A 72,089-nucleotide genomic window follows, 5' to 3' on the forward strand; every position below is an offset into this window, starting at 1 on the left:
TGAAATTTCTCTGACATTGTGCAATTCTACTAGATTCAAACTAAAAGTTAGTGAAAATTTTCTAACTCAATGATTTTTCACTAACTATGGGACTCATAATTTAATTAACTTTCAATTTTATAACTTTTAATCATCAATTGAATTTTTATTTTTATTTTTTAATGTTAAAAGCTATGAAATTTCATTATACCTTTGACCAGGGTATAAGGTTTACACAGTAGAATTTCATTTATATAATAACTGTGTTAGCTTGAAAAAAAAAAAAAAAAAAAAAAAAAGATTTATTGTGCTTTCGGCTATTAATTGATTTTTTTTTTTTAAAATCAGTGAAACTTTGTTATACTTTACACAGTAGGATTTATTTATATAATTGAGTAACTCAAAAAAATAATAATAATAATCACTATGCTTTTAGCTATTACCTAAAAAAATTTATTTTGAAAATCAATGAAATTTCACTGCGAGAAAGTCACTAGTAAAATTTTACTTCACCGGAGAGTCATTATAAACATGTCATTTGCAACAACTAGTGGTCACCAGTGGCCAGAGGTGGCTAGAAACAGCAGTGCCAATAGGACGCAATGGAATAATAAAACTAAACTAAAGGTAGATAGTTTTGTCTAAAAAAAAAAAAAAAGATAATATCCTTAAAGCATATTTTAGTTGTTCTTAAACTAATACAAAACATTTTTTTCTAGGGAGTTGAATATAAAAGCCCCTTTTTATTTTGTATAAAAAAATTATTATTTATTCAAAAATTACAAATTAATATGCAAAATAATCAAGTTAAGAAAAATTATGGAGTGAAAATGAAGGGTGAGTGTCATTCAACTAATGCTATTAGGTTTAGGGAGAGATTATAGGCAAATATAATGCAAGTTCGATCAGTTTGTAGGTGGTTAACGAATTCTAATTTGGCAAATTGGATTGAGTTGGTGTGATTTGACCCTTTTTTTTTTTTTTTTTTTTTTTCTAACACCCCTTATTACTAGTACGATCAAAATGCCGCTTTTACTAGTCACACATTTTGTCATAAACAAAACATGATAAAATATATATGTAGTCCTCATAATTTTTTTATTGATAAAAAAACTTCATTATTTTATTTTTTTATTTTATTATTATTATTATTTTTTTGCAATAAATTTCTCCAATATAGAAAAAAATTTGGGTACCAATAAGACACTCCATGATATATTTTCATGTAGTATCATACAACAATCATCAATTGTTCCTCTTATATTGTTCAATAATATATCAATATAAATATAATAGATCCTAAGACCTCGTTTGGAAACATACTTTTTTAGTAACTTTTTGAATTGTTAATGTACACCTCCTACACCACTAAAACCTACCACTACCACTACACACCTCCACTACTCCTCACCCACTCCACCTACCACCTCCACTTTACCTACTACCACCACCCACTCTACACCTACTACTCCCAAAACCTCTCTATATATAGGACTTGTAATATACAGATACAAATAACAATACAACAATCTTGTAATCAGATATCAATCAATAATACATCAATATTTTACATGGTATCAGAGCAAGGTTAAGAATCTAGTAATTTCGTTCCACCGGCGGGCGGCAATCCTGCCTTGGCCGCCCGCCGGACAAACCCAAATTTCCTTAATTTCTTCTTTCATGGCAGATTCTTCAACAACTCACCATGATGGATTCATTCACCAAATTTTAAGATATGGTTAGGCAGAACATTCTTGTCTTTGTAGCCCAAGTCCCTCCTTTGTTGAGAGTACAACTGGGTGAGTGCCTCAAGACAATTATCCATGCAGATTACCCGGAGCAATGGCCCAGTCTTTTACAATGGGTGAAACATAATTTACAAGACCAGCAAGTTTATGGAGCTTTGTTTGGTCACCTTTTCTCTCTCTAGACTTGCTCTCTGCGTCTGTGATATGAACCCTCAATCGATTTTCCGTTTCATGCTTGACATGGAGCTGCAAATGAGGGATATCAGGACTGTAGATCGAGTTCTTTTCCTTGATTTGGAGGTGGCCCACAAGTCCTCCATCGAGGGACTCTTCAATGGAGATCAGACGGTTGATTCAGATCTTCCCAAGAGACTTCGTTCTGATTCAGCGCCGCCGGTGAAAGGCAGTTTGGGCTTCCACGGCTCGAGCAATGTTTGCAACCAAACACACCCACACTGGCATCGATCTCAACCACGCTGACATCGCCGGCTACCTCCCAACGGAGCTTGGTCTCCTTCCCGGCCTCCACCCTCTTTGGGGTCTTCACCTTCTTTCAACACCTCCACAGTCTCAACCATATACCCAGCTCTCCCTCTCGGCCGAGTCTCCCTCAGCAACACCACTGTACTATCTCTCTCTCAGGATGCAAACCACTCTCTCCCTCGGTGTCTGATAATACATATATGATGTGTGTGTATGGCTCTCCATTCCAGTCTCATCAAGGCTTCATTGAAGCGGTCATGATGATCGCACCCTACAACATACACTCCACTCACCCGACAAACACACTCAGATTCATACACACACACCACTCACGGTTTCTCTCTCTCTCAAGACCCACACCACTCAATTTCTTTATTTTTTTCTTTTATTTCCTTTACACCAAGACACCCATGTGCCTTGTCCCCTCTCTCCCTCTCTCCTCACGGCCATCCACTGGGTCACCCACTCAATTTCTTTATTTTTTTTCTTTTATTTCCTTTACACCAAGACACCCATGTCCCTTGTCCCCTCTCTCCTCCGTTTTGATTCCCAATTCATTATTTTTATTTATTTTTCTTTATTTCTTTGCCAAAAAAAAAAAAGACAAAACTGCACACCAAACTCCTTTATTCATGCCGGGATCAACCCCGATCACAATTTTACACAAAAAAAAAAAAAAAAAACAAACAAAAAACAAACAAAAAAAAAAAAAAAAAAAAAAAACAACCACATCCACAAGCAGGATTTTCTTCTCTACTCTGCCGCCGGTCTTTTCTTCTTGCCTCCGTCCTGGGCAGCCTTTGCCGGTGTTGCCTCCGTGTCACCCACTCCACTGGGCACGATCACTACTCCCTGCTCCTCCACTGCAGCATATGGCGGCCCTCCAAATCGGAACATCACGGTGGCCTTCCGCTTCAGCTCCTTGTTTTCTGCCCTTAGCACGCTTATCTCTGCTCGCGCATCCTTATACATGCGTTGGAGCAGAGCCAACTGGGAGTTTAATTGCTGCACCTCATTTGTCCTACTCTGCAGCCGGTGCGACAAGTTTGTGACCGCCGTCATGGACTCCACACATGCCTTCAAAGTATACTGATTCGCCTCCACATCCGTTTGCACTGCCATTTTTTGCTCCACCGACTGCATCGGAAAGTTCAGCGGAGCAAACCCAGCGGTGTTTGGTTGCGGTTCACGGGACACCGCACCAGTTCTCTCTCCTGTGGACTCGTTCAAGTCGGGAAAGAGAGTGAGCAGTCCACGGGACGACGAAGCCATTTTCTGGGCAACAGAGTATTACAGACTCTCTCTCTCAGCACAACAGTGTTACAGCCTCTCTTTCTCAGCACAACGAAGAGTTTTACAGAGGATTTCGCAGGTTTTTTGCTTCTGCCTCGGCCTCAGGCTCTGTCTTGGTTAAATAGCCGAGGCAGCCACACGCATCGCGCGCCTCTTCTCGTCGACAAACTGGCACGCCTTTTCATGTCACGCCTTTTGATGCATTCGGGCACGCCTTTTGATGACACGCCTTTTGATGACACACCTTTTGAGGGCACGACTTTTGAGGGCTCGATATCTACATCCATGTATATTTTTTGGGCAGCCTATATACACACTCATACAGTGTCTTTTCCACCGGTCAGCTTTATCAATCCCTTTGTTTCAACCTCAAATAGGTTTCTATCTTCACACCTATTTGAGTTTGAGGGGGGGTTATACACAGTATCATGTATAAGTCACTCATGGCGCACTCCCTAAGTCGCCCCCTTGGTACACCACCACAACATTCTACAATCGGTCCGACATGACCCCATAAACTGTCTGCTACAACGGTCCGACACGACCCCATAAACTGTCTTCTACATCGGTCTGACACGACCACACAGTGTCCTGCTACATCGGTCCGACATGACCCCGTAAACTATCCTGCTACATCGGTCCGACATGACCCCGTAAACTGTCCTGCTACATCGGTCCGACATGACCCCGTAAACTGTCTTCTACAACGGTCCAACATGACCCCGTAAACTGTCCTGTTACAACGGTCCGACATGACCCCGTAAACTGTCTTCTACATCTGACACGACCACACAGTGTCTGCTACATCGGTCTGACACGACCACACAGTGTCCTGCTACATCGGTCCGACATGACCCCGTAAACTGTCCTGCTACATCGGTCCGACATGACCCCGTAAACTGTCCTGCTACATCGGTCCGACATGACCCCGTAAACTGTCTTCTACAACGGTCCAACATGACCCCGTAAACTGTCCTGTTACAACGGTCCGACATGACCCCGTAAACTGTCTTCTACATCTGACACGACCACACAGTGTCTGCTACAACGGTCCGACATGACCCCGTAAATTGTCTGCTACAACGGTCTGACACGACCATACCGTGTCTCCTATCCTGTTTTATTTTATTTATCAGTTTATTTTTCTGTTTTGTAACTCTCTCCAAACTCAAGTTGGTTTGTGTCTAACCTCCTTGAGTTTGAGGGGGGCTGTTAATGTACACCTCCTACACCACTAAAACCTACCACTACCATTACACACCTCCACTACTCCTCACCCACTCCACCTACCACCTCCACTTTACCTACTACCACCACCCACTCTACACCTACTACTCCCAAAACCTCTCTATATATAGGACTTGTAATATACAGATACAAATAACAATACAACAATCTTGTAATCAGATATCAATCAATAATACATCAATATTTTACATGAATTTTTGGTTAAAATATGATGTAAAAAAAATTAGTATATTTAGGATGATTTTTTGATTTTTCACGAAACGATGTACAAAAAGTAGAGAGAAAATAGAATATTTGATTTTTTGGTATAGGTTGTTGACTTTTTGATTTTTTTAATAACCTTTTGACTTTTAGGCTAAAATAGACAGTTCCCAAACGAAGCCTTAGTAACTTTTTAGCTATTTGGCTAAAATATGAGCTAAAAAAAATTAATATGTTTGAAATGATTTTTTGACTTTTTACGAAAAATAGTGTTAAAAGTAGAGAAAAAAAAGAATTTTTGATTTTTTAGTACGAATTAGTGACTTTTAAACTTTTTTAATAATTTTTTGACTTTTTAACTAAACGAGTTGCATTCCGAACGAGGCCACCGTGTAAACAATCACATGACAAATTTACCCAATAAATACTAAGACAGGTTCAAGAGTCACATTTGTAAAATTTATTGTAATAGTCTTGAAATGTTGTCATGTATTCTACTAGTTTTGGACATTTATAGCTCTCGTAGCTCGTGATTTGTTGAACGGTTTTAGCTCATTTTCCGTAAGCCATGTGTTTCGGAAAGGAAATTATGGAACTCATTCCTTGAGCTGAGTTGCTTTTAGCCTATTTTAAGAGATAAATTAAAAGTCACTTCCTAACTTTTTAACGTGTTTTTTCTCTCACCAAAAAAACAAAACAAAACAAAGAGTCAAAAGTCAAAAGAAGCTAAAAAAAGTTAACTTTTAACAATTTTTTCAAAATATCACTTTGATTGTATTGGACAACGCATTTGGACGGATCGCCGATTTCTTTGGGTGTAGAAGATGCTAATTCGATTTAATACTATTTCACCTTTCTGAAAAAAAGTGACACAACCTGAAGGTGGTGTTCTTAACAATTTTAAGATTGTGGATTTTATGTACAAGAGATTATTTTAGTCAATTAATCAAAAAATTATTAAATTAGTCAAAAAGTCAATAATTCATATCAAAAAGTCAAAATTCTCTTTTCTCTCTACTTTTTGCACATCTTTTCGTAATTAGCCAAAAAGTCATCCCAAACATACAAGTTTTTTTTACCTACCTTTTTAGCCAAATAGTCAAAAAGTTACTAAATTAGCCTGTTCCCAAACGAGGCCTTAGAATGTAGGTTAATTTGTTATGTGTGAGAGATGTACATTAAAATTTAAAAAAATTAAGTTGCAGATTGCAGGAAGTTAATGTCACAAATTAGCATGGGGGCTTTATATAAATTTTTATGAAGCATATTTTGAATGTATTTTAAAGGCCTTTAGGGGAGAGAGAGACCAAAAAAAAATAAATAAAGATTGGGACCCCCTTTCCCTCACTCCCTTTTGACCCCCTTTCAGGCATTTGGCAGATATATTTTGAGAATATCATGTGTATGTTTGTACTTATTTGTTAACCAAATAGATTGTCAATCAACAATAAAATGAAATAATGATTATGGGCTATGGTAATTTATTATAATTATTATTATTTTACAAGGAACTACTTTGGTACATTATAAAAAAAATAAAATAAAATAAATCAAGTTTCAATGGCAGCTTCCCTAATTCATCGGTAACCAATGACATCTCAATTGATTAAGATGCGAAATCTCAAATTGCAAAAATATGAACCATATATATATATATATATATATCTTATCTTATATATGTGTGTATAGTCGAGTAATTTGTTTGAGAAAATTCGTCTCATGTCTACCAAAACCCAAACTCATCAAAAATCATAAGCATAAACTCATTAATTATTCAAATCTGAAAAAAAAAAAAAAAAAAACCTCATCAATTTCTAATCAATCACTTAAACTAAAAATACTAATAAATAAACACTCAATCGTAGAAAATCAATAAGAAATAAACAAAATAGATGGTAAATATTTAAGGGATATGTTTTTCTTTCATCTTTTCCAACTCTAACATATCTAGCTCTCTATTAAAATAAAAATATAAATACAAAAATGAAAAGAGTGGAAATTTCTAAGGTTTTAAGACAAAAAGAAAACAACAAAAAATGAAAGAGGGACGAAAGGAGAGAAGACTACAAGAGAGAATGTAGAAAAAAGATGCATGTCAATTTTTATGTAGACAAATGGCAAGTGTTGAAGGTATGTAAAGTTAAAAACGAAATATTATTAGTTGATTTAGTCGTGTGACTTATTATTCTTGTCTTGGTGTGTTGTGTGGAAAATAGTATGAAAGTGATAATTGATGATTAGGGTGAAATAATGTTTTAAGAATATTTAATAATTTTTTTATATTTTAATTTTAGGATAAATTTCAAGTGACATTAAGAAATTCCCATTTCACCACCACCTTAGTCAAGAGATTCAAACTCTTACACTCCGTTTGGATTGAGAGATGAGAAAATAAAAGAAACTATTAGGGTTTCTCACATAGATGACAAAAGAAAAGAAATTATTGTGAGTTATCACCTTCTTATTTAGATGAACTATGAATATAGAGGACTGCTAAATGCTCTTACTTTTTTACTTTGGACCCCTTATTTATTTTATTTTATTTTATTACAATTTTGTCTTAATATCAAATTTCAATTTTGTCCACATCCTTATCCTCCCTAACCCTAATCCCACGACTTCCACTCTCGCCGACACCCTCCAACGACCAACCCACCCTCTGGCGACCAACCCATCACCACTTCCACTTCTACCAACAGCCTCTGAAACCACCACTTCCAATTTCCACCATCACGATGCCCACCCCCCATGATTCCTACCATCACGATCTTCTTTCTCACCAGCAACTTAGATCCGAAACCAAATCGACAAGCAACCCAGATCGACTCTCTTTTGTAATCTTCATTTTCATCCTTTGGAACCTACTCTCTTTTCTCTCTTTCGTGCACAACTCTCTCTCTATCCCCATCAATTTCTTTATCTACTTTATAGTTTGGTCGATTTCTTTTCGTTCTGTTACATAGAGCCGAATTTGTTGAATATGTTCAGTGCCCCACAACTAAACATATGTCTTTTGTTCGACTACGTACTACCAAACATCATACTTTTGTTCATAACTGGTTTTCTGAACGACAACTAGAGTGGTCGCGAAGGCAAAAGGAAGGGTTGGCGTGCCTACCGAAATGTGAGAGAGGTACCAAAAGTGCGAAGGTGGAGATTGAAGAGAGGAGCAAGGGGTTGTCGATGAGGGAGAAAAGGGCCACTAGAGGGGGAGAGAGGCTGCTGAAGGAGGGAATGAGGAGTTGTAAGTGGAAGGTGTAGGGGTGGGGTTCAAAGAGTATATTAGGGATTATGGTAGAGGTCTAAAGAAAAGTAAAGAGGGAAGCAATTTTGGTGGTAGGGGGCCAAAGAAGTAGGGAGTCCAAAGTAGAAAGGTAAGGGCATTTAACAACTCTCATGATTAAAAGAGTAATTTTGGTTTCTCACCAAATCTCACAACTTTTTGTGAGAAACAAATCTTAAGTTTGGTATGATTTGGCATTCTCTCCATTTCTTTTTATTTCTCACCATTAATTATCCAAACAAGTTGTGAGAAAATCTCATTCTCTTTATTTCTTTTTTTTGTCTTCTCCACCAAACCCCCCAATTCAAACAGAATTATTGATTGTGGGAAGCATACCTTCCAACTAATCCATACTATAATATATATATATATATATATATATATATATGAGTAAATGTAGTGAACTCTCTAAAATTTTTGAAATGTCAATACTTATATTTGAGACGTTCTTTCTCTTAAGTGACAGTTCCTGAAATCTCCCTTACTTTATTTCTCTATTTTAAATTTTTAAATATAATAAAAAGCCAAACAAAAAACTAAAAACAATTGAAATAAATAAATTTAGATAAGGATATGATTTGTTAATCTAAATCTATCAATGACATACGTATTTAAATTTTTATTTTAATAAATCACATGATTTACTCATATTTTTCTTTTCCTCGATCACATATTAAAAATTAAAAATTTTGAAATAATGCAATTTAGATAACCATATGATTTGTTAATTATATCTATCAAAAATATATGTATCTAAATCTTTAATTTGAATAAATCACATGATTTAGTTCTATTTTTCTCTCCCTCTATCACATATATTATAGCCTCTTCCTTCTTCTTCCTTCATTATGTTTTTCACTTACTCATGCCAATTTCTATCAGTCAAGCTAATAATAGCTTCTTCTCTTTCTTTCCTTTTTTTAATTTCTTTTTCTTACTCATATGACCAGCCATGATAGCTGTGACTTCAACCATTATTTTTGTACTCATTCTCTAAATATTATTTTCTTTATTTTATATTATATATATCAACTCAATTATTTACAATACATTATTGTCGATCACGTAGTCATGATCATCACCAACATCATCACCACGACAATGGTAGGGCCCACCACGACAATGGTGGAAGGAGACCGAGTCCATCGTCACTGCCACCGCCACCGCCATTGCCATTGGACTTGATAAGTTAATGATTTAGAGAAAGCAATTTGGATTGTAGAGGAATGAATACTAAGGAGCAATTTTTTTTGTATTAATTTTTTGATAAATGTATATATATGTGTGTGTACAAAATATGAAAATTTATATGAAAGTTTGTATTTTTTTAAGGTGATTATGAATTAATTGAGAGCAAATTGTGCAAAATTAAAAAATATGATACTTTCTATTTAACTTTCTAAAAAATAATTTTTTATAACATGATGTTTCACTAATAGTTTTGATTGTTATCTTAATTTCATAAATTATAAATTGATATTTTTTTGCATAATACAAAAATAATTTGAAATTTGTTTAACAAATATAAATTCCACGTATAACTTGGGTTAAACCATAACACAAGTTACCACAAAATAATTATAATAACTCATTTTAAATTATAAGGCCAGTACATAACATGGTTACCACTAGTTTGGATGAAGCTTATGTTGCCCTCTCTCCAATCTTATACAAAGCCTTAAATTGTGAATTTGCCAACTATCAAGGGTTTTTTGGTTCATTACGGTTTCCATTTTTTTTTTTAGAGAATGGTAATTCTACTTGCACATCACAGAAAATCTTAGTATACATCATTTATGTAGTTTAGATATAAATTTACAAAAGTCAAATAGTCGAACATAAACTTACGAACAAACAACAATTGTTCAGCTATAAACAGTTGAACGTAATGTATATTTGAATAATTTATTTTTATCAATTAACTTTTGTTCAAAAATTTATATTTAAACTATACAACTAGTGTGTACTGAAATTCCTAAAGTAGACTGATAAAATTTTCTTTCAAAGAATCATGGAATTATATATACTTTTACGATTAATAATAAACTTAGCTGATCTGAAACCAAGTATGGGCTATTTTTTTGTTGCTTTTATACCTCCTTTTTGTGCATATCAATTCCAATTATTATGCAATCAAACTGTAAAATGTAAGCTTTTACAAATGATCCTATTGAGTTTATATCTTTAAAAAAATTTCATGATAGCATTAATGGCAAAAAAAAATGTCTCGTTCTATGTATACAACTACGGCCCCGTTTGTTTTCAGAAGTAGAATGGAGGGGATTTATAATGAGAGGATTAATAGTGAGGGATTATTAGTGAGGGGATTAAGTAAAATTATATTTGTTTTGATGATAGTTGTTAGTGTATGAATTGTTAAATTATTTTTATATAAAATAATAAAACAAATAAAAAAATATAAAAAAATTAAACATTAATATTTATAAGAAAATTCCCAATATATAACAAATAAAAAAAAAAATTTTAATCCCCTCACTATTTTTCTAATACCATCTCCCCAACTTCCATCTCAATACCCCCCCAACCTCCATCTATATCACCTCCACCATCCTAATCTCCTCCCCAACTCTACAAACAAACACAACATTGAATAACACCTCCACCATCCTAATCCCCTCCCATCTACTTAACCTAAAACAAACGGGCCCCTAAGTTATTGTTCATCTATTAATCACCTATTTAATTTTGCTTCTTTACAATATTTATAATTGAAAATACCATAATCAAAATTCTTAATTTTACTACAAATCACCACAAATCAAAATCTCAAATTTTACCATAAATCACAACAAATCAAAAAAATTATGTTTAGTACAAATCAACATATATTAATATTGCTAATTTTTATTTGAACTATGACAAAAAAAAAAAAAAAAAAAGTAAGATTAATATATATTGCTAATTTTTAGTACAAATCAACATATATTAATATTGTTAATTTTTATTTTAGTCACCAGTACTTTCGCCGACAGGCTATTCCCGACTACCTAGGCGACAAAAATTTTTAGTCGCCATTGACTTTCGCGACCAAAATATGGGGCTTTAGCAACTAATATTTTAGTTGTCGAATGTGTCATTTCCTATAGTGATATATATATATATATATATATGGGTAATTATTCAGTAATATCGGAGTATGGACACGTGATATTCCATAGTATTATGATTGGTGGAAAATATGGGTAGGTGGGGTATTGTGTTAGGTGATTGAAAAACATAAAAGATATATTGAATGATAATTGGTTAGGAAGTACAAACACATTATATTCCGGAAATATTGAATAATTTTTCTATATGTAAACCCGAGAGGGCCACATGTTTCCCCGGCCTCCGCCTTAATTTCACTCTCGGTGCATCAACTCTCCCTCTTTTCAAGGGTAATGATGGAACATCAAATTAATCACATGTAGAATGTCTATTTATCGAAAGTAAAATTATATTATAAAGTAGAAGGTAACATTTGATCATTAATATGTATTGGTTCGGATGGAAAACCATTGGGTGTTTGATCACACCCCTACAATAGTACAATACTTTTAACAATAATTAATTCAATTTAATAATAAGTAGCAGGACATAATGATATACATCTTTATTCATGGTCTAGACTAATGTCCTCTAGTCCATTCCCCACATCAATAATCACACAAACTTTAGAATCTTGTGGGAAAGTATGTGAATAAATTAGAAGGATGTAATGTTTTTAGGAAACATTACTTTCATCACACATCATATTTTGGTGTGTTTTGGATGAAATTTTGGGCTGTGTCTTTTTTACTTTAATACCATGTAGATTTTGAAAGCAAACAATGCATTCTGTTGATTTTTTGACATTGTAAAATTTGTTCAATGTGAAATATGTTGGGTTGCTTTTTTCTTTCCTTTTATGTTTCTTTGCTTTTTTCATGTTTAGGCATTGTTCAAGAATGTGGGTTTGTTGTCAAAAAAAATTAAAAAATCATTACAAGTTATCACATCGTTCTCTCTATTTTTCTACACTTTATTTTTATTTTTTTGTAAAAAATAAAAAAAAAATCAACTAAATAAATAAATAACAACGAATATAAAAGATAGGATAAACTTTAACTTGGTTGAATGAAAGGCTACACAAAAGAGTCACCTTGCCCATAAATAATGGAATCCAAATGAAGGTAATTTATTTGCCATTTGATCTAATGTGTTACTATAATATTGTTAAATGGGTCTTACTTTTCATATTTTACCAGGGCAATGGTAAAAATAAAATGGGGCATTCAAGTGCCATTTTATGAACTTTTACTTCATTAAATTTTAATTAAATTTTTTTGGACCTTTAAATTTTATTAAATTTTTAATAGTCGGAATTGCACTTCAAACAATCATTGTTTATTATTTATGATTATCTATAAAGAAACAAAATAATTTGATATTTATTTTGATTTTCAAAACTTTAAAATATTAACTTTCAAATTGAAAAAATTTAAAAAAAAAATTATGTGCAAAAAAAAAAAAAACACTAATATATATATATATATATATATATATATATATATTTGGAAAAATTGAAAAACTGAATTTTTTTTTGTGTGCAAAACTAAAAATTTTGTGTCTATAAAGAAACATGATGATGGAATATTAACGTGCAAAACTAAAATTAAAAAAAAAAAAAAACTTTTAAAAATGAAAAAACTGATAATGTTTTCAATTTTTAAACTGGAAAAAAATTGATAATGTTCTCATTTTATTGGATAGTTGAATCAAACCAATAAGTAGAAAGGCAAAAACGTTTAATATCATGCTCTGTTTTTTTATCAGTTAGTGAAACAATTATCTGTAATATTACTACACAAAATTGAAAATGTTCTTAATTTTAAAAATTGAAAAAAAATGATAATATTCTCAGTTTTACTAAATAGGACTTATTAGTTCAAAATTTTTTAGATAAGACCTAAACTACTATAACATTTATAAATAGGACTTTTAGGTAATTAATTCAAATAAAATTGATTAACAAGTCATTTTATATGAATCCAAAAATTATGTCCCAATTTAAATTTTAATTCTTATTATACTTTAATGTGAATTTACTAATAAGAACAACACATATTAAACATTAAAATACAATATATATATATATTTTTTTTTTACACCCTAATTAATTATATACATTATTCTTATTCAAATCTCTTCATTTTCTTCCCCAACTTTCAATTATTTTTATTTCTTCTTCTTCTTCTTCTTTTTCACTGCAAAACTTCAACTCACCTCACCAAAACTCACCATTATCACTAATATCATTGTTTTTTTTCATTATATTGTTACTTAAAAATAGAAGAAAGTATGAACAAAATCAAATAATGGATGAAAATAATAATCAAAACAGTTTTTTGAATCAATCCATTAAAGAGGAGATAAGTATTCACATAAATATTAAATACAATTATTGATTTTTGTGTTTTTTTTTACATGAAAGTGAATATTCAGTTTGTTTTTCGTTATTATTGTTCGGACTTTCATAACCGAACAAATTCACTTTGTTCGGCATTCGGTTTTGGAAGTCCAAAAAAATTCACTTTGTTCAATTTTGAAAATCCGAACAATAATGACGAAAAACAGGCTGAATATTCGCCATCCTCCTTCACTATTCTCCTTCTCCTTCGTCGTCCTCCTTTGCTAGTGCTTGATTCCCTAATCGTGTTCTATTTATGTACATAAACAAAAAAAAAAGTTTTTCAAAAGTAATTTGAATTTTTGAATTTGTTTTATTTGGGTGTACCTCAAACGGGTAATTTGAGAAAAAAATAAAGTGTACTGAGAGTAAATTGTAACCCTAAATAATTTAATAAGGTGTACTAAAAAATTGAGCTCACTTAAATATTTTTTTAGCGTAAATAGAATCCCCCTTGATTAACATAGAATTATTGTTTTGTTAAACAATATATGCTAGTCAATGCTTTCTTACAAATAATATGTTGGGATTACGGATAAAATGAGACGCTAGGGCTGTAAGTTTGGTGTTGGTCGAGTTGAAAGACTATCTAAACTCAACCTATAGTGCAGAGGGATTTGTTCGAGCCCAACTCATGCTCGAGCCTGTTTTTATGTCTTTGACTTGAATAATATTGAGTTCAACAATGATAGATGGCCTGAAAATTCATTACTCAAATGGTTCGAAACACTCAAAATGGCGTTATTTTAAATGTAAAATGACGTCGTTTTGACACATTCGAGTCACACAAATTCGGACCACAAAATATTTTTCTATCGAGCTACACAAATTCAACACCAAAAATAATAATAAAATAGAACAAATTTTAGGTAGCGCATTGAACTATACTAAACCATTGTAATGCATATATTAAAAATAAGAGCACAAAATTCTAAAAAATGATAAGCAATAGAATTGATTATACGGAAATATGATTTAAACCAAATAGTTTATTTTTCATGTTTATTAATGAAACCACTTAAACGTCAAAATTGACAAATGTGACATAACTACACAATGTGTTATCAGGGGTCCACATAATAAATTGTCAGTAATTATATTACAAGTGGACTTCTATTTATAATTCGATTTGAGACACGAAACTCATTAAGGGTTGGTTTGAGATGTTCTAAAAAAGTGCACTTTTTGATTTATTGCTTTATATGGGTTAGGTTTGATGTGATGTGTTAGAGAGGTGATGTGATTTAAATAAGATGATGTGACTTAAATAGGATAGTGACTTTTTGACTTTTTGTATTATTTAGGTTATGCCAAACTTGGCCTAAAAAATAGAATCGCTCTAATTATGCGAATCTTTGTCTATTCAAATCTTTGTCTATTCAAATTAATCATTTTTAATTCAAGCCCTAATCAAATACAAAAATTATACTTTTCAAATTTTAAAATTTTACTAGTTGAATTTGAATTGTTGAGATTGAGAGGGTCTTCCTCCAACTCAAAACTGAATTTAATTCAAGTTGAAAAAAAAAAATTAAACTCAAATTTTGACTAAAACACAAAATTATATTATTCAATCTTATAATTTTACAAGTTAAATTCAAATTATTTGGAGCTGACCCACTCAAATTCCACCATATGACATGTTCCTATCTCATCCCTAAAATGTAGAAAAAGTCATTAGAAACTGAACATGTCCCAGTTTGAAATTTTTCATGTGTGTTAGAATGTGCACATGCTCTTCAATCTCAAATGGCTTTGATTCCTTTGAAAATGCTTGAGACCCATTAATGTGTTTGAAAATTTTTTTTTTTTTTTTAATCTTTAACAGTGACATAAATGGTTCAGATCATTTTAGAAGTTGTAAGAATCATGTTTTGTGAGGTCTCTATCATTACTGAATTCCTTTTTATGATTTTCCACCCCCATCCAGCTTGAAGGACCCCCCCCCCCCCTCCCCCCCTTCTCTCCAATCAAAACAGCCATAAAGGAGACAGCCACAGACATGGCAAAGTAAAAGCAAAAAATCAAATATGTCTGTTCCTATTTGAACTTGACCAAATATGAATGGCCAAAAAAATAAAAAAATATTTCAGATAATAAATTTTCACATTTTTGAAGAAGTGAGTCTAAAAGAAGTAAAAATAAAAGATTTACATGACTGAAAATAATTTTGAGAACTTTGATTGACGGTATAGTTTGAAATTACTGAAAACAGACTCACAGAATCTCTAGTGAGCTCTCCAAAAGCTCATTAGAGTCAGATATTAAGTGATTTAACTAATTTTTTTTTAATCTCCAATGCTTGTGTTAATCTTGTTGTTCACTTGCTCAGTTATTAGAATTGTTGTTAATTGTGGCCACACAGTTGGCAGCAGAGATACAGATGGGCGGCTAGCCCCATAATTTTTTTTTTCTTTGTAATTCTTTAATAAAATTTATCTATGCTTGTTTGGGGTGTATTATATAAGCACATTTTTTTATATTTTTATCTTTTTTGAATCATATTATTTTTTTATTTTTTTGCACATTTTTTTGTAAAACATTAAAAGTACACTTATTTAAATCATCTCAAACAACTCTTCACCGACTTATATTTAACAAATAAAATTAAACTTTATTTTTATCACTTTTTTATCATATACTCATTTAGAGATGCTTCTCTATGGACGACGTGCTTACTACTTTTTAAAAAATTTTAAATAAAATAAGTAGACCCCATTCCCATGTAACTCCAAACATGCACACAATAACAACTCTTATCTTATGCTTTTTTTTGGTGGACATAATAATATATTTATCAATGGGAAAAAGCAAAGTGTAATGTGTATGGCATAAAAAAGCAAGGATGTTTGTTGCACCCCACTGTTGCCTTTTTAGATTCAAATGATTTTCCAACTCCAATTGTTGATCAATCAAATACCCATTTTTATGCAAACTATCTCTTTTTTTCATGATTCAGATAAAAAAATTACACTCACCTCCCTAAGATTTAAAATATATATATAATTAATTTTAAAAGTTTAATATAATTACGATGACCTCTCTTTTAGTAAAATTAAAACGATCAAAACTAATACAGATAGTACCTAAAGGCTATACACTAAAATAAACAAATATAAATATACATTTTAATATAAAAGAGATGATAAATTACTGATGAAAAATCATCCCGATGTGGGAAATTATTTAATACTATCACGTGACCATACTCCTAACCAATTACCAATTGCTTAGTCGGGCCATTATGCCTCTTCACCAATCAAAACTTTATGAAGTACTATGTGTCCATACTCCGGGAGTATTGAATATCACCCTCCGAATGTTACGTAAATTAAAATTTCAGAAGAATTTAGTATAATTATATTAAAAGTGTAAGATTATTATAATTTTTTTCAAATGTCAAGATAGTGGGTGTAATTTAACCAAAAAAAAGCAAACAAAAAAAAGAAGTTCAAAAAGGTAAAACAATTGCATAGACATTCTGGAAACAAATCAACAATATTGAGTGGAATCAGATTGTGATGTTTTTAGGCTTCCTTTTATCTATTGAAGCTCTCTCTCTCTCTCTCTCTCTCTCTCTCTCTCTCTCTCTCTCTCTCTCACTCACTCACTCACACACGCAAAGAAAGTTGATTTTAAAATGTGAGAGTATGTGAATGTCCTCATCGACACGCCACGGTGTCAACGAGCACCCAAGTCAAGTGGTCAACCACTAGTTCGGTATGGTGGCCCAAAATAGACGTGCATGAAGGGCTCTTTCTATATGACACTACTTCTTTGGATTTACTTCATACACTACCTAATACCATATAGTTTACATATCCACCTTATAACATTTTCATTTTATTTTATTATTTTTATTTATTTCTGAAAAATGCTAGGTTCGAAAAATTCAACACCCTAAATTAATCTCTCGTTTTGGGTGTGAAACTCACACCATCACTTCATTATAATTTATTTAGAAAACTAAATTAAGCCATACGATTGATCTGAATTGAACCGATTTATGGGTATTTTCATTTTTTTCCTCAACCATATGGTGATGTGTACAGTCTTTGTAGTTTTCTTAAGTTTAATTAATTTTGTGCAAGCAAACCAACTCCAGAAAAAATTGCCAACAAGTTAGTGGAGCATAATCGGCAACAGTTTTAGCCTCTGTTTGGCAAGTTAGTTTTCAGGCTTTTTTGGCTATTTTAGCCACAAAAAACAAAATAGGCTATTTTAGCCATAACAAACAAAACATCACATCCAACCTATAATCATTACATTCTTCTCTCACAAAAAAAGTCAAAAAAGCCAAAAAGTCAAAAAGCCCTTCCCAAACCAAGCTTTTTAGCCCAGGCTAAAATAGCCAAAAAAGCCAAAAAGCCAAAAAGCCAACCTACTTCCCAAACCAAGCCTTATTATTTTTTCATAGTGGTAGAAACAGATTTTTACTGATATTTTTTCCTTTTTAACTAGTTGTAAAGGCAAGGGGAGGTAATAAAATGGAATTACGAAATCAAACCCAGCACTTGTTTTTATGCTTGTAATAATCATCCTAGTCCTTTCCAATTATAATGCAATACTTGCTTGTTTGAGAGAATTTGAAAGGTCCGTGGGGTTTATCACAATCCTATTTTGATAAAGCAAACCGTTTTTTTTTTTATTCATAAAATTCTCCATGCATATTATTTATAAAAAAAAATTAAATCAATATGACAATTAGTCTTTTGAATTTATTGTATCCAAAAAAAAATAATGTCTATTTTTAAAAACATGTTTATCGTCCATCTTTTTGAAGACAAACATGGTAAAACAAAAATATTACGATTATCAGAGTGATCTAATTTTTTTTCAATGAATAATACACAAAAAAAAACCTACCAAAAAAAAAAAACAATACAACAATTCAGAACATCAAAACAGACCTGCATTGGGCCTCAAGCTCTCTCAAATTCAGATTTAAATTTAAGAGAAATTCAACCCTACTTTTAATTGCAACAAAAATAACCAACACCCCCCCCCCCCCCAAAAAAAAAACAAAACAAAACAAAACAAAACAAAACAAAACAAAAAAACAAAAACAAAAACAAAAACAAAAAATCACAGAAAATGCAAAAAAAATTTGTGTGATCATACCAACAAGGATCAAGTCCACCCTCATTGGAGAGAGCAGGTTTATCGTAGCAACCCGGATTCCCCAAACAAAAAACCAAAAGGACAAAAAAAATAAAAGAAAAGAATAGGATATAAAAATAAAACAAAACATAACCACCATTCCACCACCAATCTACTCAGGTATGGAAAGCTCACGCTCATAGTTCGGTAGACCATGAGCTCTTACTTTTCATCGCTATGCAGCAACTTTATGTTGGTAATACTACATTTCCCTGAAAACTTTACAACCAAATAGAACCCTTGCAATTTCAAAATGATCTACCAGATTGAACTTCGAAAAGTCTCTAAATTTGTAAGTATGGAAAATTCCTAAAAAAACCCGGAAAGTTGTCAAAGATTGTCGCGTTAAACTTAATAGTTCAAATTGACATCAAAGATGTTTACCAGGCACATCCACCAAACAAAGCAATGCTAACCTTTCGATCAAATTTGAGATTCTTTATCTGCTAGGGATCAATGGAATACCTGCTTCACTCCTGCAAAGGAATAGTAGGAGACAAGATCATTCCTCACAGGCAGCTCAGGCCTTGTTGACACTTGACCGTCGTATGGGTGCATAGGTGGTGGACCGTGAGAGGTTGCAGGCATCGGGTGGGTGTTGTAGTATCCAGCAACAGGTGGACCGTGAGAGGTTGCAGGCATTGGGTAGGTGTTGTAGTATCTGGTGGCAGGTGGGCCATGGGGGGCTGCAGGCATCGGAATGGTGTTGTAGTATCCAGCAACATTGTCCCGCTGCAGATCAAATTCTCTCTCCCTCGGCAAGGGCAATCGATAATATTCTCTCTCCAAGCCAACGAGTTGGTCACTGGGGACCATCTCCTGCACGGCCCTATACATGTGAAACCAGTAATACAATGGGAATCTTGATTAGTTTCAGTTTCACTCTGGGAAGAAGTTGATGGCAAAGGAAAAATATGCATTTCATGGAGGTGATGACATCTCAAAATCTTCAAAAAAGCAAATTTTCTGGCATACTAATAAATATATATATATATATATATATATTATTTTTGTTATTTTTTTGCACATCACTTCATCAAACATGGACTAAAGTGTGCTGACAGACAATTCTAAAATATAGATCAGCACAGATGGGTTAGATGGTGTCTTCACAACTATACATAAATCATTGGCCAATAAGCAGTTTCACTTTTAGGATACCAAATTGGCTTCTGCTACCAAAATTCATAAACAAATTACCTGGGATATTGGTCCTGTGTAATCAGGGCAGTATCTTCACCTAAGTATGGCTGTCGATTTTCCGCGAAGTAATATGAATCATTTGAAGCAGGCAGGCTTTGATGCTCCAAAGAAGGATACGCATGGTCCATGGTTCTCACAGTTCCATACAAATCATGTTGTGAGCTTAGCAGCCTTTGTTGAGCACGATGAGGCTCAATCATCAGTGCTGTGTGAACATTTTGCGTTCCAGCTAGATGTGGATCCGGTGGAGGCAGCCTTGCAGAGGGCCGGAATTGATTGTCTGCATAACCATGTTGCATACCGGCTAGATACGGATCCTGTGGAGGCAGCCTCACTGAGTTCTGGAATTGATTCTCCAATGCTGAAGACCGTATTGGCTGTGGTGGGGCCACCTCTGGCACTGGGGCCACAGGTGCTGCTGTTAATGCAGCACATGGACGAAACAATGATAATAGATCTTTTACCTACATTTTAATGGAAAATTTGATTAACAATAATTAAAATAAAGTAAAAAAAAGGAACGTGACAACCCAGCCGATAAAGAAAATTGAACTAAACTTACTTGCCGGTGACTGAGTTCTGATTTAAATTTGGAGCCCTGATAGTTATCCTTTATAGCATATTTGAAAACTCTCTCATGCAGGGGAAGACAGTCTTTATGAATTGCGAAATTCACCTGAACAAAATATAGCAGCAATCTCAAAAACGCAAGGCAGAATCAGGAGATGGAAATTTTCTCTACTACCACAGCCCATTTTGCTGAAGAACTGATGATGATGAATCCAAAGAATATATTGTTTCAGTTCAATCGAGTTGCAAAGAGCACCAACAAAGAATCTAGTAGCCAAATGGTTTACAACATTAACAAGGAATACTAGAAGCAAAACCAAGTCAAGGACACAATGTTACAAACATGTGGATCTTCAATTACGATTTGAACTTTATAATCAGATTCAACTCAGATACAAAAAATGTTGGTTCAAAAATCTTATATTCTAATGAATCTTACAAACACAACCCAACTTGGAAATCAAAAGCATTTTGTGTGATCAGGTAATTTTCATAGCCCACAACCAAAAAAAGTACCCTTTTAACTTTATGCTCTACTTCCATGGCAAAGCAAGCTTCCTGAAGTCCTTTCAAATACTACTCATTTTTAAGGCACAGAATTGGGTAAACTTGACCGGCAACCCTCAAGGTTTTGCAAAATGATAATAAATCACCCTTTCTTTGAAAAATATGCCAAAAAAACCTTCCTGTTGTAAATATCTGGCCATTAATGTTTCATCGAGCATCATGTTCGTCATTATATCTTAAAAATAATTTCAATGTAAAAAAGTCATATAAACACATAATATATACACATTTAAATAGCTTATAAAAATGGATATACATATAAATAAGACCTCCCACTTCCTAACATCAATGAACAACACTTAAATATCCATCACCACCTTCTAGCAATTTTCTTTATTTTTTAGTGCCATCGCCTCCTCAATTACTCTGGTAACCACCATTTAGCTCACCACTACCGGTCTCCTTCCTAAACTCTCATTTTCTTTTCTCTAGTTCCTCTCTAAACCCACATATCCCACCATACAAACCCACTAGCATTAAACCTACAATAGCCATCACTGCCAATAGAGAGATAGTAGCCATACCTAGATGAAACTTCCTCAACAAAGAATGAATCAAGCAATCCAACATTAATATGTCATCGTAGTCATAACCATATGAGAACTAAATCACTCAAACAGAAAATTCCATGATAGATATAAAATTAATAAGATTTTAGAGAGACCAAGGGAATTTCAACTTCAAAGGATTTACATTTTAACATGCTACTTGTTATGGGATTTGACAATAAGTAGATAGCTGATAAAGGAGGAAGTTGGTTAGAACTTAGAAGAAGAAAAATTAGGGAAAATTAACAAAGGAGTGAATATTAAAGGAAAAGAAAAAAGAAAAAAAAGAAGATAAATAACATACAATTGTTAGGATGTAGCCTGAATCACCCTTCTAGTGCATGATATGAGCATATACATAAAAAGACAAGTTTGGTACAACAAAATTGATGAATATGATGCTAGAATGTTTGCTGCTTGTGTGCCATGACAAGGCCTGGATTGTTAGTCGTTGTGGCAGTGATAAAGCCAAAACCCTTAGTTTATTATCACCACAGTTCTTGGTAGTATAAGTTGTTTCTCCCCTCTCTACTCAGCACAAATTATTAACAGAAACAGCAATTGAATTCAATATTCAAATACAACTCAAGAAAACCATTTTTCATTTACCAAAGAGAATGAGGTGGAGATAATGCAGTCATGTGGTCTGGGGAGACTGTGACGGTGATTATAGGCAAGTATGAAATTGATAGTGGGTAATCACTTGCCCTAACTCATAAAAGTCATTCCAATCATTCACAAGCACCAGAAGATGTTTGAAAGTTACAAAGGGACAATGGAGATGATAATGCTTTTCCGTAATATATTTGAAAAGATATGAAAATAAGGGTGCCAGTGCAAGAATTCATCTCAAAGTATAATGATCGTGTTCATGTATTAGGGTTGTGTTATTTGGATGAAGCTTCATTGCAAAAATGTTTTCAATTGTTTACAGGTTTCAAAAGCCTGATAAGGACCGAAAATGATAGTTACTATTAAGGTTATTGTTTTGAAAATCAAAAATATTGTCAAGCAAAAGATGAAGGCTAGGAATGCATATGTTACACAAGAAAAGCAATAATTTGGAAAAACCTAAACAAAAATCTTCAAGAAAGATAAAAAGACCCCAACTTAAGGAACATATGACTTGGCTCAATTGAACAGATTGGCTTTTCCCTCTCTCTACCCAGAACAAATTATTACTAGAAACATCAAATGAGTCCAATATTCAAATGCAACTTAAAAAAACCATTTTTTTAAATTAAAAAGAGAATGAGGTGGAGCCTAAGTCACCTAATTTGCCACCCTAAGGTGGGAGACCACGCTCCAGTCTGCGGATCAGCGAATTTGAAAAAAATCGTGATGAATTTGTGGATTTATAAATCAAAATTCGTAAATTATACTTAACAAGTTCGGGTGTTTCGAAATAATTTCTAATATAACCAATGACATAATGACATTTGAGAAGCTACACGCATGTAATCATCCCAACTCAGCTGTTCTCCATTCATGTCAGTACTCAGTAGAGGTACACACATTCCAATTCAAATTAGTATAAAACAATACACACTTACCAATACAAGTCTCTCCAGATACAAATTATTGTATAAAATATCAAATACATCCCATTTTATCATACAAAATATTAATTCCAGCGTGTTTTTGAAATTTTACACCCTTTGTAAAAATAAATAATAACAAAAAAAAAAGCTATGGCATCTTGGATTCATTTATTTTATTACTTTTAACGTAACTAATTAGAATAAGATATATAGAAGTAGTTTTTCTTATTAATTAGGCATAAATATTTTTAAAATACTTAATAAGTGAAGATATAAATATAAAATACTTAATCATAATAATATAAAAAAATATGTAATAGGCACTCTCAAGGCTCTCGATTCTAAGAAATCTAAAAATCGGTGCTCTCGCTCCAGCTCCCAATCCCACTACCGTTTATGAATTGGTGACTTATAGAGTGAAGCTAATGCAGTCATGTGGTTTGAGGTAACTGTGATGGTGATTGTATTGCAGGCCGGTATAAAATTAATGATGGTTAATCACTTGCCCTAACTCATCAAAATCATTCTGATCATTCACTAGCACAAGATGTTCAAAAGTTTCAAAGGGGCAATGGAGATAATAATACTTTTTGTAATATATTTGAAGAGATATGAATAATAAGGGTGGCAGTGCAAGAATTCATTTCAAATTATAATTATTGTGTTCATGTATTAGGGTGATGTTATTTGGATGAAGCTTCATGCAAAAACATTTTCAATTGTTTACTGGTTCCAAAGCCTTGATAAACCAAACCAAACCAAACCAAGCCTTAAGTCCCATCAAATGGGGTCGGTTACATGAATCTTTCTTCTCCACGCGGCCCTATCAAAGGCCATTTCGTTAGTCAAATTAAGTAGATCCATATCTCTATTTACAACATTAGCCAACGTTAATCTAGGCCTACCCTGTCCCCTAACACTCCCCTATACGGTTATAGTATCGCATCTCTTCACTACTGCCTCTGTTGGTCTTCGTTGAATGTGACCAAACCATCTCAATCGATTCTCTCTCAACTTATCTTCTATCGGTGCTACTCCTACCCATTCCCGAATACACTCGTTTCTAATTCTGTCTTGTCTAATCTTGCCACATATCCACCTTAGCATACTCATCTCAGCCACACTCATCTTATCTACATGTTTCTTAGTTGCCCAACACTCCGTTCCATACAACATCACTGGTCTAATAGCCATTCTATAGAACTTACCTTTTAGTCTAGTGGGTATTCGTTTATTGCACAGTACTCCAAACGCACTTCTCCACTTACATCATCCCGTCTTAATCCTATGGGCCACATCCGCATCAATCTCTCCCGCTGTTGTGATTATCGACCCTAAATAACGAAAATGTTCACTCTTAGGCAATTCTTGGTTCTCAATCATCACTTCTCCTCTGCTTTCATTGTTACTGTTACTAAATTTACACTCCATGTACTCTGTCTTATTTCTGCTTATCCGGAAACCTTTAGACTCAATAGTTTTTCTCCAAATCTCCAACTTTGTATTAACTCCTTCTCTAGTCTCATCTACTAGTACGATATCGTCTGCAAAAAGCATACACCATGGCACGTCATCCTGAATATTTCTCGTCAACTCATCCATAACTAAAGCAAAAAGATAAGGGGATCTAATAGTTGTCACCACCCCTTCATACATATCCGTAATCACATCAATGTAATCTTTTGTCACCCCTTTCTTCTCTGACACCCACCATATTATATCTCGGGGCACTCTACCATATGCTTTCTCAAGGTCGATAAACACTATATGAATGTCTTTTGTCTTTTCTCTGTACTTTTCTATTACTGTCCTCAAAAGATAAATCGCTTCCATTGTTGACCTGCTAGGCATAAACCCAAATTGATTCTCTGACACCTCTGTTATATCTCGCAATTGGCGATCCATCACCCTCTTCCACACTTTCATTATATGGCACATTAGCTTGATTCCTCTATAGTTGTTACAGTCCTGGACATCTTATTTATTCTTATATATTGGTACTAAAATACGCTTCCTCCACATATCTGGCATCTTCCTAGTCAACAAAATTTTGCTAAACAACCTAGTCAACCAAGCAACTCCCTTTTTACCCAAGCACTTCCAAGCTTCAATAGGGATATCATTGGGTCATAAAGCTTTATTTGATTTCATCTTCTTCAGTGCAATCTCCACTTCAAAACTCCTAATCCTGAGATAAAACCTACAGTCTTGGTTTATCGTATGGTCTGAAAATGATAGTCACCATTAGCGATATTATTTTGGAAATCAAAAACTCATTGAGGGAAAGATGGGATTAGAGATACATACGTTAACACAAGAAAATCAATAATTTGGAAAAAAAACTAAACAAAAATCTTCAAGAAAGATAAAACGACCCCAACTTAAGTAATATATGACTTGGCTCAATTGAGTAGGTTGTTTTTCACCATTCTACCCAACACAAATTATTAATAGAAACATCAATTGAGTTCACTATTCGAACTCAAGAAAACCATTTTAAATTTAAAAAAGTGAATGAGATGGAGCTAATGCAGTCATGTAGTTTGAGGTGACTATGATGGTGATTGTAGGCAGGTGTACAAAATTGAAGATGGTAATCAATTGCAATAACTCATACAAGTCATTTTGATCATTCACAACCAGAAGTTGTACAAAAGTTTCGAAGGCACAATGGAGATGATAATGCTTTTCCATAATATATTTGAAGAGATAAGAAAAATAAGGATGGCGGTGAAAGAATTCATCTCAAAGTGTAATTATTGTGTTAATGTATTAGGGTGGTGTTATTTGGATTCATTGCAAAAATGTTTTCAATTGTTTACAGGTTCCAAAAGTGATAGTCATTATTAAGCGTATTGTTTGGAAATCAAAATATTATCGAAAGAAAGATGGGGACTAAGGATGCATAAATTACACAAGAATAACAACCCCAACTTAAGGCATATATGACTTGGCTCAGTTGATCAGGTTGTTTCTCCCCTTTCTCTACGCAACACCAACTATTAACAGAAATATCAATTGAGTTCAATATTCAAATACAACTCAAAGAAACCATTTTCATTTAAAAAAGAGAGAGAGGTGGAGCTAATGTAGGCATGTGGTTTGAAGTGAATGTGATGGTGATTGTAGGGAAGTATGAAATTGATGGTGTTATTCACTTTCCCTAACTCATAAAAGTCATTCCGATCATTGACAAGCTCTATAAGACATACGAAAGTTTCAAGGGGGCGATGGAGATGATAATGCTTTTCATAGCATACTTGATATGAAAAATAAGGGTGGCAGTGCAATAATTCACCTCAAATTGTGATTATCGTGTTCATGTATTAGGGTGGTGCTATTTGGACAAAGCTACATTACAAAAATGTCGTCAATTGTTTCCAAGTTCCAAAAGTCCGACAAGCACTGAAACTGATAGTCACCATTAGGGGTATTGTTTTGGAAATCAAAATATTGTCAAGGGAAAGATGGGGACTAGCAATGCATATGTTATAAAAGGAAGACAAAAAAAGTGGAAAAAGCTAAACAAAAATCTTCAAGAAAAATAAAACGACCCTAACTTGAGGCACATGTGATTTGGCACCATTGAGCTGATTTGGAACGGTTGAGCAAGTGAACTGTGAGAATATTAGGTTAGGTTTATATATATGATAGTATATATTGTGTATATATATATGGCAGTGTTTCCTTTTCCTATATGGCAGTGTTTCCTTTTCCTTTTGTCTTAGGGTTACAATTACTATATAATTAGATGCATTCTTTGTATTATGACACAATTTGAATATACAAAAAACATTCAGAAATCTTACGTGATACCAGAGCCGTGTATGAAACCCTAGCACCGTCAATTGTTGAGTTTTGAACGACCTCTCTCCGCCATAAGAATTGCAATTGTACCTACATCGTAATCAACATCGATTCTCGCCAGAATCGAACTTATCTAGCATTGGAATCATCGTACCTCAGCCTTTGGTTCGTGTGATTGGTCCATTTGATTTGCACATCTGGATTGCACCTCTTCGCTGCATGTGTGAATCGCATAGGTGACCCATTTGGTTCAAACCCCTTCGTCACTCCTCTAACTCGCATGGGTGACCCATCACGATTAACTCTGCTTCTCTCTGGTCCTCTGCTTCGGAACTTCTGGTTCTCTGGAAGCTCTGTTATCTGGTTGCTTCGTCTCTCTCATTCAACCTATCTAGGTCGTTCGTTCGACCCATCTGATTGTTGCATCTAGATCGACCAGTTTGAGAGACCTAAGATTCGAGTCGCAAAGCTTTTCTCTATAACGATTTCGCTCTCCCTGGTTCTCTAATTTTGTGGGTCTCAATATCTCTCCTCTGAGGTTGAGTTGAACCTCTATCTTTTGGTTGGTGACTTATCGGTATTGACCCATATGATATTGGTATTTGTTTATTACAGTTTGACCTATCAGTTTTGTGTTATTACACTTAGACCCCATCAGTTGTCTTTTCATTTTGCAGTTTATTACAATGTCGAATGATAAGATTGCTGGGTCCAAAAATAGGCTGTTGACTTCAGATCAATGTGCCTTCTGCTATCAATGGAGCCATTGGAAGTACCACTGTCCCAAGAAGGGACGCCTGCCTGCCTGCCTCGTCTTTTCAGCAGTCTCAGAACCAATTCTGGGCTCTTCCCATTGCTTATATTGCATCTGCTCCACCTCTTGATCCTAACTTGGCTTCCTTGGGTGCTCAAATTAGTTAGCTTTAGCATATATAGTCTACCTTCCCAGCCATCCCCATCTACCTCCACTGTTTCCTCTCTTCATTCAGATTTCCTTTCTTCAGGTATCTCTTCGTTTGTCTGGATTTTTTACTCTGGTGCCTCTCATCATATGACTTCCCATCTCTCCTTACTTCAAAATTGTACTCCCTCTTCCCTTCCTATTATTGTTAATGCTGCTAATGAATTTTGTATGTCTGTTATATCTGTTGGGTCTATCTTATAGTCTGCTATGTCTGCTATTTCTATTCCATTTGTCCTTTATGTTCCTCAATTATCTGTCAGTTTATTATCTATCAGTCAGCTTAATGCCTCTGGTTTTGATGTTATCTTTTCTTCTTCTATTTGTTCTATGTAGGTTCGGATGTCCAAGCAGTAGATTGGGACTGGTCGTAGAATTGGAGATCTCTATGTGGTGGATGGCCTACATCTGCCTATGACTACCCCTCTGACTGCTTTTTTCTCTTTTCAGTTAGATTCTTTGTCCAGTCCTTTCTATTTGTGGCATTCCAAATTAGGACATTTGTCTAGTGACCGCTTACGAATTTTAGCTCAGTTAGGTACATTGAGTAAAATTTCTTCTAGCCAACTTACCGAGTGTTGGGGGTGTAAACTTGCCAAAATGACAGCCTTTTTCATAAAAGTATCTCTATATCTGATACATCGTTTTCTTTAGTTCATATTGATGTCTGAGGTCCTCCTGTTCTCACTAAAGGGGGCTCTACATACTATGTTTCATTTGTTGATGACTGCACCCACTACACTTGGGTTTATCTTATTACTCGTAAATTTGACTTCTACTAGATATATCGTACTTTTCAGTTTATGGTCACTACACAGTTTGGGTCTACTATGAAATTGCTGCGGTCTGACTTGGGCGGGGAATACTTTAAAATTGAGTTTTGTGAATATTTGGCTAATTTTGATACCATTCACCAAGCTTCCTGTACTGATACGCCTGCCCAAAATGGTTAAACTGAGTATAAACACCGTCATCTCCTTGAGACAGCTAGGCTTCTCCTCCTCTCCCTCCGTTCCGACTCCATTTTGGGGTAAGGTAGTTCTTACTACTATTTTTCTTCTCAACGGTATGCCTACCCCATTCTTTCTGGTCAGTCTCCTTATGAGATTCTGTTTTCTTAACTTTCTAATTACTCCCTCCTTCGAGCGTTTGGGTCTACTTGTTTTGTCTTTTCACCCTGTAAAGATAAAGATAGGACTAAACTTAGTGTCCGGTCTGTCCTATGTCTTTTTGGGTTTTAATCTCACTCAAAAAGGTTATCGCTGTTATGACCCTGTTCCCCATCGCCTTTATGTCTCCCGCCATGTTGCCTTTTCTGGAACATCTACCTTACTTACAGCTTCCTCCTCTCACAGCCCCAGTTTCTAAAAAGGATTTGGTTCATATTGATCCATTTCCTTCTGAGGTCCCTGTTGATGAGTACATCTCTGCTATTCCCCATAAGCTTATTTCCTCTTCTCCTTGTACCACCCCTCCTAATGAGTCCCTCTCCACTGACCCCCATGAGCCTGCTTTTACTCCTGCTCCTTCTCCTTCTCCTTCTCCTCCTCCGGTATTAGTATATTCTCGTCGCAAGGCTCTCCCTCCACCAGTTGTCTCTGCCCCTGCCACTGATCCTTTCGCTTCTAACGACTCTGATCTTGCTAACCGTAAGTATTCCCTTCACATCCGTAAACAGATAGTCAGACGTAGTTTTGCTAAAACATGTTTTTCTCCTTCATACTGTACGTTTTTGTCTGTTATTCATTCTTTTAGACCCTCAGTCTTACAAGAAGGCCTGTCAAGATCCTCATTAGACTCCAGCTATGGAGGATAAGTTGTTTGCTTTGCAAAAACCTAGTACTTGGGAATTGGTTCATTTGCTTGCTGGTAAGAATATGGTTGGTTACAAATGGGTCTACAAAGTCCAGACTTATTCTGATGGTTCTCTTGAGCAGTACAAGGCTGGCTTGGTTGCCAAGGGTTTTTCACAGGAATATGGTAATGATTATGAGAAGACCATTGCCCCTGTTGCCAAGATAACTACTATCCGTACTTTGATATCTGTCGCTGTTGTTCATCATGGGCCTCTTTATCAGATGGATGTTAAGAATACTTTTCTTAATGGTCATCTCGCTAAGGAGGTTTACATGTATCCTCTGCCTGGCTTTCACCATTCCTATGGACAGGTTTGTTGCCTTCAGAGTGCTCTGTATGGTTTGAAGCATTTTTCTCATGCTTGGTATAATCACTTTCAGATTGCTGTTACTGAGCTTGGGTTTCATCCTTTTGCCCAAGACTCTACTTTGTTTCTCCTCCACACCTCTATTGGTTTTGTTACCTTATTACTGTATATGGATGATATGATTATTACTGGCTCAGATTCTTCTGTTATCTCTGAGATCAAGCAGCATCTCTTCCACACCTTCAAAATGAAGGATTTGGGCCCATTGCGGTATTTTCTTGGTGTTCAGGTATTTTCTTGGTATTAAGGTGGCTTCTTCTCTAACACTACTGATGGTGTTCCTTTGCCTAATCCTACTTTATATCGAGAGCTCGTGGGTTACTTAATCTATCTGACAGTTACTTGCCTTGATATTGCCTATGCTGTTTATATGGTTAGTCAATTCGTTTTTGCTCCTCGTTCTACACATTGGGCTGCTTTGGTTCGGATTCTTCACTATCTTCGCAATACTATCTTCTAAGGATTGCTATTATCCTCTACTTCTTCCTTGGCTTTAGTAGCCTATGCTGATGCTGATTGGGCTGGTGATGTTTTGATTAGGCTGGTGATGTTACAGATCGTAAGTTCACTTCTGGTTTCTATATATTTCTTGGCGATTCCTTGATTTCTTAGAAAAGAAAGAAGCAAGCTGTTGTTGCCCGTTCTACTATCGAAACTGAGTACCGTGCTATTGCTCATGCTACTGCTAAAGTTGTCTGGCTTCATTGACTTCTCTCTGACTTGGGTGTCCCTCAGTCTTCTCCGACCTCCCTCTATTATGATAACCGTAGTGCTATTCAGATTGCCCATAATACTGTCTTCCATGAGCGAACAAAGCACATTGAGATTGATTGTCACTTTGTCTGTCAGCATCTGCAATCTGGCTCTATCTCGCTTCCTTTTGTCTCTTCGGCTTTGCAACTTGCTAACTTTTTTACCAAGACTCACACCACTGCTTGGTTTCAGTTTTCTCTTGGCAAACTCACAGTATTTTCTGCTAAAACACCTTGAGTTTAAGCGGGGTGTGAGAATATTAAGTCAGGTTTATATATATGGTAGTGTATATTGTGTATTGTTGAATGTATAGATGAGAAGAAGAAGAAGAATAAGAATAAGAAAAAGGAATAGAACGACAGAAAGCTACTGTATATTATTATTCAAAAACTTAGGGTTTCCCCCTTACACACAACTACTTATACTAATAAGAATAATACATAAAGACCAAACTACCCCTAACACTTAACACTTCCCCTCAAGTTGGTGCAAAGATGTTTCTTATGCCCAACTTGCAACAAATAGGGTGAAAGACTTTACTACTAAGACCCTTAGTAAAAACATCCGCCAGTTGATCTTCAGACTTAACTAAAGGCATACATATCACGCCCTTATTCAATTTCTCCTTAATGAAATGTCTGTCAATCTCAATATACTTAGTCTGGTCATGTTGAACAGGATTGTGTGCAATACTAATAGCAGCCTTGTTGTCGCAATACAAAGTCATGAGACCACTCCAATCAAGCCCTATATCACTCAACAAAGATTGAAGCCACATTAGTTCACATGTTCCATGTGCCATAGCCCTGTATTCAGCTTCAGCACTAGATCTAAAAACGACCGCCTGCTTCTTACTATGCCATGTGACTAGATTTCTCCCTACAAAAGCACAATAACCGGAGGTAGAGCGTCGGTCATCTATAGAGCCTGCCCAATCTGCATCTGTGAATGCTTCCAACCTCAAGTGACCATGATTAGAGAACAAAATTCCTTTTTCAGGAACAGATTTAAGGTACCTCAAAATGCAATAGACTGCATCCAAATGAGTTACATGAGGATCATGCATAAACTGACTCACTATTTCAACTGCATAGGCAATATCTGGACGAGTATGAGAGATATATCAGTCTTTCCACAAGTCTTTGGTACCTTTCCTTCTCCACAGACTCACCAATTCCACTACAAAGACGATGATTAGTCTCAATTGGTGAATCAGCTGGTCTGTAGCCCAACATGCCCGTTTCCTCAAGAAGATCTAGAATGTACTTCCTTTGAGAATTAAAGATGCCTTTATCAGATCTAGCAACTTCAATCCCAAGAAAGTATCTCAATGGACCAAGTTCTTTTATCTTAAACTCCTTGGCTAACTGCATCTTGAGATGGGTCACCTCATTCTCATCATTACCTGTCACAACTATGTCATCCACATATACAATAAGCACTGTTACCTTATGAACATTGCATTTGACAAACAAGGTGTGATTCGCATTGCTTTGCCGATACCCAAATCCCAGCATTGCCTTAAGGAATCTACCAAACCAGGCTCTAGGAGATTGTTTCAAACTGTACAAAGCCTTCTTTAATCTACAAACCTTTCCAACTGCAGACTGAGATGAGAATCCTAAAGGTACATCCATATATACCTCCTCCTCCAAATCCCCATGAAGAAAAGCATTCTTCACATCTAGTTGCTGTAGAGACCATCCCAAATTAGCCGCACATGACAGAATAGCTCGAATGGAATTCATCTTTGCTATTGGGACAAAAGTTTCTTGATAATCTATTCCATATGTTTGGGTAAATCCCTTGGCCACTAGTCTTGCTTTGTACCGTTCAATCGTCCCATCTGCATTGTGCTTAATGATGAACACCCACTTACATCCAACTGGGTGTTTCCCATTTGGAAGAGACATCAACTCCCATGTGTTATTTTTACTCAAAGCTTGCATCTCTTCTACCATAACTACTTTCCACTTAGGATCATTGATGGCTTCTTTCCAACCCTGCGGAATACACACAGAAGAAAGGGACGAAACAAAAGCACGATACGGAGTAGACAACGAATCATATGACGCGAATTTAGAAATAGGGTGTTGAGTACAAGTTCTAACCCCCTTTCTGAGAGCAATAGGAAGACTCAAATCATCCGTAACAGGACCATTAACAACAGGTGAAGAAATGAGATGAAGATCATTACCTGAAGAGTTAGTGGAAACTAGTTGTGGAACTGGCATAGGAGATGATGATTGACTTGGTGGCACAAGAGAAGCCGGCTCTTTCTGACTCCGTGAATAAGTCTTAAGATCAGCTCTATCCAAACAACCACCGATATCTGACTCCTCATCAACAGAACTCCTAGGCTCCCCCTCACCACAAATAACAGCCCGCTGAGTAGGAAGGGAAAAAGACAACTCATGTTGATATGATGCCGTCTCATCCGCAATCTCATTAATACCACGCTCCCCCTGAGGAGATGGCGGAGGACCAGAAAAAAATGACTCAGATTCACAGAAGGTGACATCCATACTAACATACAGCTTATGAGAGTGAGGGTCATAGCATTTGTAGCCTTTCTGAGTAGCAGAATAACCAAGAAAGACACACCGGACAGCCTTAGGATCAAGCTTCCCACGAGTACGAGGTTGAAGATGAACAAAACAGACGCTACCAAAAACTTGAGGCGGAAAGGAAGAAAAGGGATAAGTCATAGGAAGAAGCTCAAGAGGAATTTGGAAGTGGAGGACACTAGAGGGCATACGGTTTATAAGGTAAGCCGCGGTAAGAACCATATCTGCCCAAAAGGACTTAAGAACGTTCATGGTAAATAAGAGAGAGCGTGCAACCTCAAGGAGATGGACATTCTTACGTTCAGCAACTCCATTCTATTCAGGAGTGCCAACATAACTAGTCTGATAAAGAATGCCATGGTCGTCGAGGTATGCCCAGAAAGCGCCATTAACATACTCAGTCCCATTATCACTCCTGAGAATTTTGATAGTAGCATTGAAGAGATTGGATACCATTTTATGAAAACTTTTGAAGCATGAGAAAACCTCATTTTTTGTATGAAGTAAATAAAGCCAAGTCACACGATGATAACAATCAATGAATGTGACAAACCATCGATAACCAGAGGTAGAAACAACAAGGGAAAGACCCCACACATCGGTATGAATAAGCATAAAAGGAAAAGTACTTCTTTTATTAATTAAAGGATAACAAGTACTTTTATGCTTAGACAGCTCACAAGCATCACAAACAAAGTTATTTCTAGGACAATCACGAACTAATAAAGGAAAAAGTTTCTCTAAAATGCTAAAGGAAGGATGCCCCAAACGGCGATGCCACTGATGAAGGAGACGAAGGGAGGAGCCAGAAGTGCATTGAAGAGCCTGAAAGGACAAAGGTGAGACAGGAATGGCATCCAAAAAGTACAGACCACTTTGTGCTCTACCATTGCCAATCATTTTCCTCGTAGCCAGTTCCTGAAAGACACAATGAGTCGGAAAAAAGGTTACAGAGCAATTGAGAGCAGTAGTAAGGCTGCTAACAGAAAGTAAGTTCGTTGAAAAATTAGGAACATGAAGAACAGATGAAAGCGAAAGTAAAGAGGTGCAATGAACAGAACCCTTGCCGGAGATAGAAGATAAAGTGCCATCAGCCACTCTAACCTTATCTCGCCCAAAACTAGGTGAATAAGAATGGAAAAAACTAGAAGTACCCGTCATGTGATCGGTAACACCGGAATCAATGATCCAAGGAGACAATGAAGAGGCACTGAGGGCACTATCAGAAATACCTGTGTGAGCAAAGTTGGAAAAGGCAGAAGAGGAAAGAGCTAAGGCAGATGAAGAATCAAGTCGAGCCATCAAACGTCTCAGAGTGTGAAGCTCATCCAGGGAAATAGAACCAGCATCATTCGAGGCACTAGCAGTAGTCTCAGAAACATGTGCTTGAGGATGAACACCACCACCACCACGACCACGGCCCCGAGTAGGGCAGCCATGTAATTTCCAACAGTGTTTTTTATCATGTCTATCTTTCCCACAACACTCACACTTCAACCGGTCCCGATCAACCAATAGACCCTTACCACCACCTGGAGGCGGAAAAGGCAGAGTATCACGTGACTTGGGGCCGACAGCCATCACTAACCGATCCAGAACAGGAGCATGCACCATAGCACTACGACGACTCTACTCCTGCTGAACCAGGGCATAAGCCTCACGCAATGTAGGAAACGGAGCGCGACCCAACACCTGATCCCGTATCTGATCATACTCCAAATTCAGACCAGCAAGAAAGTCATACACCCGCTCCTTCTCCACAGCCTGCTGAAACATAGTGGCATCCTTGGAGCAAACTGGCTGGAAACTCTAGTAGAAATCTAGCTCTTGCCACAAACCACTCAACTCAGCATAGTAGACTGCCAGAGAGCGATACTTCTGATCCAAACCCTTAATCTTCTTACGCAATTCATAGGCATGTGCATCATTCCCTTGTTGAGAATACATCTGAGAGGCAGCTATCCAGATCTTGTGAGCAGTATCCATCAAGAGAAAAGTCCGACTAATGGTAGGCTCTATAGAATTGATGAGCTAGGTCATAACTAAAGCATTCTCAGAAATCCATTGAGCAGATAAAGTACTATCCTCAGTAGATGGCTGGGTACTACCAGTAATATAGCTAGTCAAACGCCGAGCGGCAATGGCAAGACTACAGGAGCAGGACCAAATCAAGTAATTAAGACCATTAAGTTTGACCGGACTAATCTGGAGAGAAGGACTATCACCAAGAGTCGGACCACGACTCAGTCCACTCTTCTCCTTGCCCTTAGAATCCTGACCCAAGCTGTCAGCCATGAGATGGGAAAAGAGGGTGCAAAAAAACACAAGCCGGATATCAAACAAGCCCAAAAATCACCCAACCAGCACACCAAAACACCTTCTAAGGCTAAAACAGTCCAAAAGCAGCCCAGAACAGAGCAACCAGATCAACTACAAGTCAAAAAACCGAAGCAGAGCATCTGAACAACGATGAAAAAACCAAGATAGGGCCAAAATACATCAAACCAAGGACAACAAACCCCTCTAGGGTTCCAGTCGGCTCCCAAGGATAGGAGAAGAAGGGACAGAACCAGAAAAAAGTGGGTCAAACAGTGATTTTCGAAAAATCATCCAATTTTGACGAAAAATCAAAAAAATTAGAAAACTCAATCAATAATAACCAAACAATCAAAATGAGATTATAGGGTGATTACCCATTAAATTTCGAGCATACTGTAATTTTTATTTTTATTTTTTTTTGGCTATAACAGACGTACCAAGAATAGTATGAAGCCCTAAGGAACAATCTTCAAGGAGGAAGATAGTGCTCTAATACCATGTTGAATGTATAGATGAGAAGAAAAATAAGAAGAAGGAATAGAACGAGAGAAAGCTGCTGTATATTATTATTCAAAAACTTAGGGTTTCCCCCTTACACACTACTACTTATACTAATAAGAATAATACATAAAGACCAAACTACCCCTAACACTTAACGTGTATATATATGGCAGTGTTTCCTTTTCCTATATGGCAGTGTTTCTTTTTCCTTTTTAGTCTTAGGGTTAGGATTACTATATAATCAGATGTATTCTTTGCAATATGACACAATTTGAATATACAAAAAACATTCAGAAATCTTACTACACCGGTCACATAGTGCATCAGAAAATCAGGTAGTATTATATTGCAAATATAATCTCAAGTTTAATGGCAATTTCTATGTAACTTTATAATTTCTTCGATTTTTTTATTCCTTGTCAAGTTTGGCCTTATGCAAGTCAATGGCAAAATGGTAATTATCTACGTCAAACAAATGATGGCAACAAGTTCTATGAAAACTCCTTTTGCCATCACTAAAATGACAAGTTCTTGTTAAACCAGCTTTCCTGTATTGTATTACTAGATTAGAGTTACTAAAGAGCTAGAAAGATCCAATCAACCAAATGTATCAAGTTAGCCAAGCCCAATTGTCTAATTGAAAATTTAGGAACATGCTCGCCTCAAACCCAAGCTAAGCTCAAGCACAACCTAGAAACGATCAAGTTGAGACCAACCACTCCAATGCTTAACTTGGCTTGGTTCAATTCATTTGCAACCCTATCGTGTCATGTGAAGGTGGTGGATCATTTCCCATCTCACTGTTATACCCTAGTTGAAAGGCAATACCTCTCTCATAAGATAAAAAAGGTGATACCTTCCTCATCTTTCAGCAATCGGTATCTATGTACCATATACCTTGTTGACATGATTTTATATAAACCACATATGCAAAAAAAAGAAAAAGATTAATACAAGTTTCCTACGATAGAGATACCAACTGCCAGCATTAATATATCATGACGTCATAACGTCACATAATTAAAAATATAACAATGATAACATTTAAGACAAAATATAAATTAACATAGTAGAAGCTTACAAGAAAGATAATTTTTCATACATATCAAGGGAGAAGCCGAGTGCTTTTCATTGTCCCGGGCCTTTTGCTCAACCCAATTCTATATATTCAGGAAATTATAGTGGTGGGCTCATTTCAGCCAAGGCCTAGGCCCAGTCTCTCCCAACGGGAAGATGGGCCCTTAGTCTAAGGGGTTGTTTGGGAAATGATAGATTAGTATACTTTTTGACTTTTTACGAAAAAATGTGAAATGTGAGTTAGGGTTGAAGTGATATGGTAGAGAGGTGATGTGATCCAAATAAGATGATTGTGACCCAAATATTTTAGCAACTGCCAAACAATCTCCAAGTACATGAAGATTGTAAAAGAGTAGCATCTAGCCAAACTGGTTTTAGGGGTGGATTATAAGAAGCCCTGTTATCTATCTTCAAGAAATTGTTTTGCAATTATGGGAAAATTGGTTGAAGAGGAAGAAGAAGATGATCAAGAAGTTGACGGGATTGGTGCTGCGGGGGAGCTAAGGGCACATCATCCAAATGTGTTTACATTGGGGGATCTACTAACTCACAAAGGAAGGTTCGGGGAGCTCCACTGAACTCTTTAAGGATGGGGACTATTTCGGGAGGTGAGGCTAAAGAAAGGGGTCAATTTGGGCAATTCAACAAAGAGTTAGAAGCTAGGCCTACGGTGGAGGTTTGCTTGTGAAGATATGGAGGATCAGGTGGATCAAACAAGTGGGGCAGAGTGGACGATGAGATCAAATGCTCGAATAGAAAAGGACGGTGAGGAAATCAAGGTAGTGTTTAGTAGAGTTTCAGAATTATGATTTGAGAATAGAGTTTCAATTTGTGAATTTTGGAATTATGATTTGAGTGTGAAAAATTTGTTTGGTTATAAGTTTTGAAAAGAGTTTTGAATTGAGTTTGAAATTTTTGATGTAACATATGATATTTGATTCAAAAACTTACAACTCAAAACCAAACACACAACCCAAAATTCTATTTAAAGCTCATAAAAAAATTTTAAAAAATTCCGAATATATTTTTTATTTAAAATATAAAAATAACAAGTGCAAAAAAAAAAAAAATAACCGAACACTATTCCGGTCAACAGGCCTGTCGACCACCCGAATGCCCGGGGGATGACCTGGTAAACATGTTTTGAAAAGTGCGTGTGAAATCAATTTTCTAAAACTGTAACCAAACAACACACTCAAATCAAGGGGTAGAATTAAACTTCAAAAGCTTTACCAAACAGAGCCCAAGAGTTTGGTCAACAAAGTCAATAATAGATAGCAAAATCTTTTGGATTTGGTTGTGTTGATGAAAGGAAAACCTACTGCTATGCTTATAAGGAAACGGAGAAAGAAATGTCGTAGCGGGTTCGCTTGTGTGCCCCCTAACAAACTTGGAGAAAGATGCCTGTAGTGGAGTAGATAATAAAAGTTGAAGCAGTAAAGATTTGGCATGGGAAGTGGGAGAGGTATGTATGCAGTGGCTGCTACTTGGTTGCAGTCTAAGAAGTGCCGATACTTCTAAACATGTGGCATGTCATGTCAAAGTCGAACACCATGTAGAACACCAGCATGAAACAACATGAACACCTATCGAACACATCCAAACAAGTATTCTTTTAAATTTTCTAAATTTAGACACGCTTCAAACATTTTGAGAACATTAGTGTCTGTCATTCAGACACACATGAAACAAATTACACGTTTAAATAAAACAACTTTATATCCAATGATAAATAATAACAAAAACAATATAAATTTTTTCATATTCTCATCCTTTAGAAATTAATATTACATTGCATTTTCTTGTGGCCTTTGAATTATAAATTCATATACACGGCATATAATAATTGCTTATACTTATATATAATTTATAATAAATATATGAAACTATATATTTTGTGTCTCTTACGTGTCATGTCCTACATTTTTTGAAATTTTCGGTGTCGTCGTGTTCGTGCCTTAGGTTGCAGTCCTGTGCTTCTTTTTGGGACATTGTTTTCTCTTTTTTCAGAGCCTTTTTTTTTGTTTTCCCTTCTCTTTCTTCTTTTTCTTTCCTTCATTTGTTTAGGGTTGTGCCCCCTTAGCACACACTCTAATACAATTTTATTTACTTAGCAAAAGAAATCTTTATGAGGATTGACAAAAGTTTGCCAAACTCTGGGATGACTTAAATGGTAGAAGTCACTGGTGGCACCAAACACTAATCGAGATCTGTCACTACAAAAAGAGCCTTAATATTAATAAGGGAGGATTTCCATCTGGACATCTATACTTTTTCAACAGCATTGAATCTTAGACAAGAACTATTAAAGATCAGGATGAAGATAACAAAAATACAGGGATTACCTGGGCTGGAAATTTTCCTCCAAAAGCAGAAGATTCCAAGTTCATTTGTCCACGACAAGTTGCCATGTACACACCATAGAGAAGCTTCAACTCAACATCGAACAGAAAAAGTTTCATGCCTTGCTTTATCTTCTCTACATCTGCCCTTGCTCCAGCAGGAAGCCCAAAAACACGGTATCGAAAGCACTCGGGCTTTGTTTTCCCATTACACATAAAAATAAAACCAGAAAGTTTCTCCAGTTTGTTCTTCGCCTTCTCTTTTCCCCCTGAAGCAGCTCTACTGCCATTAGTGGCAGGAGAAGAAGCATCAACTTGAGGAGGGTCCGACAGAGAGACAGGAGCAGGAGGGACAGCATTAATTGCCTTAACCTTTGAAACCTTCTTCTTCTTCCTCTTCATCTTTTTGTCAGCATCTGGCCCGCTTCTAATCTTCCCTTTGTCTTTCAGTTTCTTGTCTCTTCTTTTTGCCATAAGCAAAACTGTTGCAGAGAAGAAAAAACACTGCAACAATTAAATGACTGAAAGCAGAATATTGTCCCAAAAGGAGCGGGGAAATGGGGGGAAAGGATTAAAAGTCAGCCACATAACATCATGAAGATTGGGCTAAGGCATGACAAGAAACTTTTTGCTGCACAGAATGAAAAAAGAACAGATTTTGCACCATGAATATAAGCAGCTGCTATTTATCACAAAAAAAAAAAAAAAAATGAATATAAGCAGCTGCTTGAATTCTAATTTTTTTTATTTTTTTATTTTTTTAAAGAAAATAAGTAAAATCCATTCTCTTTCCTACAGATGTATTCTTCCTTCATAACCACAGCTTTTACCCGGTCATTATCCTGTTTTCCACTGTCAGACGACTGCGATACAATACCTGCTCTGCCTATCACTGCCAGAAGTGATATTTACAGTCAAATGAGTGTTTTAAAAAAATTTATCCCAATGGAATCTATGAGTACATTTCTGCCTTGCACTCCCACCATTACCACTTCCACCTCCACCTCCACCTCATGGCCATGCAAGGTTCCCAAATCATGTCATTGGTTCCCAAGATGTTATCATCCCTTGGTGTCATTCCAAATTTTTTTCTCAAGCATGAGATAACATAACCTACTTATGTTCTTTCCACAATTCCAACATACATTCTCACCTTTGTTACAATCATTTATCAAAAAATTGTCGTTGGTAACACAACAATCTTCTCTAACCCATGTTCTCACATTGACTCTAGTAAGCAATATATATTGAGAAGGGAAAGAAATCAAGTTCTCCTTGTCATACCCAAGGTCACTCCAAAACCAAATAATATGCCCACTCCCACAACAAATCGAACATTGCTCAAAAGCACAAAACACTCAACTCAAATAACCTTCCAAAGCCCCAGACCGTGAGATGATGAGACCTCCAATGATGAACAATCCCTTCATATACCTTCATGCTTCAACTCCACACCATTCTCCATAACCTATCTCTTTCGTAAGCATATCTCCATAACTACATCCCAGAAAGAGCTTGGTTAAAAATAGCAACTCGCTACACTCCCAAACTACCCTCACTGATGGGATAACAAACCATGTCCCCATCCACCAAATTATACCTGAATTTTTCTCCAATTGCTCCCCAAAGAAAACTGTCCACAACTCTTCTTTGCCACAAAAAGGGGGTGGTAAAGGACACAAAATAAGTTGGCAAACTAGATAAAGTGCTTTTGATCAACGCAAGGAGCACCTCCTTTTGATAAAACCTACTTCTATCAACTTACCTACCACTTCTAGAACCTTTTAATGATGCATTCCTTGCCTTAAAAGATGATCCCAGCCCAAATAAGCTGAGGATTCCACCTTACAACCCAAAATGGATGCTAAAACACCAACATTAGGCACATCACCAACTCGAATCAAAGTTGATTTCCCAAGATTCATCTTGAACCCCAATATTGCCCCAAAGCTAAGAACACAACAGAGGTATCCTAATTGTCGAGTATCCACCCCACATAAAACGATGATATTTGCTTGCATGAAGCAAGTGAGACACAAACAGTCAACCCATCAATCATATCAACCTCAAAACCTTCCAAGAAATCTCCCTAAATCACTTTGTCTAGTATTTTACTCAAAGGCTCCATGGCTAAGACAAACAATAAAGGGGGCATAAAAACCCTTTTTTTTTATCGACTAAAGTCAGTAGTTAGTTGTTAAATTAGCAACTCAGGGAGTTGAAACTAATACCCATACACATTGCAAGAAAATCTTGCCCTCCCATTCCACTCCTAAGAGTGGAACCCAAGACCTCCCCCTTAAAAGAGACTTGGTGGCCAAAGGACCAGCTAACTAAGCTAGAGCCCCTTGGTTCCCACATGCAAACCCCTTGAAGACCAAAAAAAACTTAAAGAGTCATTGACAAGAACCAATAGTCTAACATTAATGCATATCCGAATCCAATTTCTCCATCTATACAAATATTCTCCCCATTCTACATAATAAAAGAAAATAATATATTTTAACATAATAGGTTATCATCTTGTACTCTTGATCCTTCTCCAGTTCTTTTCACTTGTCTTTCCATTTATAGTTGTCATATTAATTTGAACCAAACCATATGCTTAACAAAATGTTTAGAAAAAAAAGCACAAAAGCAAAATAGCTACCTATAAGACAGTTAAATTCCATCCTAAAGGAGCGAAGAACAATTCAATAGAAAAGTTTCATACAAAAGCATAATTAGTAACTAAAAGCAAACATTATTATTTACATTAGATATTAATGCAATAGGAAACAAAAACCCAAAATTTTGTTTGAAGAATTTGAGATCATCAGATGAGAATAAAGATATATGATTGCCTCAAAGAGAAATAGAAAGAAATCTCCACTAGTGAATGTTATTGATATATTTAAACACATGAGTTACCATATATGAGAGCTCTAGGGCAATTGTCATTTCAAATTATAGAAGTGGTGCATTGTTTTAAGAGTTCTGCTATATTAACAAGATGGATGTAGAGTTATAAAATTACCATCCACAACGTTGCAACTTAAAATATAAAATTTTCAAACTTCCCATGTCACAACAAATAATTTTAAATACATACCAAAGTTTTCCTCAAGAAATATATACATACAATACAAAGCATGCATGGTATCTCTTGAACTTTACTTTTCTTAAAATATTTTTTTAGAATCTCTCGGTATCTATTCTTGATGATGTGTCTTTCAAAGGGGTTGACCGTGACAAAAGAGTTTAGACCACTCATTCTTTCAAAGTTTTTTTCTTGCAAGTCATTCTTCATTAAACATATTAATAATCTAAGTGTGTCACCATTTGATGCAAAATGATTTGGAATGCATATGTAACTGTCGAGGCTAGAGTATTTGAATGGTCCATGGCCCGTAAAAAAACTCAACCCTAATAATATTGATTCATAAAAGGAGACCTAACCGTCTCTTGCTCAATTCTTCTCTTTATACTTCTCTATTAATCTTCTTAGTAAATACATCACTTCTATAATTTATTAACCAGACATAAACCCAAACTGATTCTCTGACACTCCTGTTGGGGTTGTTCAAATATCCACCCGACCCGATGAAACTGACAGTCCCAACCCGGACCAAACATATACGGACAGTTTCAACAATATACTCAGTTGGCTACGAGTAAAAAGGAGCCATTTTCATAGGTTCTCAGTCGAGTAATGGGCCTCGTGTAAGAAAACCAGCATAAACCGACTCAACTAATATATGTATGTAATATATTCTTTTGATGTGTCGTATTATGATTGGTGCTCTCATATTACAATTATTTCTAACCTAGGGCTTTTAACCAACTCTGATTGTTTCTCTTGATTCATGAGTAATACCTCTTTCTCTCTTTGCAGTACATTGATTGCTCTCTATTTCTCTCCACTCTTTTTATATTCTTTTTTTTTTCTTTACTCAAAAAAATCTACATGTCCTCCATTTATGACATTCATTACTCTCTCTCTACTCTTTCTACCATCTCTTCCATTTATTACATTCAATAACTCTCTCCCACAATTTCATTAAATGACTCATCAACTTAATGCCTCTATAATTGTTGCAATTTTAAGTATTCCCTTTATTTGTATATATCTATGAATACCTTATTAGTTATCTATGCAAAGATACATTCTTGTATCTCAAATTCATCCAAAATATATCTTGGAAATACTATTAATTCAGAGAACAATAGGGAATACCAATAATAAAAAATAAAACCAAGTTGGTCCTTCAAAAATTAGTAGATATTAGATGTTATAAATTTACAGAAGATTGTAGGCACTGGTATCATGATGGCACCAGAGTAGAACAGTACATGATGACTTCAATGCTATGTTTTTAAGAGCGTGGAACTAGAATGGGAACGAGAATGGGAATAGGAATGGCACGTGGTCTAAAATGCGGTATGATAGGGGCAGATTTGTATAGATTACAATACAAAAAAAAATTAAGATACTTTTAGAGTAAATTTCTTTTCTTTTTAACAATTTGTGTTACTAGAAAGTGCTAATACCCTAGCGAATTCTGTATTGGTGCGCATGTTCCGAAATATGATACGCTTTTGTTCCAAAATAGTAAGTTTAGTGATCCGAAGCGATCTCAAAAGTTTTTTCCAATATATTTCCTTGAATGTTTCCTTAGGAGAAAAAAATTAAATATAATGAATTAAATCTAAGGTAAGGTAAGTTAAGTTTTGGCAAAACAAAACATCATGAATAGGTCATAATGCTTATAGAATTGTTTTCCTACTTATAAAAAATAAAAAAAAAACAAAATTAAAATTAAAAAAAAAAACCTACATTTTATTAAATGCCTAATAGTTAAAAGAAAATTAGTTAAGTACTTTAAATTCTTAAGTGTAATATATACAAGTCTTCCCCTATCGTACAATATTTTAGAGCATGCGGCGTCCACGTTCTCATTCCTATTCCATATAGCGGAACAATCCACATACTAGGTAACATATATTCAATAAAAATATAGGGTTTTGTTTCCCAAATTAATCATGTAGCAAAAGATTTCTACAAGCATTAATTTTGACATTTTATCATGTCAAAATTTCACTCACCTTAGATTATAATTCATTATATTTGAATTTTTTTTCCTAAGGAAACTTTTAGGAAATACATTGTAAAAAAAATTTGGGATCACTTTGGATCGCTAAATTTATCAAGTGTACTATGTTTCAGAAAGCGCATTCCAAAACGTAATTCTCTCTAGTAAAACTGCTTCAATGGCACATTTTCCTATTAAAAAAAAAAAAAAGGGTCAAAGAAAGACTTGCAATCTCCAATACTCATATATGTACTATAAAGTAGAATACAGGACTAACCATAACATCAACACACCACAAAACTGAGGGTCTTACCAATACAGTAGACTAACACGAACTCATGTAATTATTGTTTTCCCTAAAAATCATACACCCCCCCCCCCCCCAACCAATAAATAAATAAATAAACACGCATAAATAATTTGAGAACTGAATTTCAAATGATCCAGTCGAAATTAATGAATCAAAATACAAAATAAATGAACACATTTCTTTCGATAATTTCAAAAACACACACACACACACACACATACATAAATTGAGTATAGAATTTCATAAGGTCCCGTCCAAACACAGGCACCAAAAATCATCAGAAAACGTCCGATTCCATAAAATCAAAATCTTAAAGAAATGCACACATCTGCACGCACAGATACAGATATATATATATATATATGTAACCCTAATTGAGAGAGAGAGAGAGAGAGAGAGAGAGAGAGAGAGAGAGAATTGTGTTTGACCTCAACAGAAGCTTTCGAAGCGCAATTGAGAATTTTACACAGAAAAGGCTGAAGGCTTTGAAGGGTTTCTAGCCAAGTTCTTGCTGAGAGAATGGTTTGAAAGGCCAAGGGCATCGAATCGACGGCTTGCATGGGTTCGAGTTCCACGTGGACGTACCAGATCCTCCGCTGCTAAATTGGTACACCCGTTTTAAATCGATCATTTTTACCACAGCAACTTTAGGGTCTGGGTTCAACCAAAAAATAAAATAAAATTGTAACGAATGGTTAATTGTTTAACGAATGGTTAATTGTTTAAGTTTTGTTTGAAAATTTTTATGGATTATAAATTTATTTAAATTTTTTGAGTTCATTTTTAATGAATTTTTGTCAAGTTGAGCTCTATTAATTTAGTATATTTATATGATTTTAAATTTATTAAATTGAGTCAAACGAGTAATTAAATGTGCAATTTTTGTTTGCAAATTTTAACAAAATCCATGTTTAAGATTAGTTTATTTACTTAAGAAATTAAGGGATTGTTTGGCATGTACTAAATTAGTATATTTTTTTATTTTTTACGAAAAGATATATAGAAAAATAGATAGATGATGTGACTAAAAATAAAAAATAAAAAATAAAAAAAATGCACTTCTTTAGTGCTAGCCAAACAACCTCTAAATTCAAATGAATTTTTGAGGATGCAAACCCGAGTTGAGCTTGAACGGTTTGGTTCGTGTATCACCCATGTTCAAGATTATCTTATTTACTTAATTAATTAAATTCGAACGAATTTTTAAAGAAGCAAACACAAGTCGAGCTCAAACTATTTGGTTGGCATATCACTCCTAAATCCAATTTTAGACTAAATCGTCTGGCTTGATTTAAAACAAGAGATGTTTTGATTTTTAAAATAGGCAAATTGTACTTCACGATTCGGCCTATAATTTTACAGTTATGAATGCCATTGAAATGAACCCGGCCAATTAATATATATATATATATAATATTTTACCTACCATAAGCAATCCAATATACTAGAGTAAATTACATTGACCTCCCTGAAATTTGCCTTAATTACAGATACATCTCTTGTGATTTCAAAAATAACACATACCTCCCTTGCTTTTCAAAATAATAGTCAAATTCTCCCTTCCCGTCAAAAAAGCCTTAACGACGTTAACTTAAAGTAGAATTGACCATAATACCCTCCAATACATTAGCTTCCACAAAGACTTAATCCATTATGTATCATCATCATCTTTCTTACTCTACTATCCATTTTCGCCAATGTCTTCCTCACACTCTCTTCCCAAGCCTCTCTCATCAAAAACCCAAAACCCAAACCAACAATAACCCCTCTTATACACACTCAAATCGCTAAGTCAGCTTGCAATGGAACTCTCTATCCAGACCTCTCCGCATTCCCAAATCTCTACAAAGTTAAACCAAATTAATCACATTCAGACTCTTAAATCCAAGAAAACACATGATATATGACTATATATATACAGTATAGATATACAACACCATTCAAAACCATTGTAGGTTATTAATAAGCACGAAAGTGAAAGAGAGTGGAGGAAGGTGACGGCGGGAGATATCACGAGATGAGAGAAAGAAACGGTTTTGAGGTCGCCGATTTAGATCTCTCGACCATTTCTAGATTCAAACCTAACCTCTCCGATCGTTAAAAAACCATATCATCGTTGGAGTCTTCATCTTCGACTTCGCCGCTAAACCATGGTATTGGTCTAGATTTAGGGTTAAGGTAGGTTGATTTACAGATCTGCAGATGTTGGTATTGGATTAGCGACGACGAAGAGGCGATGTGAAGGTCTTTGGCGACAACGAACGACAGAGAAGGAGGTGCTACAGCGGAGGAAGAGATACTGCGATGGTGGTTCTCTAGTCATCACTGTTCGCAGGAGAAAACATTTTGCATCAACGATTGTGGGGGGGAGAGAGAGAGAGAGAGAGAGAGTGAGTGAGTGGGAGAAGAGAGTAGATCATAGGAGAGAGACGATCTGTGGCGGGGAGAGAGAGGTAGAGCACAGAGAGAGAGAGAGAGAGAGAGTGAGTGGGAAAGAAGAGAGATGGAATGGCTGGGTTTTGATCGTACAATGATATATATATATATATATATATGTAGGAGGTAAGGGTAGTATTGGAATTTGCAGAATAATTATGGATGACATCAGTAGAATATATTTGAATTTGGACGGATGGGTAACATGTGAGAATCTTTATATATTAGTTTCAAAAGTAAGGGAGGTCTGTGTCATTTTTGAAACCACAAGAGAGGTATTCGTAATTAAGGCAAACCTCAGGGGAGGTCAATGTAATTTATCCAATATATTATTAGTATCATATATATATATATATATAAATCATAAGCAGCAGGTTGTCTCCAGTCTATTTTTTAAGAGATAAATATAATAAGCTAATATGGTTACGGTTATTGGATTGACCTAATTTTTTTTTCATAAATGATCTATAATTTGTGATTAAAAAATGAAAAAGTAGGGGAGTTCCTAGCCATGAGAGCTATCATTATGAGGGTCATCAAAGGCCAGTAACCTCTAGCCATTAGGGTTAGAGTTACAAAGGTTTAAAACTCATGGAATTTTTAAATATATATATTTTTAAATAAATATATATATTTATTTGTATATATTAAGCACATGGAATTTTTAAACTCTTATAACTCTCATCTTTTAATAATATATATATAATGATGTTTGAATAATTTATACAAATGGGTCACAAAATCGATACGAGCATTGGGTCATAACCCAACCAAGCCCAATCTCAAACACATACACAAGCTAAGGCCAACACAGCCCAGCCCAGCCTAAACTTAAGATTAAGTCTAAGTCCAAGTCCAAGTCCAAGACCAAGACCAAGACCAAACTCAACACATGCACAAACGTAGGCCCAGTCCAAACTAATACTAAGGCCAAATCTAAGCCAAACTTTTATTGATGCTCACTTTATAAGATAATTCTCATTCACAACTTAATAGTTTTTGCTCATTATTTTTGTATTGTAATCTTCTTATTTAAGAGAATACAACCCCGCTCGGACCCAGCTTAACCAACGGCTGGGTCTCACTTTAATTTCAAATTAAAATTGTCGAAAAATCATTATTTCCAACAATCTCCCATATGAATAAAATTGGTGAAATAAAGAAAAACAAACAACAATTAACAACAAAGACTCGAAGAGAGAGCAAACAGAATAACCCTGCATTAGAAAAGGTAGTTGTTGGCCTTGAACCTTTTATAGTGAAAGCCTATTGGATTTACTGGCTGACCAGTGAATGTGATATCTTGAATTGTTCTGTCGTTTGTGTAAACCGCGACAATAAACCTCACATAGGAGTCATTCCAACCATCATTTTGTTCTCATTGTTATGTCCGGTTTGACCCTGGAACACTTTCCTGGTTCAATGAGTATTTTTAAAGAATTTGGCCTTGTCAATTCTTAAAGAAGTGGCCCTACTTTGCACTCACATAGGCGACCTACATAAGGTATCTCCCTATACCACGGTTGACTATTCACGACACTTAGGTCATTAAAAGCATTAGTTTAACCTTCCACTCCACAAGGTATCACTGTATTAAAAAATGGGTAACAGGATTTACCTCTTTAGTGACTTACCCGTTACACGCAATTAAATTGTCCCTTTGAATCTAGATCTTGAGATCTCCATTCAACTAGGTTGGGTTTTCTGTTTCGGTAATATTTGCTAAAGGTCTTAACCACATTCCTTTTGATAACTTCTTACTAACTCTCGTTTTAACCCTTTGGTTAGCAGATCCACAATATTGTCTTTAGACTTTACATAGTATAAAGAGACAACACACAAGAGTAGTCGTCGTATGGAATTATGTTTTTAACGAAATTATCTAGACTTTCCACTTGTGCCCTACCAATACTTGATTAGTTGTCGTAAAGTATACAAAATTGCTAGCTCAAGTTTCGATCAACATGGAATATTCTCACGAAAATGAAAAAGCCATTCAGCTACTTCAGTAGCTTTATCTAAAGCATTGAATTTCGATTTGATCATTGATCTCATGATACATATCTGCTTGGAAGATCTCCAAGACATGGCTGTAGCTTTAATTAAAGAAAAAATATCCACTAATGGGCTCATAGTTTTTATATCAGATATCCAGTAGGCGTTTTTGTACCCTTCTAGTAGAACTGGATATCAAATGTGATGCAACCTAAAAATCCAAGCTTTATCGTAAGTATGTTAGTACCCGCACAAACGCCTTCTAAAGATAGGCATTAAAAATTACTCGTGTATTTACTTAGCCTGCTGACTGAGTAGGATATACCTGGCCTTGTACAACTCATCAGATACTTTAAACTTCCAATGACCCAAGAATATTCTAGTTGAAATACACGTTCACTATTATTCTCGCCTAAATGTAAACTGAAGACTAACAGTGTCCTCAACACATTTGTATCTAATTTACTAAATTTCTCAAGTATCTTATCAACATAATGAAGCTGAGAAACTACAATATTACCAGATGTTCTGGTAATCTTAATACCCAGAATCACATCTGTAAAGCCCATATATTCTATGTCAAACTTAGAGTTTAACGACTTCTTGGTAATTCTGAACATCATCTCATAATTACCAATTGTACAGACACAAACTAACATATCTATTGGTCAGTGTCTCTGACATATACACATTTGTCAATACCTGTTTATTTAAAACCCACTTGACAACATTATGTTGTCAAATTTCACATCCCATTATTTCGGTGCTGGTTTCAAATCATATAATGATTTTCCAAGCTTACAAACTTTTCTAGTCCTAGAACTAACAAACCCTTCGGATTATTCCATGTAGATTTATTCAACTAAATCTTCATATAGGAAACCTATCTGAACATTTATCTTGATGTATCTCCAAACTTTGCACAATTATGATCACATTCACCATAACTAGTGATCACGTATCAAAGTAATCCAGGCATTCTCTTTGCAGATATCCTTTAATAACAAGCCTATCTCATCGGCTTTCATCCACTTGCATCCCAAGGCTTACTACCTATGTAAGATCAAGTTAATTTAATAACTTCTGTTAGTCATAGCATGAATAACATAGATTTTGATGATTTTGTTTTGATTTATGTTTTGATTATTTGAAAGAGTTAACTTGTTTGAAATCTTATAATTAATCTAACAACATAACTCATCTTCTCTATGTCTAATTTATGTTCTCTGGAGACCACAATTGAAGCTTAAACAGGCAAAAAACAAAGCAACTGAAGCAGCAGAACATAGTAGAAAGTAGCAACAAAGAAGGATATCAAATCACCAAGGAGTGGTTGACCTCCGGCCGGACATCTGGCCAAATGATCGGCAGTGAAAAACTTGCCCAGTTCACTTCGGTCTGCTCTAGTTTTGCTCTGACTTTCAGATAGGCAATGTGCTCGACAACCACGATAGTCATCCTTCACGACCGAGAGTGATCGAACGTCCAGGAAGACATCCAGATGGACGACCACCAAGAGAAAATGTTCATTCAGGACATCCAAGTAGATGACCACTTTGTTGAATCAGTTTCGCAATGGCTATTTTTCAAACTCAACTTTGCAATGGCTAGTTGATTCATACCCATCTTCCAACGGGAAAAACTCACATGGGCAAAAGACATTCTTTGAACAAATGTTTTATCTATCATCTCACCCATCACCATTCCAATGAGAAGAAAAGAATGGCATACACCAAAGCACTGAACTTTATTATATATAGAGCTCTGATGTGAACAGCAAAAATAGAGAAGTGAACAACAAATCAAAAATAATCTTTCATCCATCATCAATCACATTCCTCATCCTTGATACACCATTCATCTTCAGAAAATATACACTGGGCCTTAACTTTAAGCTTATCTACCTTTGAGAGGTTCTACAGAAAAATCTGAGATTTAATAGTTTGTATCTACCTGAGAGAGATTATCCTTGTAACTTTCTTCGAAAGCAAAAACACTTATCTCTAATCTTGTAAAAGGCCACTAGTGAGCCTATAAAGCTAGAAAGTCTGTGGAGGATTGCTCCATGTGTATGAGGTTGCTAGCACCCTAGTGAAGCTAGAAGAATAGTGAAAAATTTTAAGTGAAGCTTGAAAAGTGAACGTAGGCTTGGTTGAAACTCAACCACTATAAATCTTATTTGCCTTCTCTTCCATCATCTCTTTAAATTGCCTTAGCTGTGATAGTTATCGGATATTCTTATGAGAATTATTTGTTATACCGACTGTACTAACTGTTAAGATTTTATTGGATAATTGTTAGTTTTAAATTATAAAAACTCAATTCACCCCCCCTCTTGGGTTGCCTTTTGAGTAACAATTAGTATCAGAGCCTAGGCTCTTGCTTTGATTTAACAATCTTAGAGTTTCTTTGATCCATGATAATCATAACTTGTGACACCCTAAATATTTAATTAATACGATATCCAATCATGATAACAATAATAATAATAATAATAATAATAATAATAATAGTGGTAGCCCCCCTCCCCGAGCTTACACATATGACAAATTTTGAGGATAAAAATTTTAAAAGGAAGGAAGTTTGTAACAACTCGAAAATTTAAGTTGTCCTTTAAATTTTATATTAGTATTATTTAATTATAAATGAAAAAATAAAATAATATATATATATATATATATATATATATTTATAGTAATATAATTAGCAAAAAAATTAAGGGTTATTGTGTATTATCAAAAAGGTAATAAAGTAATTTTTGGGCCAAATTATAATTACAAGAAAGATGGAAAATCTAATTGAAAAGGATGGAAGGTTGGTAGCAACGTGTCCCTAATACTTAGGCCTTACGAATATGCGATGATTAGATTGGTGAGTCACCTGCTTAAATCCCCTCTATATAAGGGGATTGAGGAATTGCAAGTGAAAGAACAAAACAAAATAAAGAAATAGAAAATAAATAAAAGAAAGGAAGGAAGTTGCTGGGAGAATGCTTCGGAAAAATAGAAAGTAAAACCCTCGGTACCTACTTCAATTTTAAGATATATTAATATTTCAATTACGTTGATTATTTTCTGAACTATATTTGCTTAAATTAAAATCCATGGATATGATTGTTAAAATTTTAGAAATTATTTGGCAATGGTTCTATAAATAATTATTTTTGTAAATACCATCACGGGAGTACCATGCCACGAGGACTTAAATAAATCATTGGCTTCTAATTAGTCACTTTGCGACCTTCTATTTGTTATGGATCCATTGACCTCTATTTTGATTGTCACTTTGGTGACCTCAGTTCTGTTCTGCACCGTGGTTATAATTATCTTGCTTATATGATTTCTGAATTAAAATTTTGTTGTTTAAATAATTTATTTATTCAAATTGAATTGTTCGTTATTTTAGCCTAACTAATTATCCACGGTAATTTTTGTACCCTCATGACCACTGTTTAATATTTCTCACTCTACTATATGCTTATAGCTGTTATCCCCTTTCAGGTGATGAGATTTAGCGGGATCGAGATTGGGAATAAATCGCAGTTTTTTTATTTTTTTATTTACTATTTGTAATCCTGATTAAACTCTTGAGATTAAATAAGGCCTAAATGAATATTTTTCTTTTAAATAAACTTTTTTTTTTTGTACCCATTTATTTTATTTTATTTTATTCACTTGCGCTATTAATACATAAATTTTAGAATTATGTTTTATTGTCGTGACGCCTAACCCCTAGGTACTGAGGTTGGGTCGTGACATAACTAGTACTTACTCTGCTGTAGGTCAAGCAAGCAATAGGTCACCTCTGTTTGATGGTTAGCAATTATAATTATGCTTTGTGGCTTATTATCACAAAAGATCCTACAATCCCTACCAAATTAGTAGATAGTATTAGTGTGTCCAAAATTGAAGAAAAATATGAAGAGTGTGAATATAAACTATTACAAGCTAATGATAAGGCGAAACTCATCCTTGTGTGTGGATTAGATACAAATGAGTACAATAGAATTTCTAGATGTGTTACAACTAAAGAAATTTGTGATAAACTTAAAACTACCTATGAAGGAACTAATTAAGTAAAAGAGTCGCGTATTGATATACTTGTTCATGCTTATGAGCTTTTTAGATGGAATCCCATGAATTTATTTATAATGTTCTAAAATCTCTTGGTAAATTTTATACTAATGTTGGGCTTGTAAGAAAAATTCCTAGGTCTTTGGCAAAGATTTGGAAGCCAAAAGCAACTGCTATTCAAAAAGCAAAGGATATAGTAAGATTAAGTATTGAAGAACTTTTGGGATTACTCATGGCTCATGAACTTCCAATGATGGATGGAAGCAAAAAGAAAACTAAAGGTATTTGGGGAGAAGATAATGAAAGTTGCTCTAATGAGGAAGGCAATAACAATGAAGCATCCTATCTATGCTTAATGGCAAAAGAAGATGATGAGGTAACCTTTAACTATGAAAAACTTGAAAATTCTTTTAATGATCTTCATGATGAATTTAGAAAAGTTTGTGCTGAAAATTCTGTGCTAAAGAAATTAGTTACTGCTTTATCAAATGATGTGGATGTACTGAAAATAGAAAATTCTACTTTGAAAAATGATTTTACATCTATTGCAAATGAGAAAAATATTTTGAAAAATAGTGTTGAGGATTTAAACAAAACACTTGAAAATTTTGTAAAAAGAAAAGAAAACCTTAACAAACTTCTTGGAAATAAAATATATGTTTTTGATAAAGTAGGGATTGGTTTTAATCCTATCGACAAACAAAAGAACTTCAAAATCATTTTTGAAAAAGATTCTCCTAAGGTTTTTATGAGATTAAATGTTCTTGAGGCCAATTCCCATGGACCTAAGAAAGTATAGGTACCAGAAAGAAATCAAGTTATTTTGTAAGTGAAATCTCAAAGAACACTAAGGACTTGGAGAGAAGATGCACATCAAGAGTATTCAATTTTGAGAACAAAATTAGTCCCTACATGAAGACAAATGATGAAATGAGAACCATCAAGATGAACATGAGAGGCAATGTATGGATGAAAATTCCAAGAAGGTAAATGAAGATATAACTACTAACACACCTTTAGGCTTAACTTATAAATTTTCTAAGGTATGATTTATGTACAATAGGTTGAGCTTAATTATTTCATGAAACCTAATTATGCTAAGTTTAATGAGTCATGTTATGATAACTTGTCTTATTTCAAATAATTAAGCTAAAAATGAGATTATATTATATTGATGAATGCCTATTAGAATATGAATGATTCATGTATTCATTGACTATTTTATATCATGACATCCATTACCATGAAAAAGAGATCAAAAGTAATAAAACGATTTGTCTCTTATAAGCATACTCTTACACTATTCACCTCATATATATGACTACATACAATTTTGATAATCCTTTTTAAGTCATATCGTTATAGAATCAATTTTGATGATTTGAGTTTGTATACTATATTTAGTGAAAATTGTGTTTGATACATCCATGTACACTTGTGATCTAAAAAATATGCTCAAAAAAAAAAAATTCATGCTCATATGCTTCACATGGAATATTTGAATGAGTTATGAAACATGTGATGTATTCAACTGTTAAATAGATCATCTGATTAATCGTCCATCAATAATGTCTGAACAGAATAATGAATCATATGTTTGTAGAGACATTGCATCTATTCTATTGAATAAGTTTTACATTGGCATATATCTCATGAAATGTTATTGATTGATAACTGTCAAAATCAATTAGCTTATAGCATTCATGTTCTGTTCTACATTGAGTAGAATGATTTTATTAAGGTAGAACATGTGGATTGAATATATTTGATGAAAATGCCTCTTGATTATTTTGTGTGATCAATTGAAAATGATATATCACTTCTTGATAGAACAAAGAGTATAAAACTATTTTCTCATGTATAATATGCTATATGCTATAATTTGAAAATTCTGGAAATAATATTCTAAGCTCTTGATTGTTCATGGCACATATTGAAAATTTTCTCATCTTTTGGGTTTGTCTATTTTTATTAATGATAAAAAAAGGAGAGTGAAATAAAATAACATTTATTTTGTGCTGTGCTTTTCATAAGTATGAATGTGATTGTTTTATGATTGGATATATCTGCACAAAAATCACCATAGAAAAAGGAAGCACCAACTTAGAGGGAGAAATAATTTTTTTTAAACATACTTGTTAAATCCCTTTGAGATGATTTATTTATGAAAAAAAAAATTGAAAATTGAAAAGTTTTCAACTCATGAATTAAAGGTATGTTTCCTAATACACTCTTGAGCTCTTGTGATAAATTTCATTTGTTCTCTTACATCCTTTGAACTAACATTTTCATTACAAAGATATGGAAGAGATTGATTATTCAAGAATTTAATTATGCATCATATGATTTGTAATATATATTCTTTGATAATGAATGAAGAGAAATATGCTCTTGCTAAAAAGGAAAAAAGAAAATCATGTTTATGCTTAAATTTGTACTAAATATATTGATTTCATGATTTTCTAGGCGTATGAACTCTTATATGCTGGACATGCCTTAGTTGTAGAATACGTTAGCTCCATGAGATTATAATGAGTTTAAATTATTGTAAGCGATAATAGGTATTCTAGGTAATGGTTGTGCTATGATTGTTGACATCATTGAGGAGGAACAATCAGTTCTAAGCTAATCTTATCATATCTCCTATTACTTTTGTTAATGAAACAAGGGGAAGAATTTAACTAAGTTAAACTAGAATGCTTTTTCAAAATCCCCTCAGATTGCATTTTGTTTCTGGCATTAAACATATGGACTTGCACCTTCATACTGTTATTATTTCTTTGTCCATTATTAACAAATGGTATGAGCTTGAATTGCATGATCATTGTGTCCTGCTAGTTTTCTCTTCTCTACCATTTTATCAATAAACATTGGTAACATACTTGGAATGAACAATCATTTGCAATATAATGAGACTTGCCATTTTTCATCATCATCCTATATTGCTGAGTAGTGCCAAACTCCCTCCGTATTCTTGATAATGCTGATAATGTCACAGGGGGAGAGAAAGAGTTGATTGTTTTGGTTATCTGTGTTGTTGATGTCTTAATTCTTATAAACATAATCTTTGGCTTACTATTTTTGATCATGTAAGAATAAGATGTTTTCCTCAGGGGGAGATAGAGAGACTTGGACATAAGCTTCATATTTGGTATTTGATAATGTCACAGGGGAAAAGAATGAAATGATTTTTATGATGTGAAAGATGATTATGTATGTGAATGTGACTTTGTCGGGGGGAGGAGAAAATCAAGAAGAGCATGCCTTGAGGGGAAGTTGTTCTTAACTCCAAACAAATAAAAACATCCTAGTGTGCCATTATCAAAATGGGGGAGATTGCCAATCATAGCATAAATAACATGGATTTTGACGATTTTGTTTTGATTTATTTGAAAGAGTTAAATTGTTTAAAATCTTATAATTGATCTAACAACATAACTCATCTTCTCTATGTCTAATTTATGTTCTGTGGAGACCACAATTGAAACTTAAACAGGCAAAGAACAAAGCAACCAAAGCAGCAGAACACAACAAAAAGCAGCAGCAAATGAGGAGGTCAAACCACCAAGGAGAGGTTGATAGGCCGGACGAATAGTGGTGAAAAACCTGCCTAGTTCACTTCGGTCTGCTCTAGTTTTGTTCTGGCTGTCAGACAGGCAGTATGCTTGACAACCGCGATAGTTATCCTTTACGATCGGGAGTGATCGAACGTCCGGGAGGATATCCGGGTAGACATTCTCTCACATGGGCAAAAGACATTCTCTGAACAAATGTTTTATCTATCATTTCACCCATCATCATTCCAATAGGAAGAAAAGAATGTCATATATCAAAGCACTGAACTCTGTTATATATAAAGCTCTAATGTGAAGAGCTAAGGTAAAGAAGTGAACAACAAACCAAAAATATTCTTTCATCCTTCATCAATCACATATTTCACATTCTCTAAGTAATCTGAAATGTTCCTCATCCTTGATACATCACTCATCTTCAGAAAATATGTACTGAGCCTTAGCTTTAAGTTTATCTACCTTTGAAAGGTTTTACAGAAAAATTTAAAATTCAATATTTTGCATATACCTAAGAGAGGTTATCCTTGTAGCTTTCTTTGAAAGCAAAAACACTTATCTCCAATCTTGTAAGAGGTCACTAGTGAGCCTATAAAGTTAGAAAATCTGTGGAGGATTGCTTCATGTGTATGAGGTTGCTAGCACCCATGTGAAGCTAGAAAAATAGTGAAAAATCTCAAGTGAAGCTTGAGGAGTGGACATAGGCTTGGTTGAAACTGAACCACTATAAATCTTGGTTGCCTTCTTTTCCCTCTTCTCTTTAAATTGCCTTAACTGTGATATTTATCTGATATTATTGTGAGAATTATCTATTATACCTACTGTACTAAGTGTTAAGATTTTATTGGGTAATCGTTAGTTTTAAATTGTAAAAACCCAATTCACCCCCCTCTTAGGTTGCCTTTTGGGTAACAACTTCGTTTTAGAGAAATTAGACCTTCAAAGAAGCTTTTAAACTCACTAGCCACCATATAGATTTAAGAAGATTATACAAAAGAACTTTAAAGTCTTAGGCGTTAACATCTTTTAGGCTCATCTATTTTCTTATGAAAATCGTTTCCTTAATTCCATGATGGTATTCTTGTGCAAATTTGAATATTAGATTTGTCCACAAGAAAACCGATATACAATATTATATTGTGCATAACCGTTGAACACAAAATCAATGGATTTTTAGGTCTATCCTACCCGCTTGAGTTTAGATATTGTTACCTTTTGCACGACAACCCCACATTTGTAGAATTTAAACAAAGGCTTTCAGCCTTTTCAAAAATTCATACAGGGTCTTTAAACAATTCCTTGTATCACAATGATTATGAGACTCTTAAAATTATATCACAGAAAACACATTCCCAAACGATCATTAACCGAATTAGGTCTTTCTCGAATTCAAGGCACCAAACATATTTGGTCCAACATGTCACTTTGAAGTCAATAGCTTAACTATTAGGAAACAGAAATTCAGTGTTCAACAGTCTACTATTCGGAACTTCATAACATGACCAGTAGCCTTATCACTAGGAATCACTAATTTCTCAGCATGTGGTCAGTAGACTTTCTACTACTAGAAATCACAATGCCTTAACATGTGATCAGTAGTCACTTTCACGACTAGGAATCATTATGTCTTGACATATGATTAGTAGACTCTTTCACTACTAGGAACCATTATGTCTTAATATGTGATCAGTAATTTGTTCACTACTAGAAACCACAATCTCATAACTGTATAGCCAATGGTCTAACACCTCCTAAGAACCACTAGTTCTCTATCTCTGTGATCAATGATCTTGCACTTACTAGGAGCCACAAATTCAAGAATATATTTTTGAATTCTAAAAAATTCTAAAAATGTGTTCATATACCTTAACGGGTTGTCTCATCTTTGCTTTCAAGCAAAGTCACATAGCAATCATACATGCTATAATTGACACAAGGATAACATACTAATTACCTTTGATTAATTCAGAGATATTATCATGCAATCTTATGATTTTCTCTAATTACACTTGATCTCTTTTGATCTTCCTTTAAGAACCTCGCAATACTTAAGGTTGTCAAGTGGATCAACATTTTCTATTGTCACCTTTGAAACCATTTTTGAAAACTTCAATAGAATTTCAATTATTCTGTTTCTCCAAAAACCAAGCTAACACTAGGAAATTTCCAAAATTGAAATTTAATTCAAAACTAATCTCACCACTAACTTTAGAATTGAACAAGGTCTGGAAAGTTTTCAAGAAGACTGGAGAGGTCATAACGGTCCCATTTAAAACCTAATTAACCTTAGACAAAACTTTCAAGAGCTTGTTGACTCATTGTCAATGGGAAACAAATTCAAAATTAAGATTCCAGGAGATAAACCAGGTTAAAAAAACAATTCCCAACCAAATAAAAATTGCTACCAAAATTACACCACTCATAAAAGTTAACTGGTACTCATGGAACTAATCCCATTATTTCTTAATAAAAATCAAAAATATTTTAGTTAATGCTAAAATTTTTGTTTCTTTTTCGAAAACCAAAACACTTTGGAAACAATCAGATTATAACCAAAGACTTTCTCAAAATTTAGTTTTCTAACACTTTGGGAATAAATAGATTAAACCTAAAGGCTTTCTCAAACCCCAAAGGTTTGAAATCAAATCTATTTTAGTTGCCATTTCTGAATACAAATTAGAAATACTCCTTAGCCAAGGCTAAAATTTGGTTTATATTACAGAAAGTCAAAATACTTTGGGAATAATAAAATTAATCCTAAAGACTTTCTATAAATCCGAATATTTATAATTTCTTTCTTCTCCTTTTTCTTTCACTATGGTGAAAGTATTACAATTTATAAATTAAAATGCAATTGTTATAATTATAAATTGTCCAAATCTGCAAAACCGGAGTTCACAGTTGCATCCAGAATAGTTTGTTTAGCTAAGAACAGACTCATTCACTTTTTCAGGGATCAAATCGTAACTTCATAAACTTTCAAGGGCTAAATTGCAAATACCATAAACTCCAAGGATCAAATTGTAATTTTAAAAAGTTTTGTAGTTAAAATGAAATTATCTTGAAATACAAGGACCAAAGTGAAATTTATGAAAAATTCTGATGACATGGCAGCCTTGTTGACGTGTCGTTGACTGGTCTGCCACTTGTCACTGACATGGCTGCTGACTCATGATGATATCATCATTTGATAACAAAAACCATCAAGCTTTCTAGCAATCGTATGGGTTCATCCGAATTCCGTTTGAGATGTTCTTTATATTGTTGGAAAGCTCTCGACGAGACGAATCTCCTGAAATTTTTAAAACATGAAATTCAACACGCTGATTTTCCAGAATTTAATTAATCAAATTAAATCAAAATTGTTAACAAACTTGCTATACGACATACGAACTAAATCCGATATAATTCTCCATATTAAAGTGAATATTTGTAGCGATCCCGGTTTCGATCCTTCTTTCATGATTTGCCACTTTAACTGGGTCAGTCGGGAGTCGAGCTGCCCGGTCAGCTCGCGGGGGTCTAGGGGGCAGCGCCCATTGGCGGGTCCTAGGGCAGCGCCTCCAAAACAAAAATGCAAAATGCATTTGAAGTTGCTTGTCCGCTCAAACGGCCGTTTATACGCTCGAGCGGAGAATGTTTAGTTTCAAAGGTTTGACATGTCTGCAAAAGTGCTGGGTTACTGTATTTGACGCTCGAGCGGGGCATTCCACGCTCGAGCGAACCATGTTATCTCAGTTCGTAAATTTGATATTTCATATCAATTTTTCAGTCCCCTCTTTCTCTAAAACTCTCCAGAATTTCAGATCGGGAGCTTCTCTCTCTAGAAGTCATCTTTTCTCTTTGATTTCTCCAAATCCATTGGGATTTAGACCTAAGTTCTTCACCAAAGTTGGTTATCATCTTGAGGGCTTCATTGTGTGCGGTGAAAATCGAGTTTCGACACCGTTGATTTTAGGGGTTTCATCTCATTTCTTTTTCAAAACTTGAGGTAGGGAATTTCTTAGAGTTATATAGATGTTTTTGCAAGATCTAGATGATTTTCGAAATCATTATTTGATTAGCTTTGAGAAATTGATTGTTGATATCAAGAAGATGAGTAATTTTGAAAGAGGGTTTAATTTCTTTTCCTTTTAAAATAGAAATTGAAGGTTTTGAACCATATTGATTGAAAAAAGATGATTTTGGGGAGATTCTTCTAAATATCTTGGAGATGAATGGTTTTAGTGAGAAAACCTAGAAATTGGGTCTTTTCTTTGAAAGATGTTGAAAATCCTTGAAAGATGTTGTCATATTTATTTTGTGTACCAAAATAAATGGATGTTTTGAAAATTGTTTATTTATATATAAATGACGAATTTTGTGAAAAAAATGAGAAATGTTGTTTATTTTGGAAATTGTTGTCAAAATGTTGGTTTAGTCTTGAATGGACTAAATTGTTGAGATTGCTCGAAATGTGGGAATTACGTTATTCTCTTGAATGAATTGGATATAAAAGTATATATATATATATATATATATATTCATCTTGTGGAATTGTATTGAAAAGAGGATTGAAAATTTTGATCACAATGGTATATTGTGTGGAACAATTGAATATGGAAGTAATGTTGCATTGCATTGTTAAGCATACATTGGCATTTCAATTCATTGGACTATGTTAAGCTTTGAAAATTTGCATTGAGAAAAGAATGTTGGGAAATGGGTTTTCATGAAATGATTTTAGGGTAAATACGGTGGTAAGTCTTGATAGGTGGTATAGATGAAATTGTTTAAGTTGGCCAGAGTGTCCTTGGTGAAAGACCAGAAAGTCGTGTAGATAGGTGTCGAGCCTTCTAGTTAATACCGGTAAAAATGACAATTGGTAGAACTCGTATAGTCTACTTGCAGACACCGACCTAGGGATTACTAGAGTTGTATTTACCGCCCCTTTTAATTAAATTGATAAATTTTGAACAGTTGAAGTTGCATAACATCATTGAGCATGATGGTTTTCAAAAGATGAAGATGTGTTTTATTTTCAAAAAGGTATGGCATGGCATGTGCATTCATCTCTTGAGACTTGTATAAAATGTATATACTTTATTAAGGATTTCCTACTGGGCTTTATGCTCACCCTACCGGATTTTTGTGCAGGAAAAGACGTGGTGAATCCGCCTAATTGAGGGCGTGGAAATGTGTGTGTTGAGAGCACTAAAGTTCTCATTTGCTGTGATCCTATTTGTAAGCCAAGGGCTATGTATGTGTAGGTTTGAATAACCATTTTGTGTATCGGGCTTAAGCCTTGGAAGATTGTAAAGCCTTGGGGGTGCTTATTTGGTTATTTACTTGTTATTGAATCAATGTAATATCGCATGAGGAACTATTATTATTATGTAATGCAAGTATGGGAAGTTATATTTGGTTTTTCTTTAAGAGAGCCATGATTGTTGCATTATCATTTGGGTTAGAAATTTGGGACGTTACAATATTTGAATTCACAAATATGTCAATATGAAAGTCCAAAATTTCCATCCATGCTTAGGTAATCCTGTTCAAAATCAGTTAGTAGTCCAAAACTATTAGTTTCAATTTGTTTCGATTGTTTATATTATATGTCTTCCTTTCTTGCTTAATTAAACTTGTAGAGAAAGTTAGTTATAAAAGAAAATAAATAACAAAAAAATCAAATAAATTAGTAATAACCTTACATAATAAAATTCTTATTTTATTTTTATAAACTCCTACCAACTTAAACACTAACAATCAAATAACTCATGCAATAACAACTAATTAACACAAAATAAATTACATAAATAAATTATTAGAAATAAACAACTCAAAACAATCCAATAACTCTAGGAAATTAAATTAATTTTAATTCCAAGAGTTAATAGAATAAATTAAAATAAAAAACTAAATTATTTTATCAAAAACTATTTACAAAAATCTATTTTAAGATTGTTGGCATTTTTCCATAATAATACAAGAAAAATATATAAAATAAATTAAATAGAAATGACAAAACAATTGTTTTTTAATATATTGAAGAATGAAATACAGAATAAACTACACACCTAAAAATATAGAAACAAATTAGATTGCATTACTAATAGAACAAATCATTAACATAGATAATTAAAGATTAGAACTCGTTGAGGTAAATTAAATTTTGAAAAATTAAAAAACAAATTATAAGAAAAGAAGTAAACTGAAGCCTGTGTGATACCACAGTTTTCTTAAAACAGTTTCACCGTCTCCCGATGGGTGTTAGAAGTACGCTGACGTCAGTCTCTCAAAATACGACGGTCAAAACCAACTAATGCAGAAGCATCTTCTGAATAGCTTCGACGAACTTGACAATGGTAGCTCTCTCTCTCTCTCTCTCTCTCTTTCTAACAAGAGCCAAAGAAGGGGATAGCAAAAAAGATGGGAAAAAAATTTGGTATAAAAATCATCTCCAACTTTATTATCTCAAAATATCATCTCCATTTTCTACCAAAAATCTCTCCAAAAGGTTCAAAATTCATGGCCATTAATATGGTCATCAGCTCCATCATTAAAAGATGAGAGTTATAAGCAGAGCTATGAAGGGACTAGGGAAGGCATGTGCCCCGTCTCAGGTTTTGCAATTTTTTTTTTTTTTACATATAAGGAAAATAATAGACTAATAAAATATTTATATAGAAATAATATTTAAAATGATTTCTTAATGACATTTTTCAAATTACGATAATAATAATGGTTGTTTTGATTGAAAATGAAAAAATTATAACAAACTACATTATTAAAAAAATTTAATCCAACAGTGATATCAAATCATCACTTATTTATAAACATAGTTAATCCCATTACGAAAATGAGAAATTATTGAATTGTTAATTATATTTAACAAGTGTGATTGACCTTCCATGCGTTATTTTATTATTGATTAGTGATATCATATATCGATGATAATGTGGTATCACTATTATTTATATATTATTATATAATTTATTATAAGACATACAATACTCTTTTGCATTGTCTATAATACACTAGTTACAAGTAATACTATATATTTCCAATTCTGATTTTTCACAAGGTCAATTGTAAAAACAAATTTTTTTAAAATTTTATATTAAATATTTAAGATTTTGTGCGTAATATTAATTTAAAAATTATTATCTATTATTATTGATTATGAGGAAAAAAAATTTCAAATTTTAATTAACAAGTGCCCATTCTAAACTATTTTTTTGGCTTCACCACTAGTTATAAGAGTCTAAAACTTTCACGTGCCTAATATATACAAATAATATGTATATAATGATATTTGAATAAATAATTCAAACAAATGGGTCACAAAATGGATATTGATGTTGGGTCATAACCCGATCAAAACCCAATCTCAGACACACACACAAGCTAAACCTAACACAGCCCTGCTCAGCCCAAGCTCAAGATTAAGTCTACGTCCAAGTCGAAGACCAAACCCAGCACATGCACAAGTACAAGCCTAAGCCCAGTCCAAACTAAAATTAAATCCAAATTTAATTTACATTTATTGATATCCATTTTATGAGACAATTATCATTCACAATTTAATGGTTTTGGCTCATTATTTTTGTATTGTAATCTTCTCACTTAAGATAATGCAACCTCACTCGGACCCACCTTAACCGGCGGCTAAGTCTCACTTTAATTTCAAATTAAAGTTTCCAAACAACCATTATTTTCCAACACAAATTACATAGAACTGTAAATAATATTTAATGCTTAATTTATTCCTAAACCAAATCAATCTGAACCATGTTAACCTTGACTTACTCGGTCATCCTCCATCTCTTCATAATTTTTGATAGATTTTGTTAATTTATGCTCTTGGTACTGTTGGAAAATTGGTTTATAAGGCTTATTTTGGGCCATCTTTGAGCCCAAAATTGAGTGGGCCCCAAACGTCTTTTGGGATGGGTCCGAAAAGGTGACACGTTCCTTGCCGCGTGGCAAGTCACATGGTGAAGACGGATCGTTAAAACCATTTATGAGTGAATGGGAAGTTGACGTCGTTTTCGGGTTCGTGGACTGGACAATTAAAGAAGTAAATGTGAGTTTCCTTGAAATAGATTGTCCCACATTGAAACTTTAAGAGAGCTTTTTTGGGTATATAAGCTTTTGGTATACTAACTTGGGTTGGGCCCCAAGTTTGTAAAAAGGAGAAGTTATGGACAAAGTGAACCTTAGCCCAAACCACCACACACGCGCGCGCCGGTTGAGTCGGGTGTGGGTCGAATCGGTTTTAATATTAATTTTTTGGACAAAATTTATTTGAATTTTTTTTTTCAAAAATTCTTCTAGGAAATAATTTGAATTTCAAAATGAGAATTTGAATTAAAATTTTTGTCCAAAAAAAAATTGTGCCTCTTCCTTTTATTCCATAACAGATTATAACAAAAATTTACACCCGGACAGATTCAAACTGCTGGGCAGTTATCTGTCCAAAACTACCAACAAATCTATTGCAGTTTGAAACCGTATCTGTTCATTTCAAAAGTGCACCTGTTCGGGTTGATTTCATACATGTTCGGGCAGTTTGTGTTGCCTATAAATTCAGATCATTCCAACAGTGTTGAGGGATCCCAAAACAGACTGAAAATTCCTTTTTTCTTGCTGTCCAGATTTTATATGTTTGCTTTGTTTTATTCTTCATTCTAGTTTTAGAAATAAAATAAAGAGAGTATAGAACACAAGGTTCTAGTTCGTCGGACAAATTTGTTTGGAGAGTTACTACAAATTTGTGAAGATCATTGTATCCTGAGAGATAGATGCCACTTAACCGTAAGCACCGTAGCGGGGCGAATCTGTCTTAAGGACACAGTGTCACACACTCGACTTGGTCTTTAATTATTCATTTGGTTCGGTAAAAAAAAATTCGGTACGTAATTTATTTTATTTGTTTGATTTATTTCAATTTATTTATTTTACACAGAAGATTGTTCTGACAATCTTAAGACAGATTCGAATTATTTTGTTTATAGAATTTTTCGTTTGTTTCCCTTTTTTTTTTCTTCTTCTTACAGAAATTATTTTCTATGATTTTACAAAATAATATTCTGGTTGGAAAACAAATAATAGTAATATACTGTTTGACAGATAGTAGTAATATACTGTCTATTTTCTTTGACAACTAGTTGTAATATGCTGGTGTCATTAACAATTCAGAATATTTATTTGTGAAGTTTGTCAAAAATTAATTTTGATTTTCTTAAATAATTTCTGAGTGTTCATTAATTAAAAATAAATTCGTGTTTTTAATTATTGAAGTGTTATAAAAATTTAATTTTATGTGTGGAATTAATTTGCTTAAATAAAATTTTATTTTATTTCCAAATTAATTGAAAAATAAAAGTTACATTCTTGTTTATTTTATTTTTATAGAATTTAATTATGTGAATTTGGATTAATTTTCTGTGTAGTATAAATTATAAATATAATTTTGTTTTATAATTTAGAATTCACGGTTACTGAAACAAATACTCAAACAAGTACTAGTGTGGTGGCTGCAATTGCACCAACCCCCTCTCCTGTTGTGACAGTACCGGTAAATCATGGTGAAAAGCCAGATTCTCTGAAACTGATTTTAAAAGATGCCAACAGAAAATGTTGTTCTATCTTACAAACTCTAAACCTGGTTCGTTTTCTCCGTGAGGATGCTCCTATTTTGAAAGAGGATGAAACTAACTGGCAAGTGGTTGCTGCGGTTGATGCCTGGAAACATTCTGATTTCCTTTGCCGGAACTACGTCCTGAACGGACTTGACAACACATTATACAGCGTCTACAGTCCTACCAAGACAGCAAAGGAACTTTGGAAGTCTTTGGAGAAAAAATACAAACAGAAGATGCCAGCTCAAAGAAATTTGTGGTTGGCAAATTCCTGGACTTTGTGATAGTTGATTCTAAGACTGTGATCAGCCAAGTTCAAGATCTCCGACTCATTCTGCATGGCATTCACGCAGAAGGCATGTCTCTCAATGAATCCTTCTAAGTTGCAGCCTTAATTGAGAAATTACCACAAGGCTAGAAGGAATTCAAAAACTACCTCAAACACAAGTGCAAAGAAATGTCTTTAGAAGAATTAATTATGTGTTTGGGAATTGAGGAGGACAATCGCAATTCTGAAAAGCGAGCTGGTAAGCATCCTATGGAGTCTAAGGCAAATGTGGTGGAACATGCTCCAAAAGCAAAGAAACGAAAGTTTTCTAGAGAAAGTTCATCACAAGGCTCTAAAGGAGGGGGAACTAAAAAGTACAAGTTTAATGGCAAATGTTACATCTGTGACAAAGAGGGACATCGAGCCAAAGATTTCCGTAGCAAAGGCAAAAGCAAAAGAAGAACAAGCAAGAAGCCTGCTCAAGCCCATATGGCTGAAGTGAACAATATTTTCAATGGTGTAGATGGCATCAATCTTTCTGCAGTTGTTTTCGAGGCAAATCTTGTTGGAAATCCTAAAGAATGGTGGGTGGACACTGGTGTTACTCGCCACATTTGTGCCAACAAAAAGATGTTCACATCTTATTCTACAGTGAACAACGGTGAAAAACTTTTTATGGAAAACTCCTCAACTTCCAAAGTTGAAGGAAAATGGAAGATTGTTCTGAAGATGACATCTGGAAAGGAACTCACTCCCAACAATGTACTACATGTACCGGACATTCGCAAGAATCTTGTTTCCGGATCTTTGTTGAGTAAGAATGGGTTTAGGCTAGTGTTTGAGAGTAATAAATTTGTACTTACTAAGAATGAGATGTATGTAGGAAAATGTTACATGTCTGATGGCCTTTTCAAGATGAATGTAATGACCGTTGTACCCTCAGTTATTAATAAAAATACATCTTCTTCTTACTTGCCCGAATCTTCAAATTTATGGCATGGTAGACTAGGACATGTTAATTAGGGATCTTTACGTAGATTAATTAATATGAAATGTTTACATCTAAATTTGACATTGATCATAAACGTGAAATTTGCGTTGAGACAAAATTATCCAAAACTCCTTTTCATTCAATTGAAAGAAGTACGGAACCACTTGAATTAATTCATAGTGACATTTGTGATTTTAAATCAATTCAAACTAGAGGTGGGAAAAAGTATTTTATCATTTTTACTGATGACTATACTTGATATAGTTATGTTTATTTAATTCGAACTAAGGTTGAAACTTTGGAAACTTTCATTCAATATAAGAATAAAGTTGAAAATCAACTTGGTAAGAAAATCAAAAAACCGAGAAGTGATAGAGGTAGTGAATATGAATCACCTTTTGGTGAGTTTTGTAAAGAACATGGAATAATTCATCAAACCACCGCTCCTTACTCACCTCAGCAAAATGGAATTGCTGAAAGAGAAAATAGAACTTTAAAAGAAATGATGAATGCCATGTTAATAAGTTCTGGATTACCTCAGAACCTGTGAGGGGAAGCAATACTTTCTGCTAATTATATTTTAAATAAAGTACCCCAAAAGAAAGTGAATCAAATACCTTATAAATTGTGGCATGGGAGAGTACCATCCTGCAAATACTTAAAAGTGTGGGGTGTTTGGCTAAAGTGGCTATTCCTAGTCCTAAAAAGACTAAGATAGGTCCTAAAACCATTGATTGCATTTTCATTGGTTATGCGAAGAATAATAATGCATATCGGTTTTTGATTCACAAATCAGAACATACCAAAATGCATGTAAATACTATTATAAAGTCTCGAAATGCATCTTTCTTTGAACATATATTTCCAAATGAGACTGGACAAGATACTAGTAACAATAAAAGATCTCATGATGCTATTACTAGTCAGGATCAAGAACATGATCAAGAACAAGAGCAAGAGCAAGAGTTAGATCAAAATGAGGAAGATGAACCTAAGTGTAGTAAACGTGCTAGAACCTCAAAATCTTTTGGTCCAAATTTCCTAACATTTTTGTTAGAAAATGAGCCTTTAACTTTTAAAGAGGCTATGTCCAGTCCTGCGGCTCCTTTATGAAAAAAAGCTATCAACAGTGAAGTTGAATCCATATTGCAAAATCACACTTGCGAATTAGTGGACTTGCCACTAGGTTGTAAACCACTTGGGCACAAGTGGATTTTCTAAAGAAAATTGAAAGCGGATGGATCAATTGACAAATACAAGGCAAGACTTGTGGTCAAAGGTTTTAGACAAAAAAAAGGTCTTGATTACTTTGACACATACTCACCGGTTACTAGAATAACATCCATTAGAATGCTAATTGCTATTGTGTCTTTGTACAATCTAGAAATTCATCAAATGGATGTGAAAATTGCTTGCTTAAATGGTGAGTTAGATAAATAAATTTACATGTAATAACCAGAAGGTTTTTCTGTTCCAGAAAAAGAAAAGAAAGTGTGTAAATTGGTTAAATCATTATATGATTTAAAACAAGCGCCAAAGCAATGGCATGAGAAATTTGACAAGGCAATGATGACAAATGGATTTAAAATTAATGAGTGTGACGAATGTATTTATATTAAAAACACAGACAAATGTTATGTCATTGTATGTCTTTATGTAGATGACATGCTCATCATAGGTAGTAATAATGATATGGTTAAAACTACCAAGAAAATGTTAAATAAACATTTTGACATGAAGGACATGGGCGTTGCTGATGTAATTTTTGGTATGAAAATTACCAAAACATCAGACGGTTATGCTTTGTCACAATCTCATTACATTGAGAAAATACTTGACAAATTTAGCAAAGATGATGATCATCTTGCTAGAACACCTGTAGATGTTAATTTGTTTCTATCTAAGAATGTACAGGAAAGTATTTCTCAATTAGAGTATGCCCAAATTATTGGAAGCTTAATGTACTTGATGAATTGCACTCGCCCAGATATAGCTTATGCAATAAGTAAATTAAGTAGATATAGGAGTAATCCAGGAGTAGAACACTGGAAAGCTATTATAAGGGTTCTTAGATATCTTCGATTTACTCGTAACATTGGGTTTAATTATACTAGATATCCAGCAGTACTTGAAGGATACTGTGATACAAATTGGATATCGGATACTAGAGACTCAAAGTCCACCAGTAGGTATGTCTTTACTCTTGGTGGGGTAGTTGTATCTTGGAAATCTTCCAAACAGACTTGCATTACTAGGTCCATTATAGAATCAGAATTCATAGCTTTAGACAAAGTAGGGGAAGAAGCAGAATGGCTTCGCCACTTCCTTGAAGATATTCCAATATGCCCAAAACCGGTGCCTGCTATATGCATGCATTGTGATAGTCAATCAACAATAGGTAGAGCACAGAGTCATATGTATAACGGTAAGTCACGACACATTCGTCATCGACATAATATCGTAAGACAATTACTCTCTAATGGACTTATTTTCATTGAATATGTGAAATCTAAAGACAACATAGCGGATCCACTAATCAAAGGGTTAGCAAGAGAGCTAGTTGAGAATTCATCGAGGGGAATGGGACTAAAGCTTGTTAAATAAGAGTTACCACAACGACAACCCAACCTAGTTGACTGGAGATCCCAAGATCTAGGTTCAAAGGGACAACCGAGTTGTGAATGTCTCATAAGAATCACTAGGGAGTCAAACTCCTACCAATTTCTATGATGAAATAGTGATGTCTGCAGCATTTTAGGTTAAGTAAAATTTTAATGATTCTTATATCTAGATAAACCTAGTGGAGTATAGGAGGATACTCTTTATAAGAATCACCTATGTGAGTGTGAACTGGGTCGGTTCTATGAGATTTGTGAAGGGCTATAATTCTCTAGAGCAATTATGAAAGACCAGGTTGTTCAGGGCCAAAATGAACACAATAGTGAGAACTAAACTGTGTCTGGGGATATACTGTATGAGTTCTATTGTCTTGGTTTACACAAACGGCTGAACAGTTCACGACATCATGTTCACTGGTTAGCTAGTAAATCCGATAGTGTCTCGCAAGGGAAGGTTCAAAGCCAAAAACTACATATCCTTTGCAGAATATTTTAAATTTCTGTACTCTCTGTAATTAGATCATGTTGTTACATTTTCTCTCCGTCAAATTTCATTCATATGGGGGATTGTTGGAAAATTGGTTTTATAAGGCTTATTTTGGGCCATCTTTGAGCCCAAAATTGAGTGGGTTCCAAATATCTTTTGGGGTGGGTCCGAAAAGGTGACGTGTTCCTTGCCACGTGGCAAGTCACACGGTGAAGACGGTTTGTCAAAACCATTTATGAGTGAATGAGAAGTTGACGTCGTTTTCGAGTTCGTGGAATGGACAATTAAAGAAGTAAATGTGGGTTTCCTTGAAATGAGTTGTCCCACATTGAAACTTTAAGAGAGTTTTTTTGGATATATAAGCTCTTGGTGTACTAACTTGTTGGGCTCCAAGGGTGTAGAAGGGAGGAGTTATGGACAAAGTAAACCTTAGCCCAAACCACCACACGAGCGCGCGCATCCTCCGTCATCCGTCCGACCGGCTGTGCCGGGCTCGAGTGTGGGTCGGGTCGGTTCTAATATTAATTTTTTGGACAAAATTTATTTGATTTTTTTTTTCAAAAATTCTTGCAAGAAATAATTTGAATTTCAAAATGAAAATTTGAATTCAAATTTTTGTCCAAAAAAAAAATTGTGCCTCTTCCTTTTATTCCATAACCGATTATAACAGAATTTTGCACCCGGACATATTCAAAGTGCTGGGTAGTTATCTGTCCAAAACTGCCAACAAATCTGTTGCAGTTTGAAACCATATCTGTTCATTTCAAAAGTGCACCTGTTCAGGTTGATTTCATACCTGTTCGGGTAGTTTGTGTTGCCTATA

General features: G+C 34.5%; 1 protein-coding gene across 3 annotated transcripts; it reads right to left on the reverse strand.

Annotated features, from left to right (window-relative positions):
- Nucleotides 1-18,965: 18,965 nt before the first annotated feature.
- On the reverse strand, nucleotides 18,966-45,876 carry LOC114262739 (uncharacterized). Of its 3 annotated transcripts, none has more exons than XM_028203121.2 (5): nucleotides 45,635-45,876; nucleotides 39,828-40,306; nucleotides 20,610-20,723; nucleotides 20,045-20,511; nucleotides 18,966-19,673 (listed from the first exon to the last, which is right to left on the reverse strand). In XM_028203121.2, the coding sequence occupies exons 2-5, from the start codon at nucleotides 40,296-40,298 to the stop codon at nucleotides 19,298-19,300; spliced, it is 1,428 nt and encodes a 475-aa protein (XP_028058922.2). In that variant the 5' UTR covers nucleotides 40,299-40,306; nucleotides 45,635-45,876; the 3' UTR covers nucleotides 18,966-19,297. The 3 variants fall into 3 exon arrangements, with proteins under 3 accessions (XP_028058922.2, XP_082765965.1, XP_028058923.2); XM_082909839.1 differs by having other exon boundaries at nucleotides 39,828-40,455; nucleotides 45,635-45,798; XM_028203122.2 differs by having other exon boundaries at nucleotides 45,428-45,661.
- Nucleotides 45,877-72,089: the final 26,213 nt, after the last annotated feature.

Source organism: Camellia sinensis, chromosome 15 (assembly GCF_055761805.1).
Source record: "Camellia sinensis isolate YWXY chromosome 15, ASM5576180v1, whole genome shotgun sequence".
Lineage (NCBI taxonomy): Eukaryota > Viridiplantae > Streptophyta > Magnoliopsida > Ericales > Theaceae > Camellia > Camellia sinensis.

Excerpts from the sequence above, each read along its gene's own strand:
- LOC114262739 (XM_028203121.2), bottom strand. The coding sequence starts at position 40,298 with ATGGCAAAAAGAAGAGACAAGAAACTGAAAGACAAAGGGAAGATTAGA. Across the intron at positions 20,724-39,827 it reads GAGGAAAATTTCCAGCCCAG|GTGAATTTCGCAATTCATAA; the intron begins GTAATCCCTGTA and ends TATTTTGTTCAG. Across the intron at positions 20,512-20,609 it reads CAGAACTCAGTCACCGGCAA|GTAAAAGATCTATTATCATT; the intron begins GTAAGTTTAGTT and ends ATTAAAATGTAG.